Source organism: Mauremys reevesii, linkage group 6, assembly GCF_016161935.1.
Source record: "Mauremys reevesii isolate NIE-2019 linkage group 6, ASM1616193v1, whole genome shotgun sequence".
Taxonomy (NCBI): Eukaryota; Metazoa; Chordata; order Testudines; family Geoemydidae; genus Mauremys; species Mauremys reevesii.
The window spans coordinates 69,020,118-69,092,206 of NC_052628.1; the positions used below are offsets into that span (position 1 = coordinate 69,020,118).

General features: G+C 40.8%; 2 protein-coding genes across 5 annotated transcripts; one reads left to right on the forward strand and one right to left on the reverse strand.

Annotated features, from left to right (window-relative positions):
* Positions 1-8,793: 8,793 nt before the first annotated feature.
* Positions 8,794-17,824, reverse strand: ATG12 (autophagy related 12). 3 transcript variants are annotated; one of them, XM_039543536.1, is made up of 6 exons: positions 17,588-17,824; positions 17,064-17,200; positions 14,910-14,972; positions 14,559-14,621; positions 14,040-14,107; positions 8,794-11,995 (listed from the first exon to the last, which is right to left on the reverse strand). In XM_039543536.1, the coding sequence occupies exons 1-4, from the start codon at positions 17,754-17,756 to the stop codon at positions 14,562-14,564; spliced, it is 429 nt and encodes a 142-aa protein (XP_039399470.1). In that variant the 5' UTR covers positions 17,757-17,824; the 3' UTR covers positions 8,794-11,995; positions 14,040-14,107; positions 14,559-14,561. The 3 variants fall into 3 exon arrangements, with proteins under 3 accessions (XP_039399470.1, XP_039399469.1, XP_039399468.1); XM_039543535.1 differs by having other exon boundaries at positions 8,794-13,835; XM_039543534.1 differs by having other exon boundaries at positions 8,794-13,893.
* A 39-nt stretch (positions 17,825-17,863) lies between these two features.
* Positions 17,864-58,572, forward strand: AP3S1 (adaptor related protein complex 3 subunit sigma 1). 2 transcript variants are annotated; one of them, XM_039543533.1, is made up of 7 exons: positions 17,864-17,891; positions 20,318-20,358; positions 23,051-23,142; positions 27,459-27,570; positions 37,106-37,177; positions 46,551-46,658; positions 57,984-58,572. In XM_039543533.1, exons 1-7 carry the CDS (start codon positions 17,870-17,872, stop codon positions 58,110-58,112), a joined length of 576 nt encoding a protein of 191 aa, XP_039399467.1. In that variant the 5' UTR covers positions 17,864-17,869; the 3' UTR covers positions 58,113-58,572. The 2 variants fall into 2 exon arrangements, with proteins under 2 accessions (XP_039399467.1, XP_039399466.1); XM_039543532.1 differs by lacking the exons at positions 17,864-17,891; positions 20,318-20,358 and adding an exon at positions 17,898-18,106.
* Positions 58,573-72,089: the final 13,517 nt, after the last annotated feature.

Here is a 72,089-nt window from a genome sequence, read left to right on the forward strand (position 1 = left end):
AGAAATACACCCACCCTTCCCCTTTCAAATAGAAACATTAAAAGCTCTATAAATATAAATAGTGCTTCATTTATGTATTTGCACAGGAAGCTTTATAAAGAGTGGACACTTAAATTTTTTGCAGATTTGCCTTTGCAAAGAATTAACATTAGTATGATATTCCCATGCTATTTCACAGGCAGAACTGTGATGATTTTAGTAATGGTGATGGCCACTGCACACAGATAGAGTTATAAAAGGTCTTGTGCAGTCTTGTTGTAGCCCTGTTGGTCACAGACTATTAAAGAGACAGATGGGTGAGGTAATATCTTTTATTGGGAGAACTGCTGTTGGTGAGAGAGAGAGAGAGAAGGTTTCATACCTGAAGAGTTCGGTGTAGTCTAAAAGCTTCCATCTCCGACAGAAGTTGGCCCAACAAAAGCTATTAACTCATCCACCTTGTCTCTTTTGTTGGCATCATAAGAACCACAAGAGCAAAGCTTAAAAGATGGCTCCAGCTTTATTCCCAGTTTTCCTGTGAAAAAAACCTCACTGAAGTCAATAGGAAAGTGGTTTATCTGGAGACATACTAGGGGTATGTCTACACTATGGGATTACTCCAATTTTACAGAAATAGATTTCTGGAAACACATTGTATAAAGTTGAGTGCATGCGGCCACACTAAGCCCATTAATTCGGCGGTGTGCATCCATAGTACCGAGGCTAGCGTCGACTTCCGGAGTGTTGCACTGTGGGTAGCTATCCCATAGCTATCTCATAGTTCCTGCAGTCTCCCCCATCACTGGAATTCTGGGTTGAGATCCCAATGCCTGATGGGGCAAAAAACATTGTTGTGGGTGGTTCTGGGTACGTGTCGTCAGGCCCCCTCCCCCTCCCTCTGTGAAAGCAATGGCAGACAATAGTTTCACGCCTTTTTTCCTGGGTTACCTGTGCGGACACCATACCACGGCAAGCATGGAGCCCACTCAGCTCAACGCAGCAGCCATGAATATTGTAAACACCTCGCACATTATTGTGCAGTTTATGCTGAACCAGAACCTGCAAAACCAGGTGAGGAGGAGGCGGCAGTGCAGTGACAAGAGTGATGAGGACATGGACACAGAATTCTCTCAAACCATGGGCCCTGGTGCTTTGGAGATCATGGTGTTAATGGGACAGGTTCATGCTGTGGAACGCCGATTCTGGGCCCAGGAAACTGGTGGGACCACAGAGTGTTGCAGGTGTGGGACGATTCTCAGTGGCTGCGAAACTTTCGTATGCGTAGGGCCACTTTCATAGAACTTTGTGACTTGCTGTCCTCTGCCCTGAAGTGCAAAGACACCAAAATGAGAGCAGCCCTCACAGTTGAGAAGCGAGTGGCGATAGCCCTGTAGAAGCTTGAAACACCAGACAGCTACCGGTCAGTCGGGAATCAATTTGGAGTGGGCAAATCTACTGTGGGGGCTGCTGTGATTCAAGTAGCCAAAGCAATCACTGAGCTGCTGCTACCAAAGGTAGTGACATGTGCAGGTCATATTGGATGGCTTTGCTGCAATGGGGTTCCCTAACTGTGTTGGGGCGATAGATTGAACCCATATCCCTATCTTGGCACCGGAGCACCAGGGCAGCCAGTACATAAACCGCAAGGGATACTTTTCAATGGTGCTGCAAACACTGGTAGATCACAAAGGACATTTCACCAACATCAACGTGGGTTGGCTGGGAAGGGTTCATGACGCTCGCGTCTTCAGGAACACCAATCTGTTTAAACGGCTGCAGGAAGGGATTTACTTCCCAGACCAGAAAATAACCATTGGGGATGTTGAAACGCATTCACGATAACATGTTTTCCGAGCTCATGCAGTCCTCCCGCACCAATAGGGCACAGCTGAATGCATGGAGGCATTCAGTGACAGAGACCAGGAAAGCATTAAGTGAGCATGATGAGAAGAGTCAGGATGCAATGCTGAGACTAAAGGGGGAGCAAATGGACATGATGAGGCATCTGGTGGAGCTGCAGGAAAGCCAACAAGAGCACAGACCCCTACTGCATCCACTGTACAACCACCTGTCCTCCTCCCCAAGTTCCATATCCTCCTCACCCAGACGCCCAAGATCGCTGAGGGGGAGGAAGGACTCTGACTCTAAACTAGCTCCAACTGGTCAGGACTGGATTTTCCTGCCTTTGGGTTCCAGTCATTCCAGCTGTTTTCCCGCCCAAATCCCTGAAGGTTCTATCACCTCAGACTTGCTTGGCATTTCTATTTGGAACAGTCCAATTTTTCCCATCTTAACATCTATAAAAGACTGACCCCTGTGTGGATGCGGAGCTGTCCATCTGAATGGCAGCCTGTGCGCACTGCGGTACAGGTCTCATTGTGGTTCCGACCATATTGACGAGAGTGACACCTATCCCGAAGAAGGGGAAGACTCCAGAGAAGACCTTCAACACTTACCTTATCTTGCTGTTCTATCTCTGGAGGGCTTCTCTACCAGGGAGCTCACCATTCATCCATCGGACTCCTCAGAGTTCCTCCTTGACAGCTTTCCACCAGCCCGATGGTGGTGCTCAGGACCTAAACTACTGCACACAATTCAGCACTTAGATTAAGTAGGAAGAAATCAATTTCTGTTATAGGTTACTTGGCCAGGGGAGGAATTTATCTAGGTTTGGGCTTTATGCCCCATTGGAAGTCACTGTCACTATTTTAATTGGTTGTAATACTGGTTTTAACTCCACCAGAGAGGTCCTTTGGGGCCATCTGCCTGTCCCAAGTCAGGGTAAAGGAGGAGGGTTGGGCGTGGGGCTAGCAACTCCACCCCGTAAAAATCAGCTTGCTACAGAAATGCCAACAATAGAGTTAACAGAGACTTTTAGCCTGGAAAAAGAAGGGTCTTCAACTCGAAGACGCATGACGCTGGGTGGTGAAAGCCGCGAGGAAGCCACTAAGCCGATCACCCTTCTTACAACCAGGAGGATTACCATCGGCACATGGAACGTGAGGACCATGTACGAGTCAGGAAAGACAGCGCAGGTTGCAGCAGAGATGAGGAGCAACAACCTGACCCTACTAGGCATTAGCGAGACAAGATGGACGCAAGCTGGACAGAGACGACTGTTGACAGGAGAGCTGTTGCTGTATTCAGGACATGAAGAGAGCAACGCACCCCACACACAGGGAGTAGGCTTCATGATGTCCAAACAGGCACAGAGAGCACTGATTGGTTGGGAGGCACATGGTCCCAGGATCATTACAGCATCCTTCAGAACTAAAATGAAGAGGATTAAGATGAATGTTGTTCAGTGCTACGCTCCAACCAATGACAGTGAAGAGGAGGACAAAGACTACTTTTACAACAGACTCCAGAAAATATTAGAGACTCTCCCAGACAAAGACATTACCATCCTTATGGGAGACTTTAATGCCAAAATTGGACCTGATAACACAGGATACGAACAAGTCATGGGGACCCACGCTCTGGGAGAGATGAGTGAGAATGGAGAGAGATTTGTGGATCTGTGTGCACTTAACAACCTGGTCATAGGAGGCAGCATCTTTCCTCACAAGCAGATCCACAAGAGTACCTGGGTATCGCCAGCAGGCATGACAGAAAACCAGACCGACCATGTCTGCATTAGCAAGAAGTTCAGAAGATCCTTGCAGGACGTTAGAGTTAGAAGAGGAGCAGACGTGGCGTCCGACCATCACTTAGTGGTGGCCAGATTGAAGCTGAAGCTGAAGAAGAACTGGATAGACGCGTCAGACAGAAGAGCGAGTACAACGTCAACCTTCTGAAGGACCATAAGACCAAGGAAGATTTTGGATTGACGCTGAAGAATAAGTTTTCAGTACTACAGGATCGGTCTGAGGAAGAGGAAGACAGTGTACTCAACAGATGGCAGAAAGTGAGAGACACGCTTAGGTCAGCATGCCAGGAAGTGCTTGGAATTAAGAAACACCAGCAGAAAGAGTGGATCACAGCAGAGTCCTTGACTAAGATAGAAGACAGAAAGAAGAAGAAGGCAGCAGTCAACAACAGCAGGACTAGAGCAGCAAAGGCCAAAGCTCAAAAAGAGTATGCTGAAGCCCACAGAGCAGTGAAGAGGAATATTAGGAAGGATAAGAGAGATTATGTGGATGGACTGGCTGCAGAAGCAGAGCAGGCAGCATACAGCGGTAACATGAAACAGCTGTACGATACTACCAAGCGACTGTCTGGAAAGTTCAGCAAGCCAGAACGTCCCGTTAAAGACAAGCAGGGAAAGTCTATAACAGGAATAGAACAACAGATGAACAGATGGGCGGAGCACTTTGAGGAACTCCTGAACAGACCAGCACCACCAAATCCACCAGACATCGACCCAGCCAACGAGGACCTCCCAATCAACTGCGATAAACCAAGCAGAGCCGAGATCAGAAAAGCCATCACCATGATGAAGAACAGTAAGGCGGCTGGACCTGACGACATCCCAACAGAGGCCCTGAAAGCAGACCTGGATACTTCAGTGGAAATGCTGTACCCCCTCTTTGAGAAGATATGGGAAGAAGTAGTGATTCCGGCTGACTGGAAAGAGGGATATCTCATCAAAATCCCCAAGAAAGGAGACCTCAGCAACTGTGCCAACTATAGAGGAATCACACTCCTGTCGGTGCCAGGGAAGGTCTTCAACCGAGTCCTCTTAGAGAGAATGAAGGATGCCGTCGATCCACAGCTACGAGATGAACAGGCAGGTTTCCGGCAGAACAGATCATGCACGGACCAGATAGCAACGCTCCGCATCATAGTCGAGCAGTCTATGGAGTGGAACTCCTCGTTGTACATCAATTTTGTTGACTATGAGAAAGCGTTCGATAGCGTGGATCGAGAGACCCTCTGGAAGCTCCTTCGGCACTATGGCATCCCAGCAAAGGTGGTCAACCTGATCAAGAACTCATACGACGGCATACACTGTAGAGTGATCCATGGAGGGCAGCTCACAAACAGCTTCCAGGTGCGAACCGGAGTCAGACAAGGATGCTTGTTGTCACCACTTCTCTTTCTCGTCATTGATTGGATTATGAAGACATCCACTTACGAGCGTAGGAACGGAATCCAGTGGACGTTGTGGACCCAGCTTGATGACCTGGACTTTGCCGACGACCTTGCACTCCTTTCACACAGTAAACAGCAGATGCAAGAGAAGACCAACGTAGTGGCAGCCACGTCATCACAGGTTGGCCTCAACATCCACAAGGACAAGACCAAGATCCTTAGGATCAATTCCATCAGCAACGACCCAGTCACACTGAATGGACGCCCCCTGGAAGAAGTACAGTCCTTCACCTACCTAGGTAGCATCATCGACCAGCAGGGTGGCACAGACGCAGACATCAAAGTAAGGATTGGTAAGGCAAGAGCAGCCTTCTTACAGCTCAAGAACATCTGGAGCTCCAGAGAGCTGTCTTTGGCAATAAAGATTCGACTGTTCAACTCCAACGTGAAATCAGTCCTACTGTATGGAGCTGAAACCTGGAGGACAACCAAAACAACCACCAGGAAGATCCAGACCTTCATTAATAGCTGCCTCAGAAGGATTCTCCAGATCCGCTGGCCAGACACCATCAGTAACATCCACCTCTTGGAGAGGACCCGTCAACTCCCAGCAGAGGAAGAAATTAGAAGGAGAAGGTGGGGCTGGATAGGACATACACTACGCAAGCAGCCAACCAACATCACCAGACAGGCACTGCGGTGGAACCCCCAAGGCAAGCGGAAAAGAGGCCGCCCAAGAAATACCTGGCGACGCGACCTTCAGGTTGATAGCAAAAAAATGGGCTATACCTGGAACCAGCTAGAGCGAATGGCCCAGGATAGAAGACTCTGGAGATCTGTGGTTGGCGGCCCATACCCCGGTTGGGGTGACGGGCATGAATGAATGAATGAATACTGGTTTGTGTTTGTGGTTTTCCCCTATCCCTATTAATTGTATTCTTATCCCTAAAACACATCTCTTTGCTTTCACCTTACTTACCTGTCTCCTCTTTATTATACACCACACCCTTCCCTTTACCACACCTGATTTATTCTAAGACTTACCTTTCCCCACCCCTTTAAGGCAACACTTCTACTGATCATTATTTACCAATAATATCTAGTCTCTATAAATTCACTCAAGATTCTATATATTTGCAAAAGAGGCATAGATCCTTCTGCCCAGTCAAGCGCAATATGTGGGTTCTTATCAGTTTAAGGTAATGTGCCTCAAAGATTCTGGGAATACCACAGAATTCACTGTAAATAAGCAAACAGGTATATACAGCATAAAACATTTTATCAAGCAGATAATAAAAATGAACGTATGTAAATAATATGCTACAAAGAATATTCCCTTATAAGTAGATGGCATTCTCCAGTAAGGCTCCAAAGCACTACATCTAACAATGTTGCTGTAATGTTTTGGACCCTTAATGGGTCCAAATAAGGGCTGCACTAATAAAATTGAAAGTGTTTTGATTTACACCACACAAAAGTCTGTGCCTTTTATCTCACATAAGGGTCTGCTCTAAATTCCCGTGGATGTCATTATTTACATAATGTATGATCTATTCCAGGGGTTTGCAACCTTTCAGGAGTGGTGTGCCGAGTGTTCATTCATTCACTCTAATTTAAGGTTTTGTGTGCCAGTAATATACTTTAACGTTTTTAGAAGGTCTCTTTATATACCTCTACAATATATAACTAAACTATTGTTGTATGTAAAGTAAATAAGGTTTTTTAAAATGTTTAAGCTTCATTTAAAGTTAAATTAAAATGCAGAGCTCCCCGGACCGGTGGCCAGGACCCAGGCAGTGTGAGTGCCACTGAAAATCAGCCTGTGTGCCGTCTTCGGCACATGTGCCATAGGTTGCCTACCCCGATCTATTCGGTGAGAACCAGAAGCAAATGAAGCATGTCAGGAACTGTTGCAAGCATAATTAAAACTCTACTATTCAGAAATATATAACAAACCTCACAAGCATATGTCAGTCAAATAAGGAAACAATCACACTATGAAACATATACGTCACATAATGCGTGATGTATACGCTTCACTAAGTCATGCTATATGTTGAATCATGTATTGCTCACTGAAACATATATTCACATTGATATATGCACTGCTGAGCGAAGCAAGTACTATTAATCGGAGAGTTGTGATTTTCAGCTCCAACCCCACCCCAGGACTATCCATAGCCATCAGTTTGTGCTCAGTCTGGGGATATATTAACCTGCTGGAAGTATGTGGTAAACCTTAGGTTTTCACTTATTTTTTTTGTTTAATGAACATTGTGAGAAAACACATTTTTAAATAAGATGTTCCGCTCTCTCAATTTGCAACAGTTAAACAATGAGAAAATCAAATCTCCTTAAGCCTTCTCTAGAATAGTTATTGTGTGGTCTTCTATTTGGAGCCCCTCTTCTCTGCTTTGCAATTTTGCTGTTTTAGAAATCAACTTCCTCTTGTGCATTCCACTTCCCAGAGAAGGCAGGGATTATTAGCTCTGATACCAAGCCGAGAGAGAGTGTCAGACTTTTTCCCCCCATTTTAACTTCCCATATTGATTTTTCATTTTGATGTAGGAGTTGCAACTTTGGTCTATTGTTTTGATATTTTTATGCTGCAGCACACCATCTTTTGATACAGATATTTAGCAATAACATTATAAACTTTAATTAGATTAAATTGACAGTTGTGAATGGGTATTCCATAAGAGCATATGAAACAGGCAAGCTAATGTTGATTCAGATAGAAGTGAGTTGAGGTCAAACTCATCTGCTTCATTGATTTACATGGAGATTGCCCCAGGATTGTGGTAAATTTAGCTATGGAAATTATATTACTTTATGTGTACTGTACCTTTAACTACCTAAAGACTATTTATGGACAGGCAGCCATCTCCTGTTCTGGCAGAGGAGACATACAAACATATTGTGCTCTCTCATGGGTACTTTACTTTTGTTCCTGCTTGGTGGTCTTTGATTAATATAAAAGTCACTTATGCTGAAAGTATATCTTTGTTCTTTGCATATGGAACAACATACAAAGATTATCATTAACTTGCAGCTCATGCTGTTTTATGCAAGGCTGATAACTTTGCTAGCCATCCTCATCAATGATCCATGGACAAGGAGCATTCCCCATTTTTTGGGGTCATTTTTCTAGAACCACACTTTAAACAAGGTTGAGAAGATCTTTGCTCAAGTTGGCACTGAGCTGACATTAATACTTATACACCAGTTGATTCTACACCTCCCTATTAAGAAGGTTGTAATTGAGGCAACTCCAGTTTCATTCAGTACCTCTGATTACCTCCTTTGCTATTCATTTAAATTATTAGTTTATATTTAATTTAAATTAACTTGTACTGTTTAGTTTTTTCTTATATAAGAAAATACATATGGAATATTCATTCATATACTTTGATAAAAGGCAGGTGGCCATACTGATTTTCTTAGGATACAGGAGCTGGTAGGAGGATGTATAGGGCTGTTCAGGGAGCTTTAAAGGGTTGATAGGAAATTACCCCTTCACCTAGTCTGAGAGGGTAGGTAGGTACTGCTTTTGTCACTGCTTCTTTTTAAGATGTAAGGGGCAATCATCAGATGATTGGAGTTCCAGTAGCATCAAGAAGCTGACAAAGAGGATCTAGACTTCGTTAGCGGGAAACTGAAATTATTTAGAAATTGTAAGGAACAGGTTAGGTCCCTGGAGTCTGCATAGGGAGGAAGCAGTTGCTAGGCACAGAGTGAAATGTAGCATTTCTGTTAATTTGGAAATAATGAGAGGAAATATAAAAATATTTTACACCTTTAATAACACATTCAGAATATACTAAACCAAATAAAGTAGTTTAGACATTTACATCAACATTACCATCTGTGCAGATATAGCTAAAATACTGCACTATCAAATACTATTCCTGTAAGAAGTGACAAGGGGGAAAAATGGTACAGAGAGGCAAGATCATTATTATATTATCCTGCTGCTGTAAACCAAGTAAACTTCCATAGTCAGAAGTACAGTTTAAAGCAACGAACAAGTTGACTAGGAAACAGTGAAAGTCAAATTTGATTTGACACTTGTCACATTTACTTTTTCAAACTTTTCACAGATTCTAAGATCAGAAGGAACTATTATGATCATCTTGTCTGACTTCCTGCATCATACATTTCATTCTGTAATTCACCCTATAATTCTAGATCAAGCCCCCAACTCTTAATTGAGCTGGAGCGTCTTTTAGAAAGACATCCAATCTTGACTCAAAAACTTCAAGTGATGGAGAATCCACCACATTCCTAGATAAGTTGTTCCAATGACTAATTACGCTCATGGCTAAAACTTTACACTTTATTTTTAGTCTGAGTTTGTCTAATTTCAACTTGCAGCCATTGGATCTGGTTATACTTTTGCCTGATAGTAGCCTGGATTGAAGAGCCTTCTATCAGAACCTTTTCCCCATAGACCACAATGAAGTCACCACTTAGCCTTCTCTTGAATAAAATAGACTTTCTTCTCACTGAGAGGCAGGTTTTCCAGACCATTCACATAGAGCTCTTTTCTGAACTCTGTCCAATTTGTATTTTTAAAAAGTGTTGAAACCAGAACTGAAAACATTATTCCAGTAACTTTCACTAATGCTATACACAGTGGTAATACCTCCTCTTCCTTACTTCTACTCTATATGCTTCTGCTCACAATCCAAGGATTGCACTATTAGCCACCACATCACATTGACAGATTATGTTCAGTTGATTACTTACAGTGGCCCCAAGTATTTTTTTTTGAATTACTGCTTTCCAAAATACAATTCCCCATCCTATAAGTGAGACCTACATTCTTTGTTCATAATGGTATGTATGATCTTACATACCTTTGGCTCTTCTTTAGCTGTGTAAAAAAACAGCAAACAAAAACACCATGTTGTTCAAGGTTCAAGTGAGCCCAGTTTACCAAACAATCCAGACTGTTCTGTAGAATTGAGCTGTTATTATTTACCACTTTACCAATTTGTGTCACTTGAAAATTTTACCAGCAATGATTTTATATGTTCTTGCTGATTACTAATAGAAATATTAAATAGCATTAGACCAAGAACGCATTCCTGGATGCACCCCGCTAGAAACACTCCCTTAGATGCCTCCTTATTTACAATTAATATCTGATAAATATTAAAAAGTAAGTTTTTAATCCATTAGTAGATATATGGATTTAGTATAGTGGTATTTATTAATATCAGAATATATAAGATAGATTCGTGTAAGTCAAATGACTATGTGTAACATGTCAGTATAGTTACTATATCAATAGTTACCTCTATCAATTAAGCTTCTAATCTCAAGACATACTTGACATAAAACCATCTTGATTGCATCAATTATGCTACCATTCTTTATTTATTTATTTACTGATTGCATCCCGTATCAGCCTTTCCATGTTTTTACATTGGATTGATATCAAGATAACTGGCCCATAGTTACTATGTAGCCTTTTTTTAAAAACTTTGGCACGACATTGGCACAACATTAGCTTTTTTCCAGTCTCTAGAACTTCCCCAGTGTTCCAAGATTTCCTCAAGAATTAACATTAATTACTCAGACAGTTCTTCAGACAATTTTTTTTTAAATTCTTGAATGAAGTTTATCTAGTTCTGTAGATTTAAAGACATGCAGGTTAACACATTAAATATTCATATCAGTTTCGAAATTATTTTGCCAGTTTTTCTGATATTTTTAGCCAAAATTTGAGAATTGAAGTAATTTCAGCATACAACCTAGTACTTCTTGGTCCAGATACACGAAACTGCACAGTAATGCCATGACACCCATAAATTGCTCAGGCAGTCACATGACTATTGTATTTTCCTTCCATGCATTAAATGAACTTGGATTTTGAGAGGCTGTCACCACAGATACAGTTCTAGCTAATATAGTTTATGAAATGTATTTAAAAAATGAAAATATGCATATTTTCTCTTACTTCTATTACAGTTTATCTTTTTTTCCCACTCATCCTACAACCCAAAAGGATTCTAAAGTTTTATTTACCCACACTGGTGAACACTCTGAGTGGTGGAGATCACCCATAGCAAGAAAAAGTGCATAATCAAGCTCCATGTAATTAAGAGCTTTAGGAATGGGCCATGATGTGTAAGACTTCCCTTAATTCCCCCACAGATTAAGTCTGCCACCCCATCCTAGTGTCAATGGTCCCAGTCATCAACCTTCATGATTTAATTTTATAATAAACCTTATCTAGTTTAAAAATATTCCAATTTGTCACCTCTCACTCATCACGTTTTATGATCAAGAAACTTTATAACAATTCTTATTTCCTTTACCATCTGTTGCCCTAGACTGTACTCCCTCCAATTTAGCTATGTATTTCTTCAGTTGTACAGCATTAATTAACTCAGTGTCATTTAAACTATACATAGCTGAGATATTATTTTACACTTCATATTTCACCTCGACTAGATGCCTGATCTATCAAAATTATCCTGCCATACAGTTACCTCCCATGTTTCTTAACCACACCCTTCATTTTAGGCTCATCTGCAAATTGAGATATTACACATTATATTTAAAATGATTTAGTCAAAGCTATATTTACTGTGGGGCTTCATTACTTGCCAGATTCCACAGACCACACACTTCTGTCTCGAATCTTCTACCTGCTAGCCATTTATTCACTCACCTTAATAAGCTATGTGACTCACCTTTAGGAAGTTTATACAATAATCCATAATTTCAGACAGACTCAAATAAAGAATTTCTCCTTTTAGGGAGGAGTTGCTATCCTGAATGGTGGCATCCTTTTAAGGAGGAGTTGCTATCCTAAATGGTGGCATATGGATTGCTGGTGGTCTTCAGAGTGCTGTATTGTGGTCAATGGAGAGCTGGCCACTTGATCACTGCTAGAAGCAGCTGAAAACAGAATCACCAAGAAGCCTCCCGGCCTGTACCCTTGAGGCAAAATGCTGGTACATGTGAAGAGCTGTACTGAAAGGAGATTAAAAGACTAGCACTACCTCTCAATGCCAGAAAAAGACAGAATAAGAATGAATTCATAGGAGAGGAACCAGAGTGAATAAGGGAATCACCCTAGACCCCGCCAGTTAAGAGACTGAAAGAACTAAACATATTTTTTAGCTAACAAGTGGGGGAGGAAAAGAATAACTGTCTTTAAGTCTATAAATAGTGCAAATGCAAGGACAAACAGGAATGATTTAGTGTGATCGAATGGACCTGCCAAGTCCTGAGGAAAAGCAAATTTTATCTAAATAAATAAGAGGTCTACCCCCTACTGAATCTTGGCAGGGGGTAGACTAGATGATCCTCATGGTCCCTTTTAACCCTATGATTCTAAGTTTGAAATAGGACAAAACTGAGCAAATTAATACATATGTTGAATGCAAGGAAACAGACACCTAACAATGAGGTCTATTACCACTGTAAAATAGCCCCCAAGGAAGCAAGAGAAGCCCCATCCCTGGCTTCATTTAAAACTCAAAAGGATAAAACTGATAATGCAGCAAGATGAACAATCACGCAGTGGTAGGTGGATGGATAAGATGACTTAAGTCTCTTCCACCTCTCATTTCTATTCTTTCCTTTTCTGCTTCTCGCATCATTCCAAATGTCCATATGCACCACACCAGTAATTTGATTAATTAAGACAACTGAGATGAACAGTCTCAGTCTAAAACTAATTAGACAGACCCAGGGTTGTGGTTTCTCTCTTAGACAAACACATTGCCACGTAGAAGCCACAAGCTTGAGTGCAACCTAATCACATGTGTTTAGCAGGTAAAATGGGAATACAAAATCACTTCCAAAAATCTATGGAAAAATGTGCAAATCTTTTTATCGTCAAGTACCCTCTAGTGGCTGTTCAAGGTTACAATTGCTTCAGAGCAACCCAATAGTTGGCTCTGAAAGAATAACCGGTATTTATTTTTCACGTTTTGAATTTTAATCAAAGGGGCACTCGTTTAACTGTTTTAGAATGTTTTTGTATTTGTTGGAAGACACCATTTCATAAATAAAGAATTATAAACTTGTGTGCATCAGTTTTCTAAAAAATATATAGTAATTATTACTAAAATAATTCATTTGGAAACAGATTTAGAACACACCTATTCATAATCCTTCAGAATTTTGATTGTTTAAATACAGACAGGCACTTAAATACTCAACACATTTGCATAAATTAGAGTTGGTTGCAACTTGGTTAGCTGAAATCAAAGAATTTTGATTTAGCTTTCAACATGAAAAAAGAAATACCAAGTTTATTAAAACATCCTAAATAGAACAAAAATTATGCATGCAGAGGATGTAGCCACACTTTTGGGTAGCATATATTAGCAAGCAGCCAAATTTACAATTACATATTATTAGATTAGCAGGCTGCGGATAATTCTTTAGTATTCCTTCATGTTAATAACAGGGGAAGTGATTTGGTAGAAGAACCCGATTAAGCCTTTGCCCATCCCCTAAACAGAGCTGTTTGGCAAGTCTCCTTTCCCACACAGGGTAGATGTCAGTGCATGGGTGGGATGGAGACGCAGTATCATTCTTCCCATTACTGTGATAGGAAGTCCTCTTCAGGAGAAACATTTCCTGTGATTACTTTGTGACAGTTGTCAAAATGTCCCAAAATGGTGTTCCATTTCTTTTGATGCAACAGTGACGATACAGCAGGTGAAGCAGGGGACCAGGAGCATAACATCCAACATTTATTTCCATGGAACTGAAAGAGTCAATAGCTGGATCACTCTCTTTCTGCTGCTGCTGGTAGGTGAGTTGACAGGGACATTTTCCCAAATATATTATAGCTTTGGTGAAAATATTAAACAATTAGGAAAAAGGTAAGAAGCATGTGTCCTGCTATTGCTAAAGGAAAAAAATTTAAAAAAAAATTATTAAAAAAAAGTTCAAGAAATGCAGATGTATCAGATACTCACATAGCTTAAGGTGTGAGAGAGTATATGGTATATTTATATATGTTACTTATGAGACAAACGCTATAAAATACTTGCCTGAAGTGAGGTGTAAGCGAGACATTACACATTCCAAGTAAAGACTTCACAACAGGTAAGAGATTAAACTGCACATAATAGAGATGAACATTATGTCAGAAGTAAATTGAATCCACCTTCACATGTGCAATAAATATCCATCCTAATAAAGGGAAGCTATATCCTCAATACAGTATTCAGAGCAACGGAGAGTTATGCAGTTCACAAGCCATGAAATAATGTCCTTTCATATGTGGCAACCAAGGAGCTCTGCAGCAGGAAAGATGGCTCTATTCTACAGATGGCACATGCAATTTTTTTCCCCATACTACAAATGACACAAGGAAGAAAGGCTACTCAGCCATGTAATTCTATGTAACTTCTTTTATGCATCATTTTGTAGAGAAATGCACAGAATAAAATAAATTCATAGGCAGTAATGTACAGTTCTCTTCAGCATGTCCATGGGCATTGTTTCTGAAGATTATCAGAGGCCTTTTTCTTTCTGAAGGCCAGTCCTAGGCATCAATGGCTGCTTACCATTCATCCCCAAGCTTGAGATTTGCAGTAATGCAGTACAAGTTTGCCATCACTTCCAAAACACTACAGGGGAAAGAAAAGGGAGTGGAGAAAGAGAAAAGCCACATGATTACCTAATGAAGCAGTCCATTTATGAATTAAAACTATTACTATTGGACAAACGCATAATGAAACAGTGTCACGTGTTATTAATATATTCATGCAATGTTATCCATAATGTTATACAAATTCATGATGTCATCACTTTGGGCATGGCAGGCATATATAGCAGATTTAAAAATGCAGACAAGGGTACAGACAGTTTCTACTAAACAAATATTAAGAAAGAACAGCACTCAAAACTAACGTCACCTCATACAGAGTCCCGACTTCCTGATCTGGAGAAGGAGCGAAGGACTGATTCACATATATAAACTGTGAGGGAAGAAAATAGAAGATGAAAAAATCTGCCTGGTGAGTTCTCTTCCTATCTACAAGGAGCACTTCTTCGACCCTATGCCCCTGTCAGGGATGGAGTGAAGGTTACCTTCTGTTCACAGTATTTACCTCTCTTTACAACTTCAAAGTTCTGCACAGAGCCACCATCATTTAGGGAGAGAGTTACTGCATGGAACCTAGCAATTCTGTTCTTTAACTGGCCAATGGGGTCTTTGCTGGAACAATGTGAGTCATCCTCGCTTCCCCAGGTCTGAGCATGCTACGCCATTCGAACTAGGACCTGCAATCAAGCACTTGTCTCGCACACTGACATCAAGCCAATGGTCTGGTCCTCGCTCTTTTGCTTTGAATATCCAACACCAAGACCTCCTGTCTACTGTAAAATTTCTTGCATCAAACATACCCATGGAAACTTTTATCTAGGGGTGAAAGTAACATACAAGTCTTACTGGTACTTTCAGGGCCTCGGGTGGAGGGGGGTAAGCCTCCTCCAGCCAGCCCTTCTGCGCTGCCCAGCCTGCACCCATCGGGGCTCTGGCAGTGATTTAAAGGATCCGGGGCTTTCGGCCACTGCTGGGGTAGCAGCGGCCGGGAGCCCCGGGCCCTTTTAAATTGCCAGGCCCCGGGGCTGCTGCCCCTTTTGCCCCCTGCTTCCTTCTCTACTGAAGGCCTGTTAAATCGACAGCAGAGTGCTCTCCAGTCGACTTCAGTACTCCACCTCTCCGAGAAGAGTTCTGTGTGCCATAGCAGTGAAGCAGGGGAGTGATAGCTCAGTGGTTTGAGCACTGGCCTGCTAAACCCAGGGTTGTGAGCTCAATCTTTGAGGGGGCCATTTAGGGAACTGGGGTAAAAATGTGTCTGGAGATTGGTCCTTTGAGCAGGGGGTTGGACTAGATGACCTCCTGAGGTCCCTTCCAACTCTGATATTCTACGATTTTATGACACTGCGGTAAGTCAACCTATTCTCATAGCTGAAGTTGTGTATCTTATGTCGATTCCCCCCGTGTAGACCAGCCCTAAGTATATTAAAAGAAAACCAGGAACTGGCCTCCAGGGGAACAAGAGTGTCTGAGCCTGATCGTAAGACCATAGATGTATGTATCTATATTATTATTTCTCATTTGTATTACCATAGTGTAGAAGGCAACCTATGGCACGTGTGCCGAAGGCGGCATGCGAACTGATTTTCGTGTGGCACTCACACGGCCTGGGTCCTGGCCACTGGTCCGGAGGGCTCTGCATTTTAATTTAATTTTAAATGAAGCTTCCTAAACATTTTAAAAATCTTATTTACTTTACATATAGCAATAGTTTAGTTACATATTATAGACTTAGAGAAAGAGACCTTCTAAAAACGTTGAAATGTATTACTGGCACACAAAACCTTATATTAGAGTGAATAAATGAAGACTCAGCACACCAATTCTGAAAGGTTGCCGACCCCTGCCATAGTGCCTAGGAGCCCTGGGACCTCAGTGTGCTAGGCACTATACAAATGCATAAGAAAATTCAATAGCTTTTATTTAATATAAGGTTTTTTAGATTTTTTCCTGTATGCACTACAATGATGTGTGTTTTCCTTATGTTTTATTATATGTGTATTTCACTTCCTGTTAGACAGCAGAGTTTGTGCTTAGCATAGATAGGCTAACCTCACCCCAATGTAGACATAGCTATGTCAATGGAAAAATGCTTCTGGTAAGGCAGCTAACTTTGTTTTTGGAGCTGGTGTTCCTACACGGATGGAAAAAACCCTTCTCTAGTGCAGGCTGTGTCTACCCTCTGGGGTGATGACTATGGAGCCTGGCAGCAAGTACAACAAACTCCTTTTGTTCTCAGGTTCCGTGTGGAGAGTTACCTCATCACCATACAAAGCAACTTACACAATTAAGAAGCAGGCAACATGATGCCATCGCTGATTGCAGCCTTGCCAGCGCCACACGTCCTGCACTTCATCACCTCACTGCTATCCCCTTTTTCACTCTGGCACGTCTACGTGACACCAAGCAGCCCCGGTACCCGCCGCATCCTTCCCCGGCTTGCGAATAAACAAGTCAGGTCACGTACCAGCTGCTCCGAGGCCACCAGCTTGAGGAACTTTTTGATGAAGTCAACGAGCCCCTGGATGGTGCGGGTCCTCTCCACGCTCCACTTCTTGGTCTTCATGATCGGCGTGTCCCCCACAGCCTTCAGCAGGACGTCAACTAGGGCGAGAGCAGAGACTGGGCGCGGTGGAGGGGAGCGAGCCCCGAGCACCTGCCGCAGAGGCAGGAGCCCCGCCCCCACCTCACACACAGCTCAGCGGCTACAGACCCAGCCCCGCCCACCCCTTCGTGCCGGGACAAGCTATTGGCCGCTGTCCTGCTGTCCCACCCGCGGCCGGGAGATACCAACGCGCCCGTACAACAGGCCTAGAGCATTTCCTCCCCCCCACCCCATCCCCACGATCGTATCATCTGCCTTTTCCTAATTGGTTAAGCTAGCTGAAAAAGGCAGCTCACTGTTTCCCCCGATTGGCCAATGCGCCTGGCAATCAGAGGGATCGGCCGTTCTCGCCCCGCCCCCAGGGCAATAATTCCTTTTTCTATTACTTTTCTTCTTGGTGTCCTCGGCAGGTTCCTCGGTCACCGGGGAGCCGGCTGAAGGAGGAGCCGTCTCGGCAACCCCCACCGCCGCTCCCCCATCCGGGGGCTCTTCTCCACACTCGCCTCGGCCACTATCCTGAGGAGAGAGAGGTAGCTGCTCCTCCACTTCCGCCATACTGATTACAGGCGAGTAAGGGCGGACGTGACGTGACCATATTAACTCCTGGCAGCGGCCACTGAGAGCACGTGACCTCAGGGCACTACTCCTGGCGGATGTTGACAATCGCAATGAGCCGCACCACCTTGTCAGGTGACTCGGTGTCACGTGGGTAGTGGGAACGGTTCCGTTTCCGCCCTGGGCACGAATAGCGGGGGAGCTGCTGCTAGTGTGAAGGGGGAGGGGCAGAGCTCGCAGTGACCCGGCCGGCTGGAGCGGCCTCCTCCCGCCGCCTCACCATGATCAAAGCGATCCTCATCTTCAACAACCACGGCAAACCCCGGCTCTCCAAGTTCTACCAGCGCTATGTACGGGCGGGGCCCAGGGGCGAGGGACAAGGGGGTGTCTCTGAGCTGGTCCCGCACTAGGACTGCGGCCAGGCCTGGGCCTCAGGAGGCTGTTGAGAGGCGGGATGGGGATGGGGGCAGTAGCAAGGAGTGGGGAAGGGCAGTGGGTCTGTGCCCTGGGCTGCCTTCCCCATCAGGGTGTAGCCCCTGCTCTGGGGGACGGTGCAGTGATTAGCCCGCAGGCCTGTGGGAGCGCAGCTCAGAGGTGACCCCTTGTCACTCTGCCCCCTTCCCAGCACCTGTCGGCCTGAGCTATGGGTCCAGGCGGCTCTTGTGCAGGGTGGCTGATGCAGGCTCCCTGTAGGCTGGGTGGTGACTTCTCACTGGTAGGTGGTTGGATGTTGGAGGGTCTTGGTGTCAGCAGGCACTGATGTGCTCTGGGTCTCTTTGGGGTTGGTAGCCCATGCCTGACCTGGGCTTGTCTGCACTAGGAAGTCTTATTGCTTAAACTGTACGGGTATAATTAAAGCAGTAACCCCCAGTGTAGATGCAGTTAAACCGGTATAAAAGTGCTGATGCAGGTAGGATTTATTCTATATTAGGAAGAGAAATAAATTATACCAGTTTTAGGCACCTTTGTACTGTTATAACTGCATCCATAGTGGGCTTAAAATAGTATCAGTATAATGATACAAATCACAGCCCTATCTGACATACCCATAGTGTAGTCCAGAGCTTAGAACTGTATCTACAATACAGTAGTTGATTATGGCAGTGTAAATTAGCCGAAGTCATGTGTGACCAATACTGAGGTTCCCAGTAGCACTGATTGATACTGAGTATGTGATAAACTGGGATGATTTTCCAGGACATTGATTAGATGCAGACCTGGACCTGAGCTAAATACACAATTCTGACCACCTTTTAATTTTTTTGGGGGGTGGGGTCTAATTCATATCCAAATTTGGTAACTCAGGATCTCTTATGATTTGAGGTAAAAGGCAATGTTCCCTCTAATTTTTTACATCCATGTAGGATGACTAGATAGCAAATGTGAAAAATCGGGATGGGGTGGGGGTAATAGGAACCTATATAAGAAAAAGACGCAAAAATCGGGATTGTCCCGATTTTTCAGGACATTTGGTCACCCTACATCCGTGTGCTGAATGCATTTTGTAATGTGCACTAATATGGAGATGATGTGTGGTGGGGGTAGGGCTGAGGGGTTTGGAGTGTAGGAGGGAGCTCAGGGGAGGGGAGTGGTGTGGGCTCTGGCTGGGGGTGTGGGCTCTGGCTGGGGGAGTGGGCTCTGGGGTGGGGCCTGGCGATGAGGGGTTTGGGGTGCAGACTGCCCTGGGGCTGCGGCGGAGAAAGAGGACTTAGAGAGAACTTAGGTAAGAGGATGTTGGACAGACAGAGGATAGACACTGATAATAGGTTTCATGTTAAGGTTTTTAGTGAAACTATGGGTTTCTAGTATTTCAGAAATGAAAACAATAGTCTTAAAAACTCATTTAAAATAGTTATGTCTGTTTAAGGTGTTTGAATCATAATTCTTTAAAAAAATTAAAATTTAAAAATCATGATGGGTATTACCGTGGTTTATACTGTTTTCTTCTGATATGCCATACTGTCTTAAAATTAGAGATGCGATGTAGAGACGTTATGTTCTTCTTTGAAATACAAGAAAATATATTCAAATCAATTACTTTTCCCAAAGTACTTTTTTAACCTCTTATAACCTAATTGATTCACAGCTGGCCAAATTTATAAAGACACAGAGTTCAGCCATCTGCTGTTCCTTTTTGCACACCATTCCAAAATATTGCACCAGCCTGTATATGAAATAATACTGACCAGCTTATGTCCAGTACTGTTAAATAATTATTCTAAACTAAGTGGGTTTTTTGGAGAGATGACTTTACAAGAAAAAACAGAAGCTTTCAAGCTCTCCTCCCCTCCCCCCCCCGACAATTTTGTTTGACCAAAAATCATTCATGCACTACTTCTGTCATAAACAGTTCAATTTCAAAACAAAATTTATTTTAAACTTATTTTAAAGGTGAAGGAATGTAGAATTCTGACTTCCAATAAAAGTGATTTACAGCTTTAACTGTGGAACCATTACTGCAGATTCATAGTAATTATCTAAAATATTGAAAAAAGAATTAAAATCATAGACAATATGCTTTGGAGAGTTCTTTTACGCTCCTTTCTTTATCTCTTGTGCAGCATTGTGTCTCCTTAGTGACAGAGATGCTAGTATTGAAAAGGTGAGAAAAGGCTTAAGGTCTTTGGTAGAGGTCAGTCAGCAAATTTTTTTTCTGTAAACTTCTATAGTATTAGAAAAGTGATGATTCTCCTACAAAGGGAAAAAAATAAATGAACAGCAGCAGATGCACATAAATTTTTTTAATCTGTGAGAGAGTGAATGTCTTACTAGCTGAAAGTGACGTTTGTGGAAAATTCTATGTAAATATGTGCTTGGAGTCGAATTACTACCACAGGCTTGATCGGGGAATTAACAAAACAAAAAAGTTAACCCAGGATAAAACTATAGGATAATCTTGTAAGCTGTGTGCTGTATTTCCCAACTGTGGAGTTACCATTGGATGTAGAGAAATACACAAGAACATTATTGTCTTTAGCAAAATTACATAAATATAGATATTAAAAGTAGTACCAATTGAAAAAAATTCACTTTTGACATCTATAGCTAGTCAGTCAAATACAGAAAGGTTGCATTGTTCAGAATTATATAACTTCATAAGTTTTACTGTTAAAACTATGTTTTATCAAGGACATACCTTTGCAGAAATGACAACTATCGCTCATTGGGTTGCACTGCCGGTGTTTAATAAATGAGTACATTGCTGGCAGAAAACCACTCTCTCTGAGTGAGAGAATTTCGTCCCCTACCCTGGGAAAGAGAAGCTGGAGAAACTATAACATGGGTCAAGAAACCCACTCCCTCTTCTTAGCACCTATCATTCAGCAAACTGATTATCTTGATTTACCATTTCAAAATTAACATGTATGTGAAGAGTTTCAGGCTGGCTATGTCTGTAAGACATTAACTTCATTTTGTGTGTTTGTGAATCTTCCTTTTCCTCTTCCCAATTTCAAATGGGGGATTTCAGAAATTTTAGGGAAGAGATTTTATTTTCTTTTATCTGTCAATCTTATGGTGATTGTTACTTGGATTGGTAGCAGAAAGGGACTTGAAATAGGAAACTCTTACTAAAATGAAGCAGTTCACTTCTATTTTCTCTTTCCTATCCTAAGATTTATTTCATCGCTGATTTGTGTGTGTGTGTATGTCTCCTTGCTATTGTCCAGACCTGTTGCAGCTGCAGCAGCGCTGGGAAAAGTAGGGGGATGGCTTTGTTGTTGCCCGCCTTTTTCTGAGCTGCATTTGTCCAAAGAACTGAAGGACAGTGGGGTTGCTCTCACTTGACATGGACTTGTTGCTGTCTCATCCTGTTATGTAGGATTATTTTGCCTGAGGAGCAGTAAAATTGTGGGAGCATTTAAAAGCTTCACAATTCCAATAATCTTGCAGCAACTGTAAAACACTAATTACTTTGATCCATAGTTTAGTGACAATAGAATGTACGGTAGAATCTCAGAGTTACGAACACCTCGGGAATGGAGGTCGTTCATAACTCTGAACAACTGAACATCAACTTAATACAGTTTTGAAACTTTAGTATGCAGAAGAAAAATGCTACTTTCACTATTTTTTAAGTAGTTTACATTTAACACCACTGTACTGTATTTGCTTTTTTTTGCTCTGCTGCTGCTGACTGATTGTGTATTTCCAGTTCCAAATGAGGTGTGTGGTTGACTGGTCAGTTCATATCTCTGGTGTTCATAACTCAGGTTGTACTGTAGTTACTGTAACTTTGAATAAATGTGTGTGTATGATCACTGCTTTGTTTACAGTTTCCTTCTACACATCTACTACTTGTTTAGTATGCCCTAGCCTAGGCACTGTGATAAGTCTTTTTTTGTTTATTTTAGTTTACCTAACAGTATGTTCACAATATATTATTTAATTTTGGCCCAGAATGCAGCCACACTGTGCACCAATGCAATTCACCCTGTGCTTGAAATTGGGGTGAGCTGCACTGTGCAAATCCAGCTTTCCTTGTCTACACTAGTGTTTTGCATCATTACAGCAACACCTGTCACTGGAATTAGGCCAAAACCCCACAGTTCAGTTGAACAACAGGTTCTTTGTCATGGGGAAATAGTTTTACTTTGTGTAATGACCCATCCACTCCCAGTCTTTATTCAAGCCTAATTTAATGGTGTCCATTTTGCAAATTAATTCCAATTCGACAGTCTCTCGTTGGAGTCTGTTTTTGAAGTTTTTTTGTTGTAATATTGCGACTTTTAGGTCTGTAATCGAGTGACCAGGGAGATTAAAGTGTTCTCTGACTGGTTTTTGAATGTTATAATTCTTGATGTCTGATTTGTGTCCATTTAGTCTTTTACATAGAGACTGTCTGGTTTGGCCAATATACATGGCAGAGGGACATTGCTGGCACATGATGGCATATATCACATTCATAGATGTGCAGGTGAACGAGCCTCTGATAGTGTGGCTGATGTGATTAGGTCCTGAATAGATATGTGGACAGAGTTGGCAAAGGGCTTTATTGCAAGGATAGGTTCCTGAGTTAGTGTTTTTGTTGTATGGTGTGTGGTTGCTGGTGAGTATTTGCTTCAGGTTTGGGGGCTGTCTGTAAGCAAGGACTGGCATGTCTCCCAGGATCTGTGAGAGTGATGGATCGTATCCTGAATGGTATGGACTTTGGGTGACTGATTAGAAGGCAACAAAGCTTATTGTCTTGGTAGTGCTGTTAGTAAACAGAGTGCAAACTATATAAGCTATAAATATAAATTACTGTTAACTAATTCACTTTAGTCTGATAGTAAAATATATATTTTTTTTCACAGAGTGAAGATACACAGCAACAAATTATCAGAGAAACTTTCCATTTGGTATCCAAACGTGATGAAAATGTTTGTAATTTCCTAGAAGGGGGCTTGTAAGTACTAAAATTTAACAGAAATTTCTAGTATTAATGAACAGCAAAGGATGTCACAAAAATCTTCAAGAGTACCATATTTTAAAGCAGTAATTTAGTTAAATTTCTGTCTAAATATTTCTAATGCACCCATGAGAAAAGCCATACACCCGTCTCCATTGTATCTTGGTACTAAATACACTGTTACAGTTAAGTAGCTATAACTATCTTCTGTTATAAAGTGTTCTCCAACTTTAACAAAATATTTCTTCTAGGGCCCTGTCTATTGTACAGCTGTAACTGAATTAGGGGATATGGTTACAACACACCTGTCCCTGATCCAGAGACAATACAGAAAAAAAATATGTAGAAGCCTAGATGGCACCTAACTATATTCCCAAAGCCCAGCTAAAGCTTTGAGGTCAACCTAAGAGACTGTTTCACTACACCCGGGTGGCCAACCTGAGTCTGAGAGAGAGCCAGAATTTACCAATGTACATTGCCAAAGAGCCACAATAATACGTCAGCAGCTCCCCCCCCACCCCCTGCTCCCAGTGCCTCCCACTTACTGGCAGCCCCGCCGATCAGCGCCTCTGCCTCCCTCTCTACACCTCCAGATCAGCTGTTTCGTGGCATGCAGGAGGCTCTGCCGGGAGGAGGAGTGAGGGCATGGCAGGCTTAAGGGAGGGGGCAGGAAGGGGTGGAGTGAGGGCAGGGCCAGGGGTTGAGCAGTGAGCACATTGGAAAGTTAGCGCCTGTAGCTCCAGCCCCGGAGTCGATGCCTATACAAGGAGCCACATGTGGCTCCGGAGCCACAGATTTGCCACCCCTGCACTATACCATTGCGAAACTTGAAATCAGTGGCAGCTCTTCTACTGGGTACTTAGGCCTGAGCGCCTAATATTTGGATACTGTGTGCCCTTGGTAGAGGGTTCCTGGCCTAAAGATTCCAGTGGCTTTCTGCCAGAGTCCAAATTTGCTGTTCTGTAGAGCAGTGGTTTTCAAACTTATTTTCTGGGGACCCAGCTGATGAAAACTGATGCCCATGGTACAATGGAGCTGGGGCTGAGGGGTTTGGGGTGTGGGAGGGGCTCAGGGCTGGGGCAGAGTGTTGGGGTGCGGGGTTGAGGGCTGCGGGTTGGATCCAGGAATGAAGGGTTCAGGGTGTGGGAGGGGGTTCTGGGCTGGAGTAGGGGGTTGGGGTGTGGAAGAGGGTCAGGGGTCTGGGCTGGGGCTGGGGATGAGGGGCTTGGGGTGCAGGCGGGGCTTTGGGTTGGGGTCAAGGCTGCGGCAGGTGGTTGGGGTGCGGGAGGGCTCTGGGCTGGGGGTGCAGGCTCGGGGGGTGTCGGGGATGAGGGGTTTGGAGTGCATGAAGGGGTTCTGGGTTGGGGGGGCTCAGGGCTGGGGCAGAGGGTTGGGGTGCAGGAGTGGGTCAGGGCTCTGGGCTGGGGATGCAGGCTCTGGGTTGAGGCTGTGGATGAGGGGTTTGGGGTGCAGGAAGGGCTTCAGGTTTCGGGGGGCTCAGGGCAGGGGATTGGGGCACAGACTAGCCTCTGGCAGCTCCCGGTCAGCAGCACAGCTGGGGTGCTAAGGCAGGCTTCCTGCCAGTCTTGGCACCGCTGACTGCGCTGGGCCCCGGAAGTGGCCAGCAGTAGATCTGGCTCCTAGGCGGAGGCGTGCAAGCAGCTTTGTGCAGCTCTTGCCTGCAGGCACCGCTTTCCCCCCAGTTCCCAATGGGAACAGTGCTCAGGGTGGGGGCAGCACGCGGAGCCTCGTGGCCCACCTGCCTAGAAACCGGACCCGCTGCTAGCCACTTCCGGGGCACAGCGCGGGGCACTAGCCTACCTTAGCTGGGCAGCACCGCCAACGGGGCTTTTAATGTCCCGGTCTGCAGTGCTGACCAGAGCAAGGTGACCCAGTACCTGACATGCTGTGACCCAGTATTGGGTCGTGACCCACGATTTGAAAAACAGTGTTGTAGAGCAAGTCTGGACTAAGAAAAATGATTGTTTTAAAAACTGTGTTTGCAAACACATTTTTGCACAGTATAGACAGCAGCAAGTTGCGTTTGCTGGCCATGGTCAACCCTAGGCTTCCCCCATCTAGCAGGTTTTAAAACATGACTTGCCCTGTCTACACTAGGTACAAATTCTTGTTTACAGTGTGTATTTAGCTAATGTGTTTCAAAACATGGCTGTTTTTCCTAGTTTAATTGTCCCCTCTGAGCCTGGTGTTTAAATAAAGCAGATTTTTGACCTTTGGGTAAAACTGTGGAGTGTTTTCCTTTGGTGTATTGGGGTGGCTGATAGGGAGGCAGATATTTTTGATGACAGGTGTTGTCAGCACTGAAATGGTGGTCGAATTTTTAAGATAAAATTTTTTCAAGGTAAAAATGTCAGGTTTTTTTTTTTTTTTACCCCTTGTGGTCTTAAAGCGTGTTTGTTGTGAGTTCTCACACATTAACAGATGTGCTGAAATAAAAGACCCGTTCATTCAAAATTTTAGTAATTGAAATTACATAGGTATTAACAAAAACACAGTTTTTGGGAAAAGAGGTCATGATTGACATTGTTTTAGCTGTCATGATTTTGGTCTCTTTGTAAACCACTTTTGACTCTTAACACGAGTTAACTAGCTGAATTCCTCTATGTGGGGAGCCTAGGGTTGACTAAAGCCAGTTAACGTGTTAAAAGCTGTGTTTATACTTGGAGCACAATCATGGTCAAAGTTGTGGTAGCTACCGTGATACCAACCATGACCTGTTTTCCTAGTCAAGACCAGGCCTAACATTTTGACTAACAATCCTTTCTCCTCTTAATGATTCCACTTTTGCTCTCTTCACTCTTGGAAGTGTCACTGCAGTAGTTCTCCAGTTAGCATAGTCTTCCAGGCTGGACAGGACCTGAATTTCTAATGTTTAAAAAAAACCCACAGAGTAAAAGCCCACCCTTTCAGGCATTTTTTTTTATATATCATAAAGAAGCGCCCTCTTCTCTTCCTCCTTCCCCCCCCCCAAAGAAAAAAAAAAGGCTGGAGGTGGGTGGCACAAGCTCAGCTCTTGTTTCCCTTCTTCAAGTCCCCTTTTGATATAGCTCTTCACAGCAGGGACTGTCTTCCTGTATCTCTATAGAGCAATTTGCACATTTTGGGGGTTCCTGCAATAAGAATGAAACAACTTCACATTCACTGCAATATCTAGTTAATTGTCATATATTTAAGGACACAGCATCAACCTTTACTTTGCATTTGTTTTTGTTTTTTGTTTTTAGTTTGCTTACAAATCACGAAAACTCTGTACATTTTTTGTTTAGATATTTGGGAGCAGGGGACTTGTATTTTCAAGCATTAATGTGAAGCTGTGTGCAAAGTGCAGGTATTCTAAAGGTTCTTAATAGTTTTAATTTACAAATAAAGAATAGAAAATTAGAGGGATCATTGCTTTGTGCAGATTTGTGATCCATTAGACTGGTGATTTCTTCTGTAAATCCAGTTTAGGAGTAGTTTTTAATGGCTTTTTCCCCAATGTGTAGAATCATCAGCTTCATACCTGTATATCCATGTGCCACAAAATGTTTTCATTTTATACTTGAGCCATATCACTGTTGATTCACTTAAGATAACTCTTCCTTTTGTAGTTCGCTAACTTGATGATTAAGGAGAAGTATAAGGAATTTAAATTTCTGTATCTCTGATAATATTGTAATACAACCATTTGGGTGCAGGGCACTCATACTTTCTGTAATGTCACATATTCTGTAGCACAACTGTTGTATTAATTCAGTTTATCACTAAGACCATACATTTGATTTAAGTGAATAGCAGTACAATCCATGTGTACTAATCACTAACTTCAATGCATGCATACTTAAATTTTTTCAACTCCTCTCAGTCGCTCCCCTGAGTGGGACTGGGAAAGATGCTTGAAGCATGTGACCCCCTTCTAAGTAATATTCCTTACTCTCTGCACAGTGCCTGCTAGAATGTCAGAGTGAAACTTGCTCACATCTTAGATCAATAAGGACACACTTCCACTGTTTGCCATAGTTCTGATGCGTATGTGCATATATCGGTGTGCTTACTACTGTCTGTGAGGATATTTACTAACAGTAATTACAATTCAGAGTTAAGGTGTCATATTGGTGTGGCTTGTTTTTTTCAAAAGCACTTTTACATTAAATTATGAGGTTCTCTATTATACTGTTAATGGCTGAAGTATTTTCAACATGTTTCATGATGTAATTTAAATTTAAACGGTATCCTGAAAAGTTTATAATTTGCTGTTAATGCGTTTTTGCTCATCTTGTCTTGAGACTGACCTAGCTTATCTCTTCATTTAGACTAATAGGTGGATCTGATAACAAACTAATCTACCGACACTATGCCACGTTGTACTTTGTCTTCTGTGTGGATTCTTCAGAAAGTGAACTTGGCATTTTAGACCTAATACAAGTAAGTGTTGTTTATAAAGGAAATTCCATATTTTTAAAGATACTTGGGGCTAGTCTACACTTACCAGCCGGGTCGACGCGGTGAGTTCGACTTCTCGGAGTTCGAACTATCGCGTCTAATCTGGACGCGATAGTTCGAACTCCGGAAGCGCCGCGGTCGACTCTGGTACTCCACCACTGCAAACGGCGGTGACGGAGTCGACCTTGGAGCCGTGGACTTCGATTCTGCGGCGTCTGGACGGGTGAGTAGTTCGAACTAGGGTACTTCGAATTCAGCTACGCTATTCACGTAGCTGAATTTGCGTACCCTAGTTCGACCCCGCTTCTTAGTGTGGACCAGCCCTTGGTGTTTCTACCTTCAGGCTTACCTTTTTCTGAATTGCTTGAAAATAAAGTACAGCATACTTGTGTTAAACGTTGTACAGTTTCCTACCATTACTAGAGAAAGTTCTTTTTTTCCCAAATTAATGTTTAGGTAAGAAAACAGTTCATTTGACAGGTAATGAGCCTAAATTATAAACTGCCATATTTTGTTGGTTTTGCAGAGAATTGGGGTCTAGTTTTGGTAACAGATTCATTCAGTTCAAATGGCTGTTTTCCTGGATTTTTGTTTCCTCTTTGCTCACTTTGGCATTTTGTAGTGTGCAAGCTATTGGATACCACATACAATGAATCATCTTTTCATAGCTGTTTGCTCTACAGAGTAGAGTTGCTTTGTTTTGTAGCATATCTTCTTACTCAAATGTGTTAAAATATTTACAAAGTGAGAAGAGCAGCACATTAATATTTAATGTAACTTCTCATGTATTTCTGAATATTCACTTTATCTACAAAACATACATCTTCATTCTTAATTAGAAACAGTAGGATCAGAAAAGACCACTTGTGTTATGTGGTCTGATCCCTTGCATTTTACAGGGCCACTTATGCAATTCCAACTGATTTCTTTCTTGCTGAGCTCTAATATGTACAGCGATGATGTTCACCAACCTCCCAATAATTCCACTATCCAATGGCATTGTCTAGCCTGTGTTTCCTTTTTGTATCTTTAGGACAATGGCTTTATGCATATTAAAGCCTTTAGGTAGGTCTGCAACCATCATAAAAATATCAACGTTAAATTTTGTTCTCAAACTTCTTCATAGGTTGAATTACTTCTTGTGATAGAGGGGCTTTTGTTAACACCATTTCATCTCCCAATACCAATCTGACATCTTCCCTGTGGAAGCTCTGATGCTTGGAAACAAACAAATTAGGACTGTGTGAAGGAAACAATATATTTATAAATGCTTTTTAGGTCACCTTTAGCAGATCAGAGTGTGTCATAGATATTAATCTTTGACTTTCACTCAGAGGATATACCATACATGTTTCTCCAGGTTCCAGTATCAAAGGATTCTCATGTCAGGACATACCAGTGAAACCTTTCACCTTAATACTGTAGACATTTTAATGTTATGAATTTTACACTTCTTGTATACAGTCATTTTTAAGGCTCTATACAAATTGTTTAAAGGCTTTGTTTCAGTGTTTGTGATTAACTAGAAAAGGGAGAGTTCTGTTTGTTAGCATCATTATCACTGGGTATGTAAAGTCTACAGGGTTAAATGTGAGTTATTCTTAAATCTCCCATGAAGTGTTACAAGAGGAAATCAAGGCCTTGATTCAGTTTTTTTCTCTCAGTAGAGTTTATGATATTATAGCCACAGTAAGTAAAATAAAACTAGAACCTTGCCAAACAGCAAGCCATGGTAGTGTGAGGGAGAGTCACATCAGACTTTCAAAAGAATCTAACTAACTTGGGTGCCAAGTCCTTTTGACTTTCAGTGAGACTTAAACTTCTAAGTCAGCTTAGCACTTTTGAAAATTTTACCCCTTATGTATACTCATGACTTCTAAGACTCACTTCCCCATGAAGTACCCAAAAAGAATGTTGAGATCTCAGTGGTTAAAAGCTGTACAGAGCTTTGCAAGGGGCATTTGTGCAATCAGCAGTTTTATGGGAGGAATAATGCAGTTTGGTCTGAAAGATGGATTTCTTAATTTGTTATGACCATAGATGCACCCATGCAAAGCGAGGTAAATCACATGTAAGAATTGCAGTCTTTAGAGGCACTAAATTTAGAGGTCTTGGGACAACAGATTACTGTAATCTTTAACAAGTCTGGGGTCCAGAAAGCCTAATGTTAATTCAAACAGGCATGTGAGATACAAGGTAGAGCTGGGTGGGAAATGATTTTCCTGTTCTGGAAGAACTTTTGAGATTTCAGAAGATTTTCCTGTCCCAATTTGGGACAAAAATTCTATCTCAAATTTTCACAAACCGGAAATCCGGGGAAAAATTCAGATTGGGTCAGTTGAAACATTTGATAACTTCAAAACATTTCACTTACCTTTTTCCTTTACATTTTTTTCCTCTACTGTAAATTAACTTACATTTTGAACTGAAATTCAGGGGATGTCAGCAATTTCAAAACTTCTCTCAAACCTTTTTTTTGTCACAGGATGTTCACCAGAACCAAGCCTATCCTGCAGCAGATCTGATTTAAACAAATAACATTTTCATTAGAAAATGCCTTAGTTGAAAAATTCCTGATTGGCTCTAGTACGAGGTCAGCCCTTTTAGTTTAGGTTAGAGTTGGGCAGAAATCCAAAAAACTTTCTTCTGGTTGATGAAATTGAAAACGTAAAAAAATCAACTGTAGTTAAGGTCCATTTGACAGATTTGCCTGAAAACTGACAAATTTGTGCTTTGACTGGCCACCAGAGGGAGTGATTTCCACAGTCTGACTCCTCCCTGCCCCTTATGTATTGGTGACTGGAAATTCTCAAAAGAATTTATTAACTTTTGTAGCACTTCAAGTGCAGTAGTGCACAGATGTCAGTACCCAAGTCCTGTTGTGCAGCACCTGACACAAACGTAAGAAGAGATGGACCCTGTTCCAAGCAACTTGTGATCAAAAAGACTGTCAGCAAAAGCATCTCAGCTGACTTGAGCGGTTTTTAATAGTGCACAGGGAATGATATGGTCCCTAAAGTGTCTACCTCCTAAACCATATAATGTTTTACAGAGTAAAACAGATACTTCAGATTGCACCCAGAAGCAGAGGGGAAGTCAGTGTAGTTTATGTAGAACAATAAAGTGTAATTAGGGTGACCAGAGGGCAAGTGTGAATAATCGGGACAGGGGGTGGGGAGGGTAATAGGTGCCTATATAAGAAAAAGCCCCCCAATTCGGGACTGTCTCTATAAAATCGGGACATCTGGTCACCCTAAGTGTAACATGCTCATGCTGACCAGCTCCCCTAGGAAGATAGATTGTTATACTAAGCACTATTAGAGCTTCCAAGTTTCATTCAAAGTCAGCCCCATGTATGGTGGTGCTGCATGTATTTATTGCTGTAACTACTAATGTCCAACCATCTAGGTATTAAATGTGAGCATAATTGTCCCATGCATCTATCAGAGATCACCTTGAGCCAACTGTTTAAATGATGACATTACAGCTTGCACTGCAATGAAAACACTTTCACAGGCAGACTGGCTTCATATCTCTTGAGGTTTGCTAGTGCTCTCTAGATCTGGTGACACACCAAAACCTGAGTTAAGAAAACCTAAAGTAGGTCTATTGACACCAAATACAAACAGGATTTTCTAGATCTGAAGTAGACATTTCATAATATTTCTTTTATAAATTTATTGTTTTATAGTATCTGTGTTTTAGGTGCATTTGATTAGTTATCTGTTTTTTTCAGCTGTTAATGCTGTAATAGAATGTGAGTACTTAATGCAAGAGGAGAAAGGATGGTCTTGTGGCTAAAACATTGGACTTCAGAGATCTGGGTTCAATTCCCTTCTCTGCCATGGACTTCCTATGTAATCTTGGGCAAGTCATTTAGTCGTTCTGTCCCTCAGTTCCCAGTCTTCTGCTTGTGTATTGTGTCCTTTTTCTCCGACTTTTTGTCTGTGTAGAATGGAAGCTCTTCAGGGCAAGGACTGTGTTGGTATGTTGCTGAGCACAGTGGGCCCTGATGCTGACAATGGACTCTTAATTTGTCTTACCAGAACACTAAGAACAAGCTGATGTTTTGATTGCTTATGCTGTATTTAGTATTGTATGTATTTAGGTTTATTAATATTTGAGTAAAATTTAAAACAAAAAAATAAAATACAGCTTTATTGTAATAGTTCATGTATCAGAGGGGTAGCCGTGTTAGTCTGTATCTGTAAAAAGTGACAGAGTCCTGTGGCACCTTAGTTTCTCTTTGGAGTCTGGTCCTGAAGTTTTTTTGCTGCAGGATGGCTACCTTTAAATCTGCTATTGTGTGTCCAGGGAACTGCTGAACTTCAGTTCATTTGCAAATTTGACACCATCAGCTCAGGATTAAACAAAGACTGTGAATGGCTAGCCATCTACAAAAGCAGTTTCTCCTCCCTTGGTGTTCATACCTCAACTGCTAGAAGAGGGCCTCATCCTCCCTGATTGAACTAACCTCGTTATCTCTAGACTGATCCTTGCCTGTATATTTATACCTGTCTCTGGAAATTTCCACCACATGCATCTGACGAAGTGGGTATTCACCCACGAAAGCTTATACTCCAATACTTCTGTTAGTTTATAAGGTGCCACAGGACTCTTTGTTGCTTTGTAATAGTTCATGTAATTCTAAAAGTAAAGCACAAGGGGGCGCTAGAAATTCACTTTGGATCATAATTAGTTATGGAAAACACACTATTGCTACATTTCTAGTCACCAGGTCTTGGCTTGAGATTTATTTGACTCCAGAATTCATTTTTAATTCTCAGTTCTGTGACTCACATTGTTTCTGCATTGTTGCTCAACCTTTTTTTATGAAGTTGCTTTGTGAAAGTCAGTAGGTAGCCAACAGGGCTGGCTTTAGAAAGTGCGGGGCCTGATTTGAATAGTTTTGACAGGGCCCCGGCAGGGATGACTCACCTGGTGGCGCTCTGGGGCTTCCACGGCACTGAAGAACCCGCCGCCGAAGACCTGGGGCGAGCAAAGGACCCGCCGCTGAAGTGCTGCCGAAGACCCGGAGCGCTGCCAGCTGAGTAAAAATTAAAAAGGCGCCTAAGGTAGGCGCTCTTCTTTAGGGCGCGGGGCCCGAATCGGGGGAATCAGCCTAAAGCTGGCCCTGATAGCCAGCAATTCCTGGGATGTCAGTTTCATGATTAATTTAATGCCCTGTAGTTAGTTTCAGCTGCAGTGGTATCCCTATAGCACAAAACTACCCTTATATATACAACCCCCTTGAGGCACACAGAAGTTAAGAGAATTTCCCCTGGGCAGTCAGTTGGCTTCTTTGAGCCACATTATAAACATTGTTTAAATAGTTTAACATATGAACTAATCATTTGTAAACTTGCCCTGTTCTAGAAGACATTTTGTGTCTTAACAGTTAACTATATGAAGAAAATTAGTACTTTTTAAGCATTAAGAAAAGAGGCACCTTGTTGGGGTTACTATTCAATTAAATGTAAGATATTTATTTGTAAGGGTTAATTGTCATAGTAACTCTTGTATTGAATCCATTTAAGAAATAACACAGGTCTAGATCCACAAAGAGGCATAGGCACCTAAATCCAACATTTAGGCACCATTGAGATCTTCAACCCCTGCTCACTGCCATCCAACCCTGTAGTTGCCTAAATTCATTAGGCATCTCAGTTTCCACTGGTGGGCATGCACAGTCCTAATGCCGTGAGCTACTTAGCATCCTAGCTCATGCCTAAGCCCTAATGGAATTCTCAAACTAGGCCTTCCCCTACCTGTCTTACCCGGGGGACCTATTCTGAGCATGCTTACTGGATCAGGCCCTGCATAAAAGACAGCTGGGAACTAGGTAGTTGGAAGTTGCGTGTACATCCATTATACCCAATATCACAGTGGTTAGAGCATTCACTTCCATTCTATGCATCGAAGAAGTGGGCTGTAGCCCACGAAAGCTTATGCTCAAATAAATTTGTTAGCCTCTAAGGTGCCACAAGTACTCTTGTTCTTTTTGTGGATACAGACTAACACGGCTGCTACTCTGAAACCATTCACTTTTAGGTGACCAGATGTCCCGATTGTTGGGTCTTTTTCTTATATAGGCTCCTGTTACATCCCCCGTCCTGATTTTTCACATTTGCTGTTGGTCACCCTACTCACTTGGGATGTGGTTTGAATCTCTACTCTGCCTGATTTAGAGCAAGGGACTTGAACCCTGGACTTTTACATCCCAAGTGAGTGCCCTATTCACCAGGCTATTGGATATAGTATGGTATATCTCTATCTCTCCTGTTGAAGCTGTTCCACTTGCATAAATAATTTATCTGAGCAGGGACGTGAACCTGACTCTGCATGCCCTAGGGGAGTGCCCTAACCACTTGGCTACAGAGTCAGTCAATCCCTCACCCCCTGCCTATACCAGGAGGTTTCATGGTTGAGAGGTTCTCTGAGCTGGAGTTAGGAGCCTAAGCCCTGCCCTGGTTCCCCATTTTCTACTGGCTAGCATAGGCAGCTCCCTGCTCAGTTTTTGGCTTTTATGAATCTCTTTCTTAGGTTCCTAACTCCCCACTCAGTGCACGGGGAGCGTGGTCTTCAACTCCTCTTTGTGGAGTTAGTTCCAGTATTTTTGCTTAAATTCAGTGCTGGTATTAAATAATGATACTTCTGCAAGTCCACTAGAGAGAGAATTGGTTTTGATTTTAAAATGGAAATTAATAGTAACATGTTATGAGTAAAAGACCTTTTTGAAAATCTCATGCATGCCTTTAGTATTTGTGTTGAAGTGGTAAATTTCCCATCGATTTCCAATGGGGTAGAGTTGGAACTTATGAAAATCCCCCCCCCCCACACACACACACATCCCCACCCCCTTTCTGGCTGAGTAGGAAAATTGGTTATGGACACGGAAGACTGCCTTATTGGGCTGGGCTCAAATAAGCTCAAAATTGAAATTTTATGTGGTGTGATCTCCTATCCCAAATCAGAAAGGCATGTCTGGCTTGCACAGTAATTAACAGGCCTTTGCAAATAATGAGGAGGACTTGCAATGATAAAAAATGAAACCTTGTGCATTGTATGTAAAGCAAACTGTTAATAACTAATTTGGCTTTATATAGATAGATAGCATTAAGGTCACATGTCTGAATTTATTTATTTTTTGTATGTGCAGATTATTTTATTTATTGTAGTCCTAGTCATGAGCCACAACCTCACTCTGCTAGGTGCAGAACACATACACAACAAAAAGGTATCCCTGGCCCATGGAGCATGCGTTCTAAGTTTAAGACAGAGGCAACAGATGGTATACAGAGGCAACAGGGTATACAGATGGAAACAATGAGACAGTGTTGGTCAGCATGATAGAGAGTGGTCTCAGCACATTTGCGGCTTAACTGTTTTTATAGGTATCAAAGCAAAGATGGGTAATCAGGCAGCCTTGTAGATGTGTATGGGAAGCACTTCCCAAGCATGAGGAACAGCATAGGAGAAAGCACAATGTTTGTTTGAAAATTTCAGTGGAGGCTTGCATGGGCCAGTTGGATACGAGTGTCGTCAGCTCAGTAGTGAATGAGAGACGATAGACTGTGAAGGGCTTTGAAAGTTAATACAAGCAACATATGTTTGATGCAATAAAGAAGGGAGAGCCAGTGAATGGATGTAAAGAGAGGTGCAACTTGGTCAAATCAATGAGCTGGGAAAATGATCCATTCAGCAGCATATTGAATGGATATGAGTGGGGCAAGATTACACTTGTCAAGGCCAGATAAAAGGATCTTGCAGTAATTGCAACATGGTATGATGAGAGCCTGGATGAGAATTTTATTTGTATGGATGGAGAGGAAAGTCTGTAGCTTAAGATGTTATGCAGAAAGAATCTGCAAGACTTAGACATAAAGAGAGGTTCACTTTGAAGATGACACCCAGGTTATGGGCCTAAGTGACTGTCAGGATGATGGTGGTGTTTAGTGATTGAGAAAGAAGGTAACTGGAAAGGTATGGGGGAAGATTAAGATCCACTTTAGCTGTGTTGAGCTTGAGCTGGCAGCTAGACATCCACAAAGAGATGTCAGAGAGACCAGCTGAGATTTTAGTTTGGACAGAAGGAGACAGGTCTTGAGCAGAGAGGAGGGTTTATGAGTCCTCAGCAGATATGTGGTAATTGAATTTGTGTTTGCAGATGAAATTACCCAGAGATAAGATGCAAAGGGAGAAGAGAAGGGGAGCTAGGACAGAGCCTTGTGGAACCCTCACAGATGAGGATGGAGAACAAGTTCTTAGCTTAGGTTAGGACATAGTCATTAGAAAATTTGGCAAGAGTGATTTCAGTGGAGTGCTGAGGCTGAAACCAGTCTGTGATGGATTTGGAGAAGAGGCACTTCAGACAATAGTTATAGACAGCTCGTTTCGTGCTCTTAGGCCTGGTTTACACTGGGGGAGGGAATCGATCTAAGATGTGCAACTTCAGCTACGAGAATAGCATAGCTGAAGTCAATATATCTTAGATTGACTTACCTCCCGTCCTCATGGCGCGGGATTGATGGCTGTGGCTCCCCCGTTGACTCCGCTTCCGCCTCTCACCCTAGTGGAATTTCGGAGTCGACAGGGAGTGCCTTCAGGGATCGATTTATCATGTCTAGATGAGATGCGATAAATCGATCCCTGATAGATCGATCGCTACCCGCCGATTCGGCGGGTAGTGTGGACGTACCCTTAGAGGTGAAAGGGAGAAGGGAAATGAGCAGTAGTTGAAGAAGCAAGTGGAGGTCAAGGGTGGGTTTTATTTAGGAGGGGAGAGTCTAAGTCATGCTTGTATTATGGGGATGGGAGGAAGAACCAGAGGAGCATAAGAGGTTAAGGAGAAGAATAAGGGAGGAGTTGAAATGATGAGATGGGCTCCCTGGGGCAAATGGAGGGGATGGAGCAGGAAATTAAATGAGAAACTTCTGCCTCTGTGACGGGAGGAGGAGGAGAGAGTTGTAAGAGGGGAAGAGAAGGCAAGAGAAGTGGGAGGGTTGTGTCACATTTTAGCCATTTTCTCTTGGAAGAAAATGGCAAGATTCTGTGAGGAGAGAAGTGGAAGCAGGCTGTGGCCCTCAGGGGCTACTGGTGTACAAATAATTGGTAAAAATAAACAGCTGAAATTCATTTTTACTAGATAGTTGGCATCCCAGTAAAATTAGAAGAAACGGTTCAGATCACAACTGCATAAAATTGCAGTATAGATGTTCTTTGAGTGTTCTTTCAATGTGTGAATATTCTTTAACTTTTGTATGTGTGTAATTCCTTGGCCACATTGCAGAGTTGTATTAAAAGCTGTTTTACTTCACATACTCTTTTTCCTGGGGCCTGCCAGCATTACAGGATCCCAGTAATAGTGTTGACCACACATGTTTTTCAGATACACTAGGCCTTGTAAAATCTACATGATCTCTATTTTCCTATATGTGCCACATTTGAAGTTCATAAATAGTGAAATGATTGAGTTGCTCTTAAACCTTGACCTTTTGCTTTGTTTTTTCTTCCACAGGTATTCGTGGAAACACTAGACAAATGTTTTGAAAATGTCTGTGAACTGGATTTAATTTTCCATGTAGACAAGGTACTGTGGTGAGCTACTATAATACCAGTTGAACCAAACATTCTTCTTGACAAGAAACATTTGGTCCTGAATCTGACAGAGTGGATAACAATCCTATCCTTGTTGGTGGTGAAATCTTGTCAGTTTCTACCAAGTTATTTTTAAAGTGCAAAAAGTGTGCTGGAACATGTCTTTAAGAATGAAAAATGAAATTCATTAGTACATTTACTTAGGAGGTGCCTGCAATGTAACTGTAAAAATAAATGCAAAATCAGAGACACCAGAATATTGTTCTTCTGATGAGGGAAGCTGATGGTTCCAAGAAATATTTTTGTCCAGGTTTCTTTTTTAATTATGTTACTCAGAATTGACATTAGCTTTGGATTTTAGCATTCCAAATCCAGCAATTGCCTTTCACATATTTTATTATGAATGTATCACTCAGAAATGGAGTTAGCATACTGGGATTCTTTATTGAACCCCAAATAGACATTAACATCTTTTTTCGTGTATAAATAGGAGGTTTTGTGAGAACTCCCAGCTAGATGGTATAATTGACTTATTGGTCTCGTATAGGGACATGTGGTTACTAATGCAATCTCTCATTTACAAGGACACTGTCAGCTTCTGGCTACAACTAACATCTAAAATGACTGTAGTTGAGAGAGATTGGAGGAAAATAGTTATTCCTCTCAGTTTTTTCATTATGTTTACTTTGTGTGCAGTCATTTCCCCCTCTTTGTGAGAGTTTTTCACATCTCAACAGAGCAAGAAAAACATTAAAGGGAAAGGTGATAGTGATGCGTCAAAAACCGGAAAGCGGAAGAAGGGCAAGTGTACTACCTGAAACTCATGTTTTGAAGCTTAATAGATGATTGCAAGCTGACTGCATCCTTCTTAAAGAAAGAATGCTTACCTGTTGACACCGATCACGGAAAATTTCAATAGATCTGTATTGGTGTTTGAACTGATACCATACTCCTGAAAAGTTCATTACAATTTCACAGTAATAAATTAATTGTGCTTTCCCCATCCCCAAAGGAGAAGTTGGTTTGGCTCCTAAAATTAAATTTTTTGCTTATGCTGATAATATTGAGATTGCAAACAGTGATAGACAAATATTTTATTATAACCTTGTGGGTTTCTCTTTATGACAAAACAGTTTTTTCATCAAATAAAGTAACTCAATCTAGACAGAATCCACTAGTGGCTTAGGTCAGTATTTTCAAACCTGCAGCCTAAAATTAGGCCCTTAATTCCATAGTTAAGCAAAAGTTGACTGATTTCCCCGCACCCCCTCCTCACCCTCCCCAAAGGTGAAAAATCAGGTCACTTCTACTAAGTGGCCTAATTTAAGGCCTGCAGGTTTGAAAATACTGGCATTAATCTTTACAGTTCTTTGATTGTATTGTGATCATTTGCAATGAACAAGGTTACCAGGAATATGACAGTCTCATTTGAGGTTTTTTTAGTGTGTTTGTAACTGATCCATAAAGTCGTATTAAAGGAACTGGCACATGAAATTACAAGTCCAATAGCAAGGATTTTTAATGAATCTGTAAACAGATTGACTATGACTGGAGAATTGCTAGTATAGTTCCTATTTTTAAGAAAGGGGGGAAAAAAGTGATCCAGGAAACTACAGGCCTGTTAGTTTGTATGCAAGACCTTGGAACAAATTTTGAAAGAGAAAGTATTTAAAGACATAGAGGTTAATGGTAATTGGAATAAAATACAACATGCTTTTACAAAAAGGCAGATCATACTAGACCAACCTGATATCTTCCTTTTGAGACGATAACTGATTTTTTTAGACAAAGGAAATGCAGTAGATATAATCTACCTCAATTTCTGCGTGGCATTTGATACAGTTCCACATGGAAAATTATTAGTTAAATTGGAGAAGATAGGGATTAATATGAGAATTGAAAGGTGAATAAAGAATGTGTTAAAGGGGAGACTACAGTGGTAATACTGAAAGGTGAACTGTCAGGCTGGAGAGGGGTTAATAGTGGAGTTCCTCAGGGATCAGTCTTGGAACCAATCTTATTTAACATTTTTATTACTGACATTGGCACAAAAAGTGGGAGTGTGCTAATAACTTTTGAAGATGAGACAGAGTTGGGCAGTATTGCCAATACGGAGGAGGACCAGAATATCATAGAATAAGATCTGGATGACCTTGTAAAATGGAGGAATAGAGATGGGATGAAATTTAACAGTGCAAAGTGCAAGGTCATGCATTCAGGGACTAACAACAAGAATTTTTGCTATCAGCTGGAGACTTATCAGTTGGAAGCGACAGAGGAGAAGGAAGTCCTGTGTGTATTGGCTGATCACAGGATGACTATGAGCCACCAGTGTGATGTGGCTGTGAAAAAGGCTAATGCAGTCCTAGGATGCATCAGGCGAGGTATTTCCAGTGGAGACATGGAAGTATTACTACTATTATACAATACAATGCTGTGATCTCACCTGGAATAGGGTGTGCAATTCTAGTCTCCCATATTTAAGAAAGATGAATTCAAACTGATACAGGGTACAGAGAAGGGCTACTAGAATTATTTGAGGAATGGAAAACCTCCCTTATGAGAGCAGGCTCAAGAGGCTTGGCTTGTTTAGCCTAACAAAAAGAAGGCTATGGGGAGATACGATTGTTCTCTATAAATAGATCAGAGTAACAAATACCAGGGAGGGAGAGGAGTTATTTAAGGTAAGCACCAATATGGAGACACGAACAAATGGATATAAATGGCCATCAATAAATTTAGGCTTGAAATTAGGTGAAGGTTTCTAACCATTAGAGGAGTGAAGTTCTGGAACAGCCTCCTAAGAGGAGCAGTGGGAGCAAAAAACCTAACTGGCTTCAAGTCTGAGCTTGATGAACATATGCAGGGGATGGTACGATGGGACTGCCTACGATGGCATGTGGCCCATCGGAGACTGCCAGTAGCAAAATCCCCAATGGCTGGAGATGGGACACTAGATGGGGAGGGCTCTGAGTCACTACAAAGAATTCTTTCCCAGGCCTGCTTAGTGGCTCTTGCCCATGTGCTCAGGATCTAACTGATTGCCATATTTGGGGTCGGGAAAGAATTTTTGGCAGAGACCCTGGGGTCTTTTCGCCACCTTCTGCAGCATGGGGCATGGGTCACTTGCAGATTTAAACTAGTGTAAATGGTGAATTCTCCGTAACTTGAAGCCTTTAATCCATGATTTGAAGACTTCAGTAACTCAGCCAGAGGTTAGGGTCTATTACAGGAGTTGGGTGGGTGAGGTTCTGTGGCCTACAACGTGCAGGAGGTTAGACTAGATGATTAGGTGCTCCTTTCTGACCTTACAGTGTATGAGTTTGAGACTCATTTTAAACTGTAACATGGGATCCAGAGCTGTCTAGATGTACATAAAGTCTATTCAGCCATTCATAATTTATGAATCTTAGGCTATGTCTACACAACAAGTGCTGCAGCATTGCCACTGTAGTGTAGTTCCTTCCTACATCAACGAAGGGGTTTTTCCATTGATGATGTAATTAATCCACCTTTCCGAGAGATAGTAGCTAGGTTGAAAGAAGAATTCTGCCAGAGCAAAGTGGAAATATTTTCCCAAAGCTGGATTTGTATGTGGCATTTACACTAGTGCTGACTGGTTTCTTTTTTTTAGTTTGATTTTTAAAATAACAGACTCTGATACATAGCAGGCAAGACGGGGACAGTAATATTTGTAAAGAGAAAATACAATAATGCAAATCTACAGGTGGCAATGGAAAGTGGTAACATAAGCTCCTGGGTGAAGGATGAAAGAAATACTCCATCATTTATTTCTTTATTGTATAAGATTGGTCTGATAATGTTACTACTTACACATTGAGAGAAAGGAGCCAGATTACCATTTACACCCACCATATTGTGTGTATATACATATAGAAACCAGACAAGTAGTGATCAAGTCTCATGGACTTTCATAAAAATCTGTATATATAAACTACTTTTGCTTATTAAATGTTGGTTAAACAATGTAAAAATATAGCTTTTTTGCATAAACTGTTTTAGTTTATTCAGGCTATAATTTGAAGACCTTACAGTTTTTAAACTTTTTATCGTACAATTATTGTGCATATTTTTAAAATTAAGGAGCTTCTACATCCCTGTTTGGACAGCTCTTTCCTCCCACAATTGGCATATCTGATTTGAGATAGGGTGAGAAAGGAAGGTAAGCTTGTCTGCAAGATATTTTATGATTGCAACTCTGCAAAAGAACCTTAGTTTCTTGGTTTAATGAGGCATGATTGAAGTTTACATACTGCAGGGGGTCTGCCTACTGTTGAGATAAAAACACATTAATCATGTACTGTCTCCTTCTCCAAGGCTAACCAAATCCAACATTGCTCTTCTTGACTCTCACACTGTACCTCCTCAGTCGTCTTAGCCATAGCTCTAGGAACTGCAGCGTTTTTTTGAGTGAGGCCTTCGTTAGTAATGAATATGCTACGATTTCCCCATAATGTTATTTGCCTTTATGAAAATGACTACCACTTACTTTTTGGTGCAAAAACATTGTTCAGAGCTACTTTTGTGACTGAGAAATTTTCACTTTTTGAGCAATGGCCAACAGTGTCTTGATTCAAAAAACCCTTTCCATCTGAATGAAATTGAGTTCTTGAAAAAGATTAATTTTCATTCTCAATTGATCCTATTTAGTAAAGTGACATATTATGTTGGGGGAGAAGGAAGGGGAAAGAGGAGTCCCATTTGTGTGTGTGTGAGAGAGAGAGAAATCAGTTTTTGCAAATTTTCAGCAAAATGTTAAACATCTAATTTTCTGGTATAAGCCTTTTTAGTCATGTGCTTCTCTTACTGAAATTGTGCATTTATATAGTGCAATAAACTATTTCCTTGTCTAAATGAATAAAACTACTTTGGCGGGAGCTGTTCTATTTCTTCCTTCTGCTTTAATTAGTTTGAATGATCTAGATAATATATGAAAGCCAAAATAATACCGCCCCTCCTTTTTAATTCTAAATTTGGAAGGTGTTGAATTAACCTAGGTGCAAGCCAATATTGGAGGAGTAGCAACTCTTTTGCTCCATCCTTAGTTTACGCTTTCCAGGCTGGTTCTGCTGCCTGTGTTATAACCTTTCCAGGGGAATAAGGATTTTTTTAATCATTCCCCTTAACGTTTGATAGTCTGACTCTTACAACTCTGCAACAGAAGCACATGTGAGGGAAGAGAGCTGTTCATTCTTCTCTGAATGTATTTACCATGTTTCAATTGAAATAGACTAACAAACTGTCAGCGTAGCAACTTTTTCAATACTGTTCTTTAGAATATCCCTTCAAAGTTGTAGCACAAAAATAGGAATTGTGGTGGTTCTTTTTAGATCAGTACATGAGCTCCTCACACTTTGCTATCTCATGATACTTTGTCTCTATTTGCTTCTTTCTTTGATCTGTCGCCATAACTGGGAAATGTTACAAATAGCCAAAATGATGAAAGAAGCATGCTTTGATGTGCCAAATTGCTTTCAGATCACACTCTTTAACTCTCTGCCAATGTTGGTTGTCTTACAATTATTATGGGATTGAAATACTGCACATTACTAAATATATGGCCAAGATTAATTCGCGTATGGAAAGTATTTTTCCTGAAACAAGGGCATAAGCACAGAATACATCTGAATCAATGTGGATAACTCAAAGAATTGTTGATGTAGTAATAATGGGCAGATTCCACAATTTAGGGCTCAGAGATTTAAATGTTTTTTGTCAACAGTTTCATCTTCAAAATTGCTTTTATTTTTGAACTATCAAGATTTTGTTGGCAATTTTACTCTTTTTGAAACTGCCTCCTACATCTTTGCAGCTACATGTATGGTAAATGTTTTAAATACATATTCTGGAATGTGTTCACCATGTGAATTGTCTAAATTGCAGCAAAGAAAAGCAATGAATAGGTCAGGTTTTTCCCCCCACTGGGTGTTCTCTCGTTTTTTAAACGTCCCACGTAGTTACAGTTTTTATGGTTCAAGTTCACTGAACCTACATCTGTTATATTACTTATCCACTTCTGAGAATGTAATCAAATTTTCACAAGAACTTAGAGATAGTTAGAATGTCTTTGCCATAAGTTGGTGAAGAGAGTAGGCCACACTACTTAGATGGTGTGTGTTACCCAGTTAAACTGTGTTTCAAACAGTACCTTAAAAAGCAATTTGTTTAATTGAAAATGCTTACTGGAGAGGCACAAAATTATTTGATTTATAATACCTGGGACAATCTGAAAATTCAGACTCTCTTGGGAATTAGCAATGTTAACGGTAAATACGTATAATTTTTTAAAAAATTCAAATTATTAGTAAATGTAGCATTGTAGCAATTGCAGACCACAAAAGTTTAATTTTCTGTATGAGTTCTTTTGGAGGATGTCATGTTGGGAAATGTAACTTTTGATCTAGAAGTTGTTAAAGCATCTGCAGTAGACAATGTTCTCTTAAGTACGTGTTTCACATAAATGAATTACTTCAGGAAACAAATGCCATAAGATGGATTTAAAGGTGAACAGAATACAGCAATGGCACTGAACTTCATTTTGATAGATTTATTTCCATAAGTTTTCATTTCTAAAGAAGCTTGATCAGTTTTCCATTTAATTATTACCCAGACCAACTCTTGTGGCAAAGTAATGGTTTGGCAATCTCTCAAGAAGAAAAGTTACCTTAAATCCAGTAATCTATTTTGGGGGGTTAGGAGGGCAAGAACAATCTTAGTCAGATATGTTCTAGGATTAGACTGAACATCTAAAGTCTGCAGGCGTAGTTGTAGCTGTTTCAGTCCCAGGATATTAGAGAGAAAAGGATGCTTCAGGAAAAAAATTGACTGTAAAATCCTTAACAAACATCAGATCCACCATAATCTCTCCACTGCCAAGAGGACAGCCATACAGTCCCTGAAATCTAACCACCAGATAATGATCAGACTAGCAGACAAAGGGGATGCCATTGTAGTCCTCAACTGTGATGACTATATTAACAAAACCAGCTGACTTCTCTTCGGCACAACCTATGATAAAGAACTCAAACCCACATCACAGTTTACCCAGGAGATTAAGGATATCATCATAACCTTCCCCAGACAACACCAAGAGAGAGTCTACAAACTCATTCCCCACAAACCCATTCAAGAGATCTACATGCTTCCCAAGATACCCAAACAAGGGAACCCGGATAAATCCATCATATCTGGCTATGGCACTCTTACTAATGGAATATCAGGGCTCATAGAAACCACTCACCCCACAAAGGGCCAGCTTTCTCCAGGATAAACTGACTTCCTCCACAAATTCAGCAATATTAACTTTGGTAAGAACACCATCCTTGCCACCATGGATGTCATTTGCCTATACACAATGATGGCATAGCTTTCTGCCTCAAATATTTACAAGACAATCCTCATACCTACCCCCAAATACATTGCTAAACTCATCCATTTCATCCTCACTCATGACAATTTTATATACAACATACAACAACTTTTTTTTCAAACCATGGGAACAGCCATGGGTACTAGGATGGTTCCCCAATATGCCAACCTCTTCATGAACCTCCTTGAAGAAGATATTCTGCACCGATGCATCATGAAACCAATGATATACGTGAAATACATCACTGATATGTAAACTCCCTCGTAGATTTCTACCACAACTTCAACAACTACCATTCGTCCATTATACTCTCTCTGGAACACTCCCACACTAGAATCAACTTCCTGGACACCACAGTTGACTTCAGCGGTAGAGCCCTGTAGACAACCATATACAAAAAATCCCACAGAACACAATGCCTACCTTCATGGATGCAGTGGCCACACCAAGAAATCTGTGATGCCACAGAGTGTGCTCGACGGAGATGTGCTCCATGATGAATATCTTGGCACATTTAGGGCTGCCTTTGCCTGACAGCGACACTCCACCAAAAACGTGGATCATGTCATGTAACAGGCCACCCAAATGCCCAGAGGAAGCCTGCTTCAATACAGAGATAAGACCCCCTCTGACCACATGCCCCTGGTTGTCGCCTACCACCCCACACTGAAGCCCATGCTGGATATCATCTAACAGTTATAACCCTTACTCAGTGGGTACCCCATCCTGAACTCCCACTTCTGACCTTGAGACAGCCCCCTGGCCTCTCCACAATCATCAAAAGCAAGCTCCCCACAGACTGGGACACATCAATTCAAAGTGGCTTCAGGTCCTGTCAGAACAACAGATACAAAACCTGCTGACATATCTCCACTGCTGCGATGATCGGCACCGCCCACCCACAGATACACAACACACCTTCCACGGATTCTACATGTGTTTATGACAGCATATGATATGCCTCATCCAGTCCATTGAATGCCCCAATAACAATTATGTGGATGAAACCAGACAATCACTGCGTGCTTGAGCGAACTCACACAGGAAAATAACAGACAAAAAACAACTTATCACTTGTGTGCAAACACTTTTCACAAAGCGCACACTCTGTCTGACCTATCAGTCCTCATCTTCAAAGGAAATGTGCACAACACTATCAAAAGACAAGCCTGGGAGTTTAAATTCATTATTTTGCTAGACTCTAAAAATCATGTATTGAACAGAAACACTGGCTTTATGGTTTACTACAATAATCTGTAACCCACTAACCCCCCCTCTTTTTGTTTTATGACTGCAGAGGTGTTAAAGGGCCACTTCACCTTGAATGGTCCTTTACAGTGTGTGCTAACTACTTATGCTAAACAATCTGTTCCACCTTGCATTTTGCTCTTTTGTTTCCTAGACCTGAAGAAGAGCTCTGTGTGGCTCTAAATCTTGTCTTTCTCACCAACAGAAGTTGATCCAATAAAAGATATTAACCTCCTTGTCTAGCTCAAGTCTACTTCCCTTAATCCTGCCTGGTTTGTTATGGAATGAAACTTATATGGTTATTTTGGCTTACACTGATTTATTTTTTATTTCATACCAAAGAACTATCTGTCCAAGGTGCTAATTGCTCTTATGTATGTTTCTGAGCAATGTTTTTAATCCCATAAATGCTCCCATCTTAAAAAATATTAGTGTACCTGGTATTAATTGGCACCCTTGTTGGCAGTATCTGCAGAAAAGACTAAAAAGGGAATGGAGACTAGTGGTCTCACTTATTCCAGTGGTAATCGTCGAACAGGCAGTGCTGACAGTCTTGCTGTGTGGACTTTGGACTCATGTCAACTTTTTCTGGACCCTAAAATTCTTAAAAGGCTGTTTAGATATTACCCAGAAATATACATTTTCTGTAAGTAGTGTAGTTTGAACCTTGACACTCAGACTGTGGTTTGCTGATTTAAAATACATCATCTTTTGTGATCTTTCTTAGGTCCATAATATTCTGGCTGAAATGGTCATGGGTGGAATGGTTTTGGAGACCAACATGAATGAAATTGTCACTCAAATTGATGCACAAAATAAACTGGAGAAATCTGAGGTAAGGCTGAGAGACTCTATAATGAGCTTTAACTTAAAGCATGATCATAATATCAGCATGATATGCAACCTTTGCTGTTTGTCCTTCAATACCATCCTATATACAGCTGCTTGCTTATAGTGCTAAAAATTTACAATGCACATTTAGTATGTGATACATTTCATCTTTTGTGATAATTGCATAGAATAGTAGCTAATTATTCTTTTGTTACTTTTATCAAACAAAGCCACATCTGCGATTGGTATCAGTGTGCATTGATAGTCTTTTAAATTTCTTCCTCTCAAGCCCTTGGCTTCTTGTTTTGTTTGTTTTTCTTCATGATGGAACCCAATACTGGCTGTAGAATTTAAGGGTGTGTGTGTGTATATATACACACACACATACATATACACACCTGTCTCCTAACAAGCTTGTAAAGTGTTAAATAAGTGGTAGTGTATTTGGTATCATAGTAATACTTCAACACAAAATGATAAACTGGGGTGGAAGTGGGAGGGTAATTATGCATTTAAAGCCCAATCCTGGTCCCATTTAACAGATGGGAGTTCTGCCATTATTTGCAGTGACAAGAGCTTGTCTACATGAACAATTAGACTGCAGAACCTGGGATCTGAAGCTACCTCACACAACCCCACCATAGTCTCACTATTTGTGCACATCCTGCTGATGCGCAGAGTTTGTTAGAGCACTTTGAGCTAGTCCCGTTTCAAAGAGGAATATAGATCGAGTTTGGCAACCTATGGCATGCGTGCCAAAGGTGGCACGTGAATCGATTTTTTATTTTTTTTTTGATGGCACGCGCCGCGTGCTGAGCCGCTCAGCCCACCGCCGCTCTAGGGTTTCTGCCGCTGGCTTCTGCCAGCTGGGGTCCCACCGCCGGTCCCACGCAGCGCCTGCTGCCGGCCTGGGTGAAGAAACTCCAGGTCGGCAACGGGCTGAGACCCCGGCTGGCAGGAGCTGGTGGCTGAAACTCCAGAGCTGGGGCGGGCTGAGCCGCTCAGCCCACCGCCACTTTGGGGTTCTGGCTGCTGGCCCCTTGCCAGCCGAGGTCCCCGCTGCAGCCCCACTCACCTTGCTTCCGGTGGGAGTTCCAGCGCAGGCCCCCTGCCAGACAGGGACCAGGCCTCCAGCCTTGCTCAGCCCTACCAGCCGCCAGCTCCACTCACCTCAGCTGCCATTCTGGGATTCCAGCCGATTAACAACTGATCACTCAGAAGCCTGTGTGCAGCTTAAAGTATCCAAATACGTGCCAGACGTTGGAAAACTCAGCAAGGAAAAGCAAGGGCAAGGATCACACTAAACTGATAAGATCTGCATTTTAGAGAGACCTTCTAAAAAATGTTAAAATGTATTACCGGCACGTGAAGCCTTAAATTAAAGTGTATACATGAAGACTCGGCACACCACTGCTGAAAGGTTGCCGATCCCTGATATAGATTAAAGGGCAGTAATGAACTGTTCAGGCATGTCAGCAGGCTGCACATGGACCGTGAGACTGCAGTAGGCAAGTGCAGGGTAGATTCTACTATTCAGTTTGCCACAGTCCTAACTGTTCATGCAGAAAAACCCTAAGATTTGGTCTTCAGTGTACCTTCAAATAGGAAGACTACATTCTGTATGTACAATGGCCAGATAAATTTGAGTAAGCAGATGTGCTCAAATTTATACTTCTGGATATCACCAGTTCACTGACAGGATATAACTAGTTTAAATAAATTCAGTGCCAAGTGTTGGATTCTGCAGAACCTGAGATCTAATTGGCTTAGTTTAGTACTGCTGAATTTAATTTGCAGTGTGGAGAATGCTAGAAGTAATATAACTGTGACATCAAATGTTATGATCTTTTTATATTGTGTCACTTGCAGTGTAAACCAGTATACCAGCAATTTGTTAGCTAAACCTCCTTGGCTGATCCGTGTTTGTGAGAGGCAATAATCCTGCGTCTGACCAATTACCATTTTCTGGAAGCTCATTGCTGCTGTTCAATTTGGGAAAACACTGCAAATTTAATAGTTTCCATTTAAACAAATATTTTTATTACATCTACCAAATTAAGTGAGAAATGAGCTCTGAAACTATGTTATGTCCAGCCATTTATACTGTTACTCCTAATTCATAATCTGGCATAGCAGCCCTTTCGGTCTGTCTGTCTGACTGTGATTTTCCATTTTGCACCACTTCTTAGTCACTTCAAGAAGCAGCACAGCACTGACTGAGGCTACATCTTCACTACCCGCCGTATCGGCGGGTAGCGATCGATTTTTCAGGGATCGATATATCGCGTCTCATCTAGACGCGATATATCGATCCCCGAACGCGCTCCTATCGATTCCTGAACTCCACCACCGCGAACGGCGGTGGCGGAGTCGACATGGAGAGCCCCGGACATCGATCCCGCGCCGTGAGGACGGGTAAGTGATCGATATAAGATACTTCGACTTCAGCTACGTTATTCACGTAGCTGAAGTTGCATATCTTATATCGATTTTCCCCCTTAGTGTAGACCAGCCCTGAGAAACACACAACTTGACACTATGGTACTGTTTATGCCAGTATATGCCCAGACTGAACACATTTATAATATTAAATAAGATGCCCAAAATGCCTGTTTAACTTTCTGTCTGACAAAGTATTGATCTTGGAGATACATTTTTTTTTATTTTTTTCCCCCTTATAAAATAAGGTAAGATCTATCTGAGTAACTTGTTTACATAATTTTCTATGGTGGGTACAGCAAGACAGTAACCTAAGGTTTAAGAGGCATAATTTCTTGGTGTTTGAAGAACTTCTTTAAGCTCTGCCTAAAAACACTAGCTAAGGTATTGATTTACTAACTTGTCAATTCTGTTGCTAAATCAGCTAGAGAACAGTCTTTTGATTACTCACCTCAAATCTGTCAGTCGAGTGCAGTGAGCCCTATTTATTATTGTTTCCCACTACCTCATCTGCAAGTTAACTACCTTTTTCTTAATCTGATGCCTGAAATACAAAACTAATTGATAGAAAAATACAAACAAGTAATTAATTTGGCTCATAGGAAGTTTGGCTCCATATATCAGCCACATAGCAATTTTGCCTGTTGTATAGAGCAATGAATTATAGAAGGTAAATTTATAGTAGTAGTAAATTGAAATACTTGGTGACTGGGATGGAGTGTATAGCTTCACAATCTGCTCTTCATTAATGCAGATTTTGAGTATAGTTACTGTTCCTTTTTCAGCTCTGACAGTTAATGTAATATTATGATACTCTAGAGTCCATGGTGAATGTTTACTCAGTTAATTCATTAGTCATTTGTTACATGTATACCTAATCTTCATTAATTCCCAGATCACTGTTTCTTCTCCTTTGTCCTTTTTGACTAAAGTTATTGTGTCTCAGCTCATTTTTCCCAAAGGTGAACTGACAAGATACAAACCTTGAATTGAAATATGTATCCACATGATATATTAAAGTTCTTTTGTAGCAGAGTTTTAGAAATCAGTGGATCTTGTCATTTTGATAACCTATGATTGAAACAATATTAGAAATAAATGAACAAGAGCTCTCCAGAGGCTGTTTTCAATAGGATCTGTACGTCATACTCATAAGATTACCAAGGCTTCCAAACACTTTACAGCTCTTGACTTTAGCATGGTTCCCGTCTATTAGAAATGCTTGGATACAGAAAGTAATTGTATGAAGAATAAGCTGCTTTTCCTTTTGCAGCTAAAATGGCAAATTTCACTAAATATATTTAGCCTACATCTTCAGAAATTACCTACATTTCACTTACATTTTAATATAAAGTGGGCTGGATAGGTGTGGTATATTTTGGATTCAGTTTCAATAGACCAAAATGCAAGATATTATATGTAGACTTTGTTTGCCTTACTGTTGTATGTCATAAACATTTGAACAGTTAAGCTTCTCCAATTTTTTTAATTGGACTTCAGTTGAAATTTAACATGAAGAATTAAACGTGCTTATTGCATTCACAAATGTGAGTAACAAATTCCTTTGTCAAACCAAAGGCTACTTAGCCAGGGCCCTTGGCAGAATAGTAGCGCTTTGCATTGTTGTGATGGAGTCCCAGGTTTGATTTCTGGCTCTACTCTTTTGTCACCTGGACTATGAGAATATGAGTGTGGTACTGAGGCAATATGCCCCTTTCTGGAGGGAGAGGAAGTGTGTCCCATGTGCCTCATCACTGACACATGTGACTAAGGAGCAGCATTGTTGGTCCCTGAATGGATTCCTGGTCAATCCGTCTGAATCAAAAACATTACTGTGATTTGGGATTAAGGGAGGGAAGCTTGGGAGAAGATCATTGGGATGCTATCAGGTCCCCAGTTAAAACTGGGCTACTTGTGTTCTATTTGGTGTGTTCAGCTGGTGTGAATTTAGTCTTACTTTTAAGTCAGTTTTCCAAACCTCCTGATCTTTTCTAGCTCTTTCCATTCTTCTCTCTTACAGACCTTTATCTTTCAGTCTCCCAGACAGGACAGGTAGACACAGGTATTGCTGACTTTGAGAAAAAATGTATTTTTAACAAAAAGAGAAAGCAAAATGATGTCAAAGGCAATAAATTATTTAGGCCAGACTCAAAAATTATGTGTTAATATACCCATGCCAGTCCTTGTAGCCTATTTTTTGTGCTAGTTTCTTCTTGCAGTTCCCTCATCTTTTATTGGCCATAGTGTATTTTACTAGCTTGTCATTTACTTCATGTGTTCTTTATTTTAATGTTTTTTCTTCCTACATTGTAGAATTTAACTTTGCGGTTTTTTATGTCGGCATTTAAATAAGAAAAATTATGGATATTTTTGGAATTAAAAAAATATTAAACTGAATAACAGTTGAGCACACAAATAGCTGACATTACTAGTGCAGTGTCACATGATTGAAAAACTTAAACTCTAAGTGTGTGGTCAGGAACATCCTGACCATGAGAGCCTTAGCATAGTTAGTGTTAGCTCTAATGGTACAGCTTCCAAACTAAAAATCAGAACCTTTATGCTCTTGTATTGGAGTGAAATTTTAGAACAAGTTGTAGATAAACAACAAAGCATGTTTGTTTTAACAGTTTGATCCCAAATAAATACTGAATAATCCATAGACTTTAAAATTGTAGAGGTGAAATGTAAAGATGACCTACAGATGTTATTGGCTTTTTAAGGTTAACGTTATTGTGCTGAATGTCACTAACGAACAGGGTCAAAGGACAGTCGGCACATAATGAACTTCAAATGTATATTTTTCTCCTTTTGCAAGTGCTGATGTCCAGTGTAGTTGAGGATCATTTGCTCCTTCAGGAGACACCCTGGAATTTTCACAGGGAGTCTTATGGAGCAACAGCCAGTGATCCAAGACAGATATGAACAAAAGAATTTTGAAATGGACGAGGAAGTGTACATTTTAAGTTCAGAATGTGCTGACTGCCCCTTTGACCCTGGTTATTTGAAACATTAAGTACAACACAGTCATTTGAATGTCAATGTGCATTAGTTATAGACTACCTTTGAAATGAAATATTCTTCAAAAAAAATCAGCTCCACTTATTTATTTTTTTTCTTTTGTAATTGGAATTTGAAATCCACTGGGTTGTAAATAATTTTGCTATTCTCTTTTAAGAGACTCTTTTTATTGGATAAAGGATAGACTATGCAAGTAGTATATCTTCCCATTTTAAAAAGCAGATTTAACAAGTATAGCTTATCTGAAGTCAGGTTTTACTATTCTTCATTTTAAAGGTTTAGTGTAAAAATATTTTATATGGTAAGAACATGTTTTACTTGAATTTGAAACTTCTTGTATTATATGAAGAAAGTAATCCAAACAAATTACCACCCTCATTTCTGCCTCCTCAAGTCACTGAAAATAAGACGTATTTCACTATGTAAGAAAGAGGAGATAATATGCCAAAAACTATTGAAAAATTGCTACTTTTTTTTTTCTGTTGTGTTCAAACATTCTGTTTTTTATTTTTGGGTCTGGCAATTTAAAGAAAAAAACAATCAAACAAAAAATCATTCCCATCCATTACTATCTTTGTGATTCAAGTGCTTGAAATTTCTAAGAGTATGTCTAAGTCTTCTATCTGTTTGGCCTCATTTTGATATACCTTCAGACTTCATTTTGTTTTTTCTCTAATTCTGTTCATTTATCTAACCTCATGAGCAGAGAACATGATCATTCCTTTATATTCTGTACTGCATCCTTTCATCCTATTCATAACCCTGCTGCTTTGAAATCATACTTCTTCTGGGAGGAGGAGTTGGTATAAAACACCAGCAGCAGTGATATCCAAGTACATTCCAATACATGTGGAAAAACCAGTTTCTCTAGCAGGGTTTCAGCCTTCATTAATTCATTTTCAAGTAAGCTGCATAGTTGTGTACCTCCTTTTTACTAACAGCTAGCTTCTTGTGGAGCTGTTGGGAGGGCAGCCTAAATATTTATCCATTTGTCTTCTAAGAAGCATACATGAATATTACCTAAACTTGCAAAGCACCAGTAATCTGTTCCAGTATACTTGAGATCTTTTTTTAAAAATATGAATAAAATCAACATTTCTAGGGTTATCTTCATGTAACACATTATCCCAGGATTATCAGGAAAGAATATTGTGACATAACTACCATATTAACAAAATAATGACCTCAAATTATACCTAACATATTTAGTATTTAAGTGAATTGAAATTTCTCATTTGATATATAGAAGAACATTTTCTATTTGTGCTACTGAACGGAATGTGCTAGCTTTGATCTTAAGCAAAACAGTCATATTATTTAAAGTTTCTTATGTGGCATTGATAATTCATGTTGAAGCCACAAGCCTTTAAGTATGTGATCAGGTTTACAAACATTTTGCAGTGGCTGTGAATAAAGCATTAATATATCAGGTGTTTCAGGATTAGTGTACAATATTTTTTAACAGTGAAATGGAGAATACAAAGCAGCTAGGGGGAAAATATGGTGTTTGGTTCATTGTAATAACAGCTATATGCAAGTTCATACCGTACTTCTAAAACTTCATGAACATGCTTGAGAAATTTCATTTTCACTTGCTTAGATCATTTTGCTTGCTGTGAACCTTCATAATTCACTGCATGATCAAGGCTTGCCACTTAGTTTTTTAAAGTGTTATAATTTTTCCTTCGCTACCCTAACTTTTCTACTAAAGTATTGAATAATAAAAGTAGTTGAAAGCTATACTGTGCAATATTACAGTAACTACTTTCTCATCAGGTACGTGCAGCAAACCTTTTATGAACAAATTGAAGTATTTCTTGTGTTTCCTCTTTTCTTTTATAAATTAAATTTACTCTTGGCAGCAGGAATTACAGAAAAATAGCAGAATTGATCACCAGTTTACTATTTGACTTACTAAACATTGATAAGTCTGCTGATGCATTCAGTATATAATAACCTTTAGTCAGATATTTTTTAGACCTCTTTATCTTAGAAGTACTGTATGACTTTGTCTTGTGCTTATAAAATTGTGAGAATGGTTGTGCTAAAAGGGCATTGCAGTATGTAAATGCTACATATGTCAAATCACAAAACCATTTAATAAAGGGGACTTTAGGAGAAAAGGGTGTGGTGGCTTGAGAATGTCTACGCTTCAGTATATGAAGATGAATCCTTATCTTTCACTCTGGAAACTGTTTGCCCCTTTTCTGCCTGCAAGTGAATCTGAAATGCCATAGTCCTTCTATCAAGGATATTCTTTGATTTTAAACCAAAATTATCATAGATGAACTTTAGTTAAAACTGTGTTTTTATTTGTTTTTATTTTTACTATTTTATTTTTTGGGTGTCAGTCATGGTATTTTAAATAATTCTCAATTGTGTCTTCTTTTTCTTGGGGTGGGAGTCAGGGACTGTAAGTCTGTGTAAAGAGGATAGCTACAGGTAGGTAAAAATAATGACCAGTTATGTTCAAGTTTTTATTTGTCCATCCAAAAAAGAAAAATTATCTTTCATTAAATTCGGGTAAATTTTTGCCCAAACCCTAATCTGCATTAAATTAGGGTACGGGATCTCCATCCTAGTTACCTAGAAAGACATCTGTGTTTTAAATTGCCACCCATGTCTGTCTATGTGGACCACGTGCATTATTTATAGTACTTTGCTGATCTCCCATTGTTTAAGTTTTAAATTATATAATTCATTGCTTTTGTTGCTGCTTTAACAGTATTTACATCTTCTGTATGGAAAACAGTTTACATTGTCCTATTCTTGGAATTGCTCAAAGGATTTTTCTCCTGTGATTGACTATTGTATTTAAAGAGAGAGAAATCAAGTTAGAGGAGGAAATTAACATTTATTTATTTATTTGGTATCTTGTAAAACTTTCTGAACAGTTATTTGTGTATTAATACAGATGTTTCAAGACTCAAATCCAAAAGGAGGTTTTAAAATCAATTTCTTGTTGCATTATATTATTGCATTATGTTTTTTTTTAAAGGTGAACCACAAAAAAGTAGTGCTGTGCTTGGCGCAGTGCTCTTTTATGATGTATAAAGTGAGCCTCAAGTTTTTTTTTTTTAATTCTACTTGTGAGTTTTTATATTAGTAATACCAGGTCCTGACTTCCTTTCTCATGGAGTTGAGATGATGGTGACAGTTTTCCAGCTACAAGAGGGAAGTCAGGATCCAGTACTTCTGATATTCTTTTTAGGTGAGGTTCTGTACTGTACCTCAGCCCATGAAGAGGCTTCTAGCTTTCCCAGTTCTGGGGTACTTCATGCTCCCCAGAAAGCCATGATGGGGGTAGGGCACTGTTTAAGTTACAGCAGCATGGCCTGGCTGCTTGTGTGCTGCAGCACTGCCTGGAATCTCTAGTGTTGCAGTGCCACCCCTGATATGCCCTTCTCAACCCTGTAATGCCTCTTATGCCAGTGTTTGTGAGGGGTCCTCAGAAGACAGACTCACAGCTGTCTGCCTCAGCCCTGCTTCTCCTGTGGCTGGATCTGAAACTTCAAGAGCCCATTTGCACTGCACTAACTCTTCCACGGGGCATAAAAAGTCCAGAGAAGTAGTGAGGATTTAATCTTATGTTTTTCTGGCTCTTTTGTATAAAAACAAAATTGTATAGGGTTGGGGAGAATCTTAGATCAACTTTAGTCCTTGTAAAAGAGCAGTAGAAAGGAAAAATAAGTACTGTTCCACTTTGTAGTCCGTCTTTAAATCTGGGTATTGCTTAGCAATATCTAATAAATTGTTGCATATCTGTGGGTTTTTTATTCACTGCAAGCTGATACCACAGAGGTCACATGCACCTTAGCCCAATTACTGTAAATACTACAAACTTTCTTTTAAAAACATTATACATTACATGTAGAGACTGTATTTTGAGCAGTAATTAATTACAGAAAATGCTTTTATGAGCAAGTATGAGTCGGATGTCTCCAGAAGACCACCATTCTTTTTTGCTATGTTGCTTACTCAAAATTCAGGGTCCGTACCCAGTTTATAATAAAACCTTAGACACCTTCCATCTCTGAAGGCTTAATCTTTTGTTTATTGGAATAGCATTTACATTTTTTTCTTACCATTTGTTTATATTAGTTGCATTACTTAAGTCCCCCAAGTATAAATATTATACAGGAATATTGCTGTCTAAGATTTAGTTTTGAGAATTGCCTACGTAAACTTTAATTTAAAAAAATTGCTAATGTATTAAGCACTATGTTAAGCTTCAGCAGACAGATTTTTAATGTTCTTAATTTAGAGAATATTAAATTTACATTTCTATCTTTCCAAATACCTTTTGCTTTTTAAAACCATTTTGCAGACTTTTTAAAAAAAGTAATATCAGTGAGAGCAGCCAGCAGTTTGTCTATCTGCTTTTGGGTCTCTTTCTTGTGTTGTAAACCTGAAATACTGACACAAGTAATTCTACATATGTTTCAGCAAGATAGTCAGTCTTGTTTTCATATTCTACATGTGACCATACATGTGCAATAAGTTGTTTTATTAAGGGGAAAAGTTTTGGTGTTTAAAATAAGTTTTAGCTTTTCTGTACACTAGTAAATACAATGGTGATTTGATTCTAGTTTCTATTTTTAAATAATTCTTTATGCTTTTAATTAGGAACATCTGTATTTAGGAACTAATAATGGGGAGAGGTTCTCTGTATCCCATAGGGTTCTGAGTTGGAAATTATTTAGTCAGTATTTCTACTACAAATCTTTGTTTTCAGGGGATACAACTTGTCATTTGGCCATACAAAAAATCTACATGGTAATAATGCTTGGCATAGAAAGACTTAACTCATGAGCATTTCCCCCCGCCTCTTAAATATTAAAGGGGAAAAAATCAGCTTCTTTAGTAAGTGGGCAGAAGAAAATCAAATGATTCATGCTTTGTTTTGCATTCCATTGAAAATGTTAGGCCCAGCTTTTCAGAATTGCATGCATGTAATTACTGTGGTTGTGTGCAGTTGTAGAATAGGAATGTACACATTTTTGTTGGTGGTGGTGCAGTTCTAAAAATATGCGCCTTTGATGCTAAATTATATATTCTTCAAGTCATTACTTTTTAAAAGAGATACTAGAATAAATCATTAAAAAAACAACTACTGTACAAACACATTTAAAATAGAGTTGTATGGGTGATTTGCACCTCATACAGACTTGGGATCAGATCATTAGTTCGCTGTAAATTGGCGTAGCTGCATAGAAGTTTGCAGAACTATGTCAGTTTACACCAGCTGGGGATCTAGCCCCTGGTACATAGGCATGGCAGAAACTTTGTCTAAATGGCAGTACTAGGATAAAATCAGTTGTAACGTTTTTATTTTACAGATATATTAATGAGTGGTTTTAACTATTTAAAGATTAGCGCAGAGGAAATTAACACAAAATAAAATTGTTTAATGTTTGACTTGATGCAAGCCAATAAAATTAAGCTATGACTGTTAATGTCCCGATATTCTTAGGAATTGCAGGTGTCTCGAATGATTTGAGATTATGTATCATATAAGTGGCTTTAGGATCAGTACAAGTTAAAGACTGTATGTTAGCTTCAGCTATATCTCAGAGTGGTGGTTTTACAACCTACATATTACTTACTTGGTTTCCTCTGGTCCTTCCCTACTCCCATATACTTTTCATCAAATTGACACAGCATGTTTCCGTAATATTTTAGACTTCATGTGAACTGTTTTCTCTTTCTGGTTTAGTATTTCCAAATAACCCATTTCATTCCAACCCAAACTACCATCTGGTCTTCCTAATCTCGTAACTATGGGAACAATTTAAATGTTAGTGCTGTCTGTCTATACCACTTGTAGGCTTCACCTGTGTTGTATTTTTTTCTTTACTTCTGTATACAGGCTGGTTTAGCAGGAGCCCCAGCCCGGGCTGTGTCAGCTGTAAAGAATATGAATCTTCCAGAGATCCCAAGAAATATTAATATTGGTGACATCAGTATAAAAGTGCCAAACCTGCCCTCTTTTAAATAAAATGGCTACTACAGGTAAAATCAAGGAAAAATGTAATTGAAGTTTATCAAACAAAGAAATTTCTAACTTTTGCTATTTGGATAAAAAGGTACTGCATAGAAACTCGGTGTAAAATCAGTATGTGAAGTTGAATGTTGCTTTTGTCTTGCGCAATGATTTTAAAGGAAATGGGTAGTTCCTGTGTGACTTCTAAATTACATTCCTGTGCCCTTGTAAGGCATAACACTGTCTTGGCTGCTGCAGTATTTTGGGAAAGTATTTAAGATATTCTTTACTTTAAATAACCTACAATGTTGAGTCTTTTTGTATATCCACTAAGGTCTATGATTAGTGCAGCATTCCTTAACTACTTCTGTTGTTTGTCATGATTATTTAAGATCCAAGTGTGTATGTTGCATGAAAACGTTAAACTGTCTTTTGTTTTTGTTTAAATAAAGGCATAATTAACTGGACTTCTAAACACGTTTTTGTCTGAAATCTACTCTTAGCAACAAATCACTTGCTTCCTATTTGTTGAGCAAAGTGTGTGTTTAAAAACTGTGTTAGCGTTAATGTATTATTTTGATGTCCAGATGTTGAAAGAATTATACTAAACATTGTGTGAGTGTTCTGGAACTACGAACTTCACACAGATTATTCAAGATTGTTTTGAAGAAGAAATTTGCCTCTATTAAAAATGGTTAGATATGTGTAGACTTCTGTTACAAAAAGATGTTTTCAAAAGTTGCGTGTGTGTTCTAAATTCTGAAAATCTTTTCCTGTTGACCTGCGTGTGCTGAATAATAAAGGATGGTGGCATAGTGGGTTGTGCTTCCGGGAGGGTCTTATAGTCATGTGAGAGGGGGGAAGAGAAGAAGGTTATGGGAGTAGTGGGCAGCTGGGAACGTAGGGTCTAGGAAGGGCTTGCTCTTTAAGGGAGAAACATGGAGAACTAGAGGTAAACTGGGCAGCCAAAAGGGAATATTATGCTGGTGTACTGCTGGCATGGAAGGGTATGGTGTGGTGGGAAGGAAGCTGGTTAAAAAGACCTGGCAGCTGGGATAAAATGTTTAAGAAAAGTGGGGGGAGGGCAAATACCTAACCCAAAGACTGGTTTGTTAGATTCCAGAACTGATGAGCTAGCCTCATCTTAAATTTTTGAAAGGACCAAGGTTTCAAATATTAGTTTGATTTCCATGAGTTAAAATATAAAGTGTATCAGCAATTCAACAGCTCCCTTGTTTGAAAACAGAGTAGTTGTGGAAATTGTAACAAATTATAGTACTTAAACTGTTATAGTGATATGTTCACAGTCTGAGTTGAATTCAGGTCTACCTGCAAACAGCTTTTATTCACTCACCTCTTGAAGAGCATGGTGTGATGTCCATATTTGCTATCAAAAGTACATATCTGTGAAATTTCATATTTAATTCTGAATCATTGTCTGCCAAGACCAGATGCAATGTTTCTAGTGTAGTGTGCGTGCTTCTGCCATGAAATTCCAAAGAGCTGTAAATATAACAACTTTAATAGTTTGGAAGCAGAAAAATAGCATGTTAATTAAATTTGCAGGTTAAATGTGGGGATAGAAGGGTTGAATTAGATATGTAGACAGATATAAAACAAGGTAGGTTAGAAACATGACTAGGAAATAACACAATGAGATTCAGCTACAAAAATGCAAGTTTATATAACTGGGATATTATAATCAGAAACATATTCAGTTGGCTTGAGATCCTTGGAAAGCAGTAATGTTTTAAAGGCCTGTGGGTGGTAATGGGCAGGAAATTGGTATGCTGTTGAATTTGCAAAGTGAGAGGGTAGCCAGAAAAAAAAAAAGCCAAAACAAATTATGGGGCAGATTATCAGAGGGTGTAAATTGTCGTAGTTCCAGTGGAAGAATGGGGTTGCCATTAGAACTATGACAATTTACATCAGCTAAGAATCTGCCTCTTTGATTTTGGGCTGGGTCCACTGATGCATTCCTTCATGGATCACAGAAGTAAAAGTACTGCTCTGTGTTGCACTGGAAAGACTGCGTCTAGAATAAAGCATGTAAGGGAAAACTGCAAAGAATGGGGGAAATATCCACTGTGAGAAGGTGCACTGTCACAGGCATTCCACATATTTTGTCTTATTACTGGTAAGCATTGGGCCAAAGGTTTAGAGTTCTGCTGACTAATAACCAAAGTGTTGCATTTGTTTTGTTCAGTGTATTTTTTAGCATAGGGCCAGTGAGAATATTTACTGATTGTTTGTTCTGTCCCTAACGTCATAATATCTTTATATTTCCTTTACGTTACCTTGACCAAATCTGTTTTTTTTTAAAGGAGCTTTGTTTCAGGGCCAAATCCTTTGTTTCCAGGGATTCAGACAGACACCGGGAAAGGGGCCATTCTTGTGTGCAATGGTGTTGGGGGGCTTGTGGTGGAGGTGGCGTACAACCCAATGCTTTAGGTGTCCTATGGTAGGGATGAGTTCAGGGCTAGGGTTCCACCATCTTGGAGACACTTGTATCTTCAGGTCCTCGGTGCACGTGGGGGTTGCTGAGCCTAATTCAGCTGGAGACAGTCTGGCCTGGCTACCTGGGGTGGATGCTGGATCAAGGATCTTAGCAGTAGTACATCTGAGTCACTGAATTATTTGTTTTTCATATATATTCACTGACCCTTTCCTATTGAACCACAGGCACTTCTGGCGTATGTCTTCTATTCTCCTTTGTGAACATAAGAAATAATTCAGGGAGTGTTTCAGTAATGGTACATATCATATTCTGTTGCTAAATTATTATTGTCTGTGCTTGCATCTACACAGGTTTCTGCTCCCCATTACAGGCAGAGTTAGTAGCAATGCCCATAATTAACGCTGCCTAACACTCTTCATTATAAGTTTCTATTTTCAGTTGTTTATAACATTCACCTCAATTGCTGAAATTCTGGCAAACATTCCATGTTTTTGTTTTTATTTTTATTTATTGTATTATGGAAGTGCCTAAGGACCAGCCGAGAACAGGGCCATGTTGTACTAGGCTAGTGGTTCTCAAACTTTTGTACTGGTGACCTCTTTCACATAGCAAGGCTCTGAGTGTGACCCTCCCCCTTGTAAATTAAAAACACTTTTTAATATATTTAACACCATTATAAATGCTGGAGGCAAAGCGGGGTTTGGGATGGAGGCTGACAGCTTGTGACACCCGGCCCCTCATAATAACCTTGCAACCCCCTGAGGGGTCCAGACCCCCAGTTTGAGAACCTCTGCGCTAGGCAGTGTACAAATAGAGTAACACAGTCCCTGCCTAAAGAGCTTAAAGTCTTAATAGACAAGACGGACATGGGGTTGGGAAAATGGATTGAACAGAGGGATGATTTGCAAATAGTGTGTTATTGGCACAATTTAATTAAAAAAAAAAAAAAAGACCTCTGCAGTGGGGTCTTGTTAGGGGAGTGGGTTAGCGAAGCTGACAGCCAGGGACAGAAGGGAGAGCATAAGGACATAAGGGCAGTGTTAAAAAGGGAGGGAAGAATGGAGGGGGAGCACATGGAATGAGGCCGAGGTGAACAGACTGATCGGGGGGCAGACCAGTCAGCACAAGGGAGAGAATGGCCAGATTCAAACTGTAGAAAGCAGTCTGATATCTTCATTTGACAGTCCCTGCAATGGTAGTAACTACTGAGGATGCTCCTTGCTTTGACTCCTGCAGAGTTGAGTTTCTCTTGCCCAGGGCTGTCTCCTCCCTCAAATCTCTAGTTCAGTGTGAATTTTTTTGGAACATTTCAGCGAAAATGATTTAGCCATTTCTAAGGATGAGGTTAGGGAAGAATAGGTGGTAAAACTGCTGCTGCTGTTGGTAGCTCTGGCTTTAGATCTGGGCGCCCAGTCAGCAGCCTTCCTCTCTGGCTGCCCAGCTCTGAAGGCAGTGCCCCTGCCAGCAGCAGGGCAGAAGTAAGAGTAGCAATCCCACGACCCCATATGTCCCCCTGCGATAGCCTTGTGACCTTCTTCCTCCCTGCCCCCTGACTGACTCTTGTGTTGGGATCCCCATGGTTACAACACCTTGAAATTTCAGATGTAAAGATCTGAAAAAATGAAATTGACTAATTAAAAAAAAACATACCATGAAGCTGGTAGGGCCCTTCTCATGTCTCCTGCTGACCACTGTAAGCCAGTGGTCCCCAAACTTTTGAGGGTCTCGCCGCCTCTTCATTTGCACACCAGTCTGAGGACAGCTCAAGAAGATTTTCTTGCTGACTGACAGAGAGGTTACTGCTGCTAACATCTGACAAAATAAATGAGTTTCTGACCCAGTTGAGCTGAGTTATGTTGAATGTTGGGGAAATATGACTTGAAATAAAATGGCAAGTGAGCTAAATGGTCTACTGTTATTTCTTTAATTTTGCTCTGCTCAGTTTCTCCTGTGCAGACAGCAGAGACAGGCATAAAGTAGTGGAAAACAGGTAAAGTCTTTGTCTCCACATTTGTAGACTCCCAGAATTCAGTTTTCATGATAAAAGCATTCACTTTGTCATAGCGATTTTGAATGTTAGTGCCACAGCCTTGTATGGACAAATTTAGATCATTCAGCTAAATATATCCACGAGGGAGGCCAGTTAAGCAAACCACACAGTATTGTTAAACACAGAGGCAAGAGGGAAATGAATGATCAGGAAGAAACATGAACTTCTGTGTAATTCAAACAGTCTGTCAAGTACTTTCCCTTTTGAAAGCCAGCAAACCTTTATGTGAAGCAACAGTTGCTAATGTTCTGACCCCATCTCTTCACAAAGAATGTGAAACAGGCGAGCATTGAGTCACCTGGACTTGATAAAGACGACAATTTTGATGGACTCATCTAAAACGTCATGGTGCTCAGAACTCGTTTTTTGAAGCAAGTGCCTAGAGGGTATGATACAGTGCACGCACTGCAAGGAAGGATTTTCTTTCCTGATCCTAGCTACAAGTCCATTCACTCTCCCGGTCATTGCAGGAGCCCTGTCAGTGCAGATGAATTTGCATAAAATCCAACTCAAATGGTGTTCAGAGAAAAAAAAAAGTCAATTAGTTTAAAAATGGCCCCTCTGGTTGAGTTTGCCGTTATACTTTTGCAAAACAATATGTGCTTGTTGACATCAGTGGTTGCTTACATTTGATACCGTGAAATCAGCTGAGCTTCTCCACTAATCTCTGTGGACTCCTCAAGCTGAAGGACACATGTTTTTGCCATTTGGAGTCTCTGCAAGTTGAAAGAGAATATCCTCAGCCATTTTTTTCAGTTCTACAACATGGTGTCATTAGATAAGGGTACTTTCTGGAGAATATCAGTTGTTTTTTTATCAAGTGTTTTCTGAAGCACCACAGCAGCAGACAGAATCAGATCTTCTACAGTTGTGTACGGCTTCCTTGATTTTGCTATAAGAAAGGAGACAGCGTTCGAAGCTTCAGGTGCTTTTGTAGAAATATTAAAGCTTTTTTTCCATTTTAAGCTGGCAATTCTGGAACTCGGAAGAATTTTATTTGAAAAAATTCTACTAGCTTACCCACATGCACAAAGGGTTTTGGCTTCAAATGTCGTTGCAAACACTCCGGCTTCATACTGTTATTTGATAGTTTCTCTGCAAAGGAAACAAAAATCTTGAGGTGGATTGCTATTTGTGGATGTGACTCAAAAAGTAATATATTCCTCGCAGAACTGACAATGTTTTTTCCCCCAGTCATTTCAACTACTTACACTTTTCAGTGTCACGACTATCACTGCTTCCAGCTCCTCGTTTTAAAAAATCTATCCATTTTTACATCGCAACCGCATACACACCATGACAACTATACCTCATTAACGTGCTTGCACACATCAGTAAATGACAAAACAAATGTCTAATAGTTCATATATGCATGCTGTGTTACAATATAATATAGTATATAGAGCAGTATAAACAAGTTACTGTATGAAATTTTAGTTTGTACTAACTTCGTTAGTGGTTTTTATGTAGCCTGTTGTAAAACTAGGCAAATATCTAGATGAGTTGATGTACCTCCTGGAAGACCTCTGCGTACCCCCAGGGGTACATGTATCCCTGGTGGAGAACCACTGATCTACATTGCAGGCCACAGAATCTCACTCCTCCATTACTGGAATAGGCCCATAATCTCTGGCTGAGTTACTGAAATCCTCAAATCATAGTTTAAAGACTTCAAGTTACAGAGAATTCACTATTTACACTAGTTCAAACCAGCAAGTGACCCGACCCATGCTGCAGAAGAAGGCAAAAAATCCCCAGGGTTTCTGCCAATCTGACTTGGTGGAAAATTCCTTCCAGTTATACCCTGAGGATGTTGGTGAGACCCACTTGCCAGACATCTGGGAAAGAATTCACTATAGTAACTTGGAGCCTTCCCTGTCTAGTGTCCTGTCTCCGTCCATTGGCGATATTAGCTACTAGCAGTCGCAGAGGTGCCACATGCCATTGAAGGCAATCTCATCATAGCATTCCCTTCATCAACGTATCAAACTCCATCTTGAAACCAATTAGGCTTTTTGCCAACACTGCTCCCCTGGGAAGGCTGTTCCAGAACTTCACTCTTCTGAGGGTTAGAAATCTTCTAATTTCAAGCCTAAACTTGGCCCTTTGTTCTTGTAAGGGGGCTGAATTAAGATTGGATGGGCTACCTTAATTTGGGCATTTTCCAAATTTGGAGTGTTTTGTTTTGCAATCAGTATATAGTTTTAGCATCATATTATAATTGCTATAATTTCACTCTGTTTTCCTTTGAATCTTTCCATATTTGGATATCTTTGTGTATTCAATTGCCTTTCAGGGTTTGTACCTTTCTGTTACACACTTTAGCTAATGGCATTTGTCACATTGTTACATTAAAAGTTAACTATTCTCCTCCTGTTTAAAAGTGTAAGAAGTAGCTTGATCTTGGATACAAAATCAAAAGAGTCTAAACTAGTCTAAATCTGTTAATACATGATAGCTTTCTCCTGTCAGTGCTAGTATGTGAGCATTTTTTTTTTTTTGCTTGGATGACCATTTATAAATAAAATGCTAATATCTTCAGATGACTAATATATACATCTGTAAATGTGAGGAAAAAAATTGTCACTAGTACCAAAGCCACTAAGAAAAAATGATTAGGCTTCCCAAAGAAGTCATGTTCATATGCTGCAGTGACATAAAAAGAGGATTCTGCGACTGATTAACTTCAATTTTTTTCTGTGATCAAGCTTCCTAAGCTTTCCAATGAAGAAAAGTTTGCTTTTCCTGCGATCTTATTTTCTGTAGCAGATAACTTTATCAAAGAAATCTAACCCAAGAGCAGGCTTCCATCCCAGTTCAGTTTATAGCTGATTTCTGCAAACAAACAAAACCCTTAATATGCTTAATCATTTATAGAACATGCACTTCTTCTTTATTTGTTTCTATCAGTGCATGAATTATTTGAAAGCAAAATAAATTAACCTCTAAAAACTATGCTTTCTTAAGACCATAAAAAAAGCCAGACTGGGTCAGATCAATAGTTCATCTAGCCCAATATCCTGTCCTCCGACAGTGGCCAATGCCAGGTGCCCCAGAGAGACTGAACAGAATGGGCATCATCAAGTGATCCGTCCCTTGTTGCCCATTAATGATTCCCAACCATCTGTTAGCTTTTTTCCCTTTGAGTAGTGTCCCTATGCATGCTCCACTGTAAGTGTATCTGCACAGCTAATCAAAGATTTTAGGTAGCAGTGTCCATTTGGCTCACACTTGGGTGGATAGCCTAGGAGCTGTTGCCAACCTGAAGGGTAGTACTTTGTACAGGTACTGGTAATTTCCCAGCATGAAACTCTGTGCCTTTACCAACCTAGCCCTGAAGGTTGAGAGCAGTGATTATGTTCCCCAGAAGAACCATGTGGAATTTGATTTTTCCCTTTAGAATCTGTTAAATTTGTAGAATTCTAGAAAAGACCTCAGGCCACAGCCTTTCTTAGGAGTAGGAAAATGCCAGGAATTAAATCTGCTTTCTCAAACAGGCTCCACCCCACTTCTGTGGCTTCCGTTTTCAACATGGACAGTGCTTTTCACAAGTTTCTGATGAGAAGGATCTTTTGACCAAAGTGAACTTTGAGCAGACTATTACCGGTACTTCCTGAGCAGCATCAGCTTGTCTTTTTGACATCACAGCCTTTGATTGAAATGGCCTTCTTCCTGCCCCTAACCAGCAGTTATAATTCCTGTCAGAAGTGGGGCATTTAGCAGGGCAAGAAGATAACCCATACCCACAGTTTTACGAGGTGGGTTTTTTCACTGGATGTGGTAATTTGGGAAGGGCCCCCGGTTATCCAAACACAGGAGGAAAATGTATGGAAACTTTAGATTGGTTTTAAGACTATCAACCAATTATCCAATCCAGTAAAGAAGTATTTACAGAACTTCATCTACTACTCTTGCAGTGGAAAAAGGGAGGGAATTTGTTCTGTGACTGCTCTAGCAGACTGTCTTGGAACGCTGGGTTTCAGAATGCATGGATGGCCCATATGTGTCAACTACTACACAAAAATGGTTATGTGGTTAGACACCCAGCACTGCCATGGGGCTCTGTGGCAGTGGTGGTTTGAAGAAGATTATATTTTGATATTGGACTTGTTCCTGGTGAGCAGAGATACAAGGCTCCCTTTATTTGCCTTTACCAGGATACCACTTTCAAAATGTTGGATAAAGTGAGCACATTTTAGAAAATGCTTTAAATGGCCAGTAAAACCCAGCCAGTTAGTGTAATTTAAACTGGACAGACTTCTTAATTCACAAGTGGTTTGCATCAATACATATGATATGGCAAATAGATTTAAGTCTGCAGTCAGAATCTTAAGGATGTTGTGCTGTGTGGCTTTCTTAGTGGAAGACAAAATTATGGTAATATTAATTTATCCGAACACGTAGCACTGAATACAGCTACAACCAGTTACATTTTCCCCTTCAAAAATCCTTTGTGATGCAGCGTGACTATAGCTGTCTAGTCTTTATATGTCACCTGGCAGGATATCATCATCTCTTACAGATATCTTAGTTCTAAGCCTGAGCAGGGTACAAATGAAAATGTTTGTTGGCCTTGTCCTGGTTTCAACTGATTTAAAACATTTGGCATAATTCAGGACCATCTGTGTACAATCCATTAGGTAAATAATACCATTGCTTTACCATTCTTATTACACAGGCAAAACCAATCTGTGTTATAAGTAGGGCATTCCTATATCCTAACTGGTTTCCCCAACACAGCTGTAATTGTAATGGAGATATTTCCTAATGAGTTTAAGCAGATACCGGACTTTGATGTAGTGCACCAAAGTGGGAGTCCTGAGATCTGGGTTCTGTCCTTGCATATTTTATTGACTTACCATGTGACTGTGGGAAAGTCCATTAACCTGTTCATATAATGGAGGTAATGACAATTACCTGCCTTTGAGATCTTTTATCTTGTTAATAGATTTGGAGACTCCTGTTTTCATATCAAATATTACATCATGTGCTTAGGCTAGGCTGATGCCTTCAAATATTGTATCTATGCTAGGACATTTATTACAGTTCATTTGCTACCAAAGGAAACAACTCTTGAAAATAAGAGAGCAAACTAGAAAATGGAGTTTGCTCATAACAGTCAAAAGAACAATGGACTAAATCTATTTCCAGTATTTAGGTGGTTTCTTTCTGTAACAAGTTTTGCAACTCAGAGAGTAGTTATCATTGCTTCACTTTCAAACTGGGAGGATGTATGTAGTGGGGTCTTCCAGGAGTCTGTCCTGGAGCCAGTACCATTCAATATTTTCATTAATGACCTGGATGATGGAGTGGATGACAACAAGCCGGGAGAAGCGGCAAGCATTTTGGAGGACAGGATTAGAATTTAAAATGCCCTTGATAAATTGGAGAACTGGTCTGAAATCAAAATGAAATTAATGAAAATAAATGCAAAGTACCAGGGAAGGAGAAATCAAATGCACAAATACAGAACAGGAAATAACTGGCTAAGTAGTACTACTGCTGAAAAGCATCTGGGAACGGTAGTGGATCACCAGTCGAATGTGAGTCAATGTGATGAAGTGGCAAAAAAAAGAGGCTAATATTCTGGGATGAATTAACAGGAATGTTATGTAAGAGAGAAGTGGTAATTGTTCTGCTGTTCTCGGTCCTGGTGAGGTTTCAGCTGGAGTATTGTGTCCAGTTTGGGGCACCATGCTTTAAGACAAATTGGAGTGTCCAGAGGAGAGCAACAAAAACGATAAAAGATTTAGAAGACCTGATGTGTGAAGAACGGTTGTTCTGGCTGCAGAACTGAAACTAATATAAAAGTGAGGTTTTGCACTAGGGAGGTGGGAGAGGAGAGCACAAAGATCCCTGAACACTTAAAAGGACAGGACATCACAGTGACAAAACCCTTCTGCATCCTCATTATTTCAATTATGGCTAATATTACAATAAAATACTTTTCCCCTTCACAGGTCAGTCTTGGTCATGCCTAATATTTTATCATAGGTTTTGGAAATGTCCCAATTTTACAGAGTGGTGGAATGAAATTAAGAAATGAAAGAGTGCCCATACCAAAAATTCAACTCGTAATTCTTTTAAATGTCCTGCTTAATATAGATTTAGTTGAATTGTTTGGATAGAACACACAACAACTGATTCATAATCTGTTATTCTGGGCCAGGAAAACTTCCCTGTGAGTGAATAAACAGCATGGATCCTATGAAGCAGCTGTGGAGGAGACAGAGAGGGAATGCATTCTCAAGAGAAAATATTCACATATTTATATAGATGAACTACGATGCATGATCCTTATGTAAACACATACACTACCCACATGAAGGATATATCCTGATTGTTTTTAATTTCCTCCTACTCAGTGCTTCAAAGACTGAGATCCTCCTCCTGGATAAAACATCCTTTGTGTGCCATCTGACACTCTATTACTTTCCTTAAGTTGGGTCTCAGTTCAAGAGGTCTTTGCTAAATCTGGATTTCCTCTATGACCCTTTCTTCTCCCATCTCCTGTATACAAGTTTGCCTACCTCAATATTGCCAGAATTCATCCATATCCTTGACTTTTCTGTTTCAGAACTTTAATTATTTCCTGCCTTGCCTACTGCAGTTCCTTCTTTTATTGTCTTCCTAAATTCCCTGTCTAAACATTAGGAGGTCTAGACTCCTACAGGTAGTCCATGTTCCTTCTTCTTGGAATAAGCACATAATACCCTCATTCTTTGTCACCTTTACTGGTTTCCTGTTCACTTCTATCAAATTCAAAACTGTCTTATTTTCAAAACTCCCCATAGACTTGCATAATGTTATTGTAATATAGAGCAGCCTGCCTGGAGTGCCCTACAGTGGCAGGATCTGCTAGAATAGACACACCTGCCTCAGTTTCCCCTCTCAATCACACCAAGGACACTTGGACATTTTCTCTTCACTCAATAATACCCTCCTTGGGGCCAGTTTCTGTCAAAAACATAGTCCAAACAGTACACAACACAAGTCACAGACCTAGACCATGTCTCACACCCAGTATGTATGGTCCTTAAACTGCCATATCATCTGGTCCATTGACATAGCACATACCACATTCTCATGTCTTCCAGCATACCAGGGATGATCTTAGGTTCACTCCAGTCCTAGAGCCATCCAAGCTCTTCCACTTGGAGTGTGACCCTGCTCTTCTGAGTGGGAACCCTCACAGTTTCTCTGGTGGGAGCTCATCCTAATCAGGGGGGCATCTTTCATGCTCACTGGCCATCAGCCTTCTCCAGCCCTCTGGCTCTAGCAAGGAGACAACAGTGGGTAAGCTCCTCCACTGCTCCCTTGCCTGCAGCCCACTTCTTTGGCTTTCTGGCTAGGGGAAGTCAGCCAGAAAAATCCCTCTTGCCACTCTCCTGCCTTAATCCTTCCCCTGGGAACCACCTACGGCTTCCTTCAGGGACTTCCTGCAGTCTCCTGGCTCTGGGAGCTTTCAGGTGTCGATCTCTCACTCCCTGGCAGTTCGCTCCTGCTACTTTTCCTGACTGACTTTTAATCTCTTAGATTCCCCCAGTCTCCTTCCTTCTAGGGCCCAGATGCCATTTTAGGCCTAATTGGAGGTCAGCTGACCAGTCACAGGTGTACTGGCCTCTTCCTTCTGAAAGGACCAGTGTTAGACCTGTGAGTTACCTGGAACACTCTCCTTCCAGATACTAAGCTGTAGAGTCATCTTCCTTCTTCAAATATTATCTCAAGACATTTTTCTTTTTAACTTATGACTGACCCATTGTCAATCATTTTGTAATACTTTAATGGGTGATATCTACAGATGTATATATTCCTTGTATTTGGAATAATGGCCCAAATTAATCCTCGTGACATTCCAATGAAGTCTATTGGAAGTTAAATCAGAAACGCATTTGGCTCATGATTTCAGTAGGAATTCTCACAAAGTAAGACACTGTTCAACATGATACTAAGCACCAAGGGCTGGATCTTGCTCCATTAAAGTCAGTAGGAGCAGGATCATGCTGTAAGTCCTCAAACACAAAGAACTGGATTTTCAAAGGTGACAAACACCCAGAATGTCATTTGAAATCCATGGGATTGCAGGTGCTCAACACCACTGAAAATCAGGTTTCATACTTTTAGTGCGTTTACTTAATGACCAAGTATTAGCAACCTCACATTGATTATATTTTCCTTTTTCAGTGTCGGTTCAGGAAGGAGAGCAGTATGTAAAACCAAGGAGAGAAATCTATGGCACAGATTGAGATTCCTTAAGAGCAAAGAATGCATCCACTAAGAAATGAGAGAAGAAAAGGTAGAGAAAAGAAGATGGATGAACTATGCGGTTGTAGTGACCCAGATTGAAAAACGTTTTTGTGACGGGGTGTACCAGTCCCGGAGGCCCTATTAGAGGTCTTGTGGCCCCTTTCACACCTGCCCCAGGAAAGGGAGCAGTAGAGGTGGGTCTTCCAGGCTCCCTAGAGAGGCTGCTGGCGGGTGGATGGGAACAGCCAATCAGAGCTCATCAGGCTCTCATAAAAGGAGCTGCTGGACAGAGCAGCTCAGTTGTTGACTGGAGCCAGAGAAGCAAGGATGGTGTTCCTAGCTAGGTGCAGGAGCTGCAGTACATGGACAGAGCAGTTGCTGTCTGGGACCAGAGGGGCAAGAAAGGTGCTTTGTTGGCTGCTGGAGCTCAAACGAGATCTTCCACCCTGAGGTAAGGGTGAAGCAGAGGGGCTGCATGGGAAATGGCCTGAGGAATAGCAGCAGCAACTATTACACAAAGCACAAGTGGCTGCTATTTATAGAGTGCTTGGGTCAGGACTTTGAGTAATAGGTGGGCTTGGGTCCCCCGCATGGCAGAGTGGCCTAAGCCCTGAGAAGGGGACAAGTAGTGTTTAGAGGCTGAGGTGTGTGGCAGGACTCCTTCTCCATGGAGCAGGCCCTGGGGGCACTGCTGTATAAAAGGGCAGGGACAGATGGAAAACTAGCCCAGAAGGGGCTGAAGACATTACTGAGGCCCTGTCACAGGCCTTGTTGGACTTTTCACCTCGGAAGGGATTTGTTTGTTTGTGTGTTCAGGGATATAGACTATGCATGGCTTAGCCAGAGGGCTGAGCGCCTGAAGACCCACCTGACAAGGTTAACTGCTGACAGGGGGCACCGCAACACCGAGAGAGTGCAGGGGCAGACACACCGAGCTGGTGGTGCTCATGTGAGTTTAGTGGCCCTGACACAGTGTTGCAATCCACAAAGCCAAACCCATGAAGTAGTTTGCGACCTAGAAAAAAAGCCTGCTAGGAATATTCTGGGTGGGGGAGAAAAGCTGTGAATTAAAATATCATTTAATTCCAGAAAAGTCTGAGAGTTTATGGAAACCATTAGGGGAAGGCCTGTACAATTATGTACTTGAGTGAGAGCTCGTCCCAGTCCAATAACTGAAGCACGAACATCTTTTGTACAGAACAACACAAGGCTGATTTGCTTGTCCATCCGGGCTTTC

What these genes read in the sequence shown, in the direction of transcription:
- ATG12 (XM_039543536.1), bottom strand. Translation starts at nt 17,756, where the DNA reads ATGGCGGAAGTGGAGGAGCAGCTACCTCTCTCTCCTCAGGATAGTGGC. An exon ending in TGGTGGCCTCGGAGCAGCTG is followed by an intron (nt 14,973 to 17,063) that starts GTACGTGACCTG and finishes CTTCCCTCACAG; the next exon opens with TTTATATATGTGAATCAGTC. An exon ending in AAGTCGGGACTCTGTATGAG is followed by an intron (nt 14,622 to 14,909) that starts GTGACGTTAGTT and finishes TTTCCCCTGTAG; the next exon opens with TGTTTTGGAAGTGATGGCAA.
- AP3S1 (XM_039543532.1), top strand. Translation starts at nt 18,038, where the DNA reads ATGATCAAAGCGATCCTCATCTTCAACAACCACGGCAAACCCCGGCTC. An exon ending in AATTTCCTAGAAGGGGGCTT is followed by an intron (nt 23,143 to 27,458) that starts GTAAGTACTAAA and finishes CTCTTCATTTAG; the next exon opens with ACTAATAGGTGGATCTGATA. An exon ending in GCATTTTAGACCTAATACAA is followed by an intron (nt 27,571 to 37,105) that starts GTAAGTGTTGTT and finishes TTTCTTCCACAG; the next exon opens with GTATTCGTGGAAACACTAGA.